Below are 72,089 nucleotides of genomic sequence, written 5' to 3'. Positions count from 1 at the left end.
ATCGAAACCAGGGTTAACTGACGGTTTCAGTGTGGTCCCACATTACTACGTGATCCAAACCAGAAATAACCCAGGATCCGTTCAACAAGTATGTGAAGAATACGAAAGTATGAGTCTGATGAGTGAAAATCCCAGGCCTAACCTAGACCTATCATGCGTTATCCTCTAAAATATTGATCCTAACCAGGTTTAATCGACTGTTTCAGCGTGGTACCACACTACTACGTGATCCAAACCAGAAAAAACCCAGGATCTGTTCAACATGTATCAGAAATATGCGAAAGAATGTGCCTGATGAGAGCAAATCCCAGACCTAACCTAGACCTTACATGAATTATTCTCTAAAATATTGATCGAAACCTGGTTTAATCGACTGTTTCAGTGTGGTACCACATTACTATGTGATCCAAACCAGAAAATAACCCAGGATCTGTTCAACGAGTATGTGAAGTGTGCGCAAGTATGAGTCTGATGAGGTCAAATCCCAGACCATTCCCAGACTTAACTTGCGTTATCCTCTAAAATATTGATCGAAACCAGGTTTAATCGACTGTTTCAGTGTGGTACCACATTACTACGTGATCCAAACCAGAAAAAACCCAGGATCTAGCCATCAAGTATGTGAAGAATGCGAAAGTATGAGTCTGATGAGTGAAAATCCCAGGCCTAACCTAGACCTAACATGCGTTATCCTCAAAAATATTGATCGAAACCTGGTTTAATCGTCTGTTTCAGTAAGGTACCACACTACTATGTGATCCAAACCAGAAAATAACCCAGGATCTGTTCAACGAGTATGTGAAGTGTGCGAAAGTATGAGTCTGATGAGGTCAAATCCCAGACCAATCCCAGACTTAGCTTGCGTTATCCTCTAAAATATTGATCGAAACCAGCTTTAATCGACTGTTTCAGTGTGGTACCACATTACTACGTGATCCAAACCAGAAAAAACCCAGGATCCGTTCAATACGTATGTGAAGACTGCGAAAGTATGAGCCTGATGAGGGCAAATCCAAGACCTATCCCAGACCTAACTTGCGTTGTCCTCTAAGATATTGATGGAAACCAGGTTTAATTGACTGTTTCAGTGTTGTACTTCATTACTACGTGATGCAATCCAGAAAAAGCCCAGGATCTAGCCATGAAGTATGAGAAATATGCGAAAGTATGAGCCTGATGAGGGCAAATCCTAGACCTAACCCAGACCTAACATGCGTTAGCCTTTAAAATATTTATCAAGACCAGGTTTAATTGAAAGTTTCAGTGTGGTACCACATTACTACGTGATGCAATCCAGAAAAAGCCCAGGATCTAGCCATCAAGTTTGAGAAATATGCGAAAGAATGTGCCTGATGAGAGCAAATCCCAGACCTAACCTAGACCTTACATGAATTATTCTCCAAAATATTGATCGAAACCAGGTTTAATTGACTGTTTCAGTGTGGTCCCACATTACTACGTGATCCAAACCAGAAATAACCCAGGATCCGTTCAACAAGTATGTGAAGAATGCGAAAGTATGAGTCTGATGAGTGAAAATCCTAGGCCTAACCTAGACCTAACATGCGTTATCCTCTAAAATATTGATCCAAACCAGGTTTAATGGACTGTTTCCGCGTGGTACCACACTGCTACGTGATCCAAACCAGAAAAAACCCAGGATCTGTTCAACAAGTATGTGAAAAACGCGAAAGTATGAGCCTGATGAGGGAAAATCCCAGACATATCCCAGACCTAACTTGCGTTGTCCTCTAAGATATTGATCGAAACCAGGTTTAATCGACTGTTTTACTCTGGCACCACACTACTACGTGATCCAATCCAGAAATAACCCAGGGTCCGTTCAACAAGTATGTGAAGAATGCGAAAGTATGAGTCTGATGAGTGAAAATCCCAGACCTAACCTAGACCTAACATGCGTTATCCTCTAAAATATTGATCCAAACCAGGTATAATGGACTGTTTCAGTGTGGTACCACAATACTACGTGATCCAAACCAGAAAAAACCAAGGATCTGTTCAACAAGTTTCTGAAAAACGCGACAGTATGAGCCTGATGAGGGCAAATCCAAGACCTATCCCAGACCTAACTTGCGTTGTCCTCTAAGATATTGATGGAAACCAGGTTTAATTGACTGTTTCAGTGTTGTACTTCATTACTACGTGATGCAATCCACAAAAAGCCCAGGATCTAGCCATGAAGTATGAGAAATATGCGAAAGTATGAGCCTGATGAGGGCAAATCCTAGACTTAACCCAGACCTAACATGCGTTAGCCTCTAGAATATTTATCAAGACCAGGTTTAATTGAATGTTGCAGTGTGGTACCACATTACTACGTGATGCAATCTAGAAAAAGCCCAGGATCTAGCCATCAAGTTTGAGAAATATGCGAAAGAATGAGCCTGATGAGGGCAAATCCTAGGCCTAACCCAGACCTAACATGCGTTATCCTCTAAAATATTGATCGCAACCAGGTTTAATGGACTGTTTCAGTGTGGTACCACACTACTACGTGATCCAAACCAGAAAAAACCCAGGATCCGTTCAACAAGTATGTTAAAACTGCGACAGTATGACCCTGATGAGGGCAAATCCCAGGCCTAACCCAGACCTAACATGCGTTGTCCTCTAAAATATTGATGGAAACCAGGTTTCATTGACTGTTTCAGTGTGGTACCACACTACTTCGTGATCCAAACCAGAAAAAACCTAGGATCTGAACAACAAGGATGTGAAAAACGCGAAACTGTGAGCCTGATGAGGGCAAATCTTAGACCTAACCCAGACATAAGATGCGTTACCCTCTAAAATATTTATCCAGACCAGGTTTCATTGAATGTTTCAGTGTGGTACCACTTTACTACGTGATCCAATCCAGAAAATAACCCAGGATCTGTTCAAGGAGTATGTGAAGTGATGCGAAAGTATGAGTCTGATGAGGTCAAATCCCAGACCTATCCCAGACCTAACTTGCGTTATCCTCTAAAATATTGATCGAAACCAGGTTTAATCGACTATTTCAGTGTGGTACCACATTACTACGTGATCCAAACCAGAAAAAACCCAGGACCTAGCCATCAAGTATGAGAAATATGCGAAAGAATGAGCCTGATGAGAGCAAATCCCAGACCTAACCTAGACCTAACATGCGTTATCCTCTAAAATATTGAGCGAAACCAGGTTTAATGGACTGTTTCAGTGTGGTACCACACTACTTCGTGATCCAAACCAGAAAAAACCCAGGATCTGTTCAACAAGTATGTGAAAAACGCTAAACTGTGTGCCTGATGAGGGCAAATCTTAGACCTAACCCAGACCTAAGATGCGTTAACCTCTAAAATATTTATTCAGACCAGGTTTAATTGAATGTTTCAGTGTGGTACCACGTTACTACGTGATCCAAACTAGAAAAAACCCAGGATCCGTTCAACAAGTATGTGAAGAATGCGATAGTATGAGTCTGATGAGTGAAAATCCCAGGCCTAACCTAGACCTAACATGCGTTATCCGCTAAAATATTGATCGAAACCTGGTTTAATCGACTGTTTCAGTGTGGTACCACATTACTACGTGATCCAAACCAGAAAAAACCCAGGACCTAGCCATCAAGTATGAGAAATATGCGAAAGAATGAGCCTGATGAGAGCAAATCCCAGACCTAACCTAGACCTTACATGAATTATTCTCTAAAATATTGATCGGAACCAGGTTTAATCGACAGTTTCAATGTGGTACCACATTACTATGTGATCCATTCCAGAAAATAACCCAGGATCTGTTCAACGAGTATGTGAAGTGTGCGAAAGTATGAGTCTGATGAGGTCAAATCCCAGACCATTCCCAGACTTAACTTGCGTTATCCTCCAAAATATTGATCGAAACCAGGTTTAATCGACTGTTTCAGTGTGGTACCACATTACCACGTGATCCAAACCAGAAAAAACCCAGGATCTAGCCATCAAGTATGAGAAATATGCGAAAGAATGAGCCGGATGAGAGCAAATCCCAGACCCAACCAAGACCTTACATGCGTTATCCTCTAAAATATTGTGCGAAACCAGGTTTAATGGACTGTTTCAGTGTGGTACCACACTACTTCGTGATCCAAACCAGAAAAAACCCAGGATCTGTTCAACAAGTATGTGAAAAACGCTAAACTGTGAGCCTGATGACGGCAAATCTTAGACCTAACCCAGACCTAAGATGCGTTATCCTATAAAATATTTATCCAGACCAGGTTTCATTGAATGTTTCAGAGTGGTACCACTTTACTACGTGATCCAATCCAGATATAGCCCAGGATCTAGCCATGAAGTATGAGAAATATGCGAAAGTAAGAGCCTGATGAGGGCAAATCCTAGACCTAACCCAGACCTAACATGCGTTATCCTCTAAAATATTTATCAAGACCAGGTTTAATTGATTGTTTCAGTGTGGTCCCACATTACTACGTGATCCAAACCAGAAAAAACCCAGGATCTGCTCAACATGTATGAGAAATATGCGAAAAAATGAGCCTGATGACAGCAAATCCCAGACCTAACCTAGACCTAACATGAATTATTCTCTAAAATATTGATCGAAACCAGGTTTAATTGACTGTTTCAGTGTGGTCCCACATTACTACATGATCCAAACCAGAAATAACCCAGGATCCGTTCAACAAGTAAGTGAAGAATGCGAAGGTATGAGTCTGATGAGTGAAAATCCCAGGCCTAACCTAGACCTAACATGCGTTATCCTCTAAAATATTGAGCGAAACCAGGTTTAATGGACTGTTTCAGCGTGGTACCACACTACTACGTGATCCAATCCAGAAAAAACCCAGGATCTGTTCAACAAGTATGTGAAAAACCCGAAAGTATGAGCCTGATGAGGGCAAATCCTAGACCTATCCCAGACCTAACTTGCGTTATCCTCTGAAATATTTATCAAGACCAGGTTTAATTGAATGTTTCAGTGTGGTACCACATTACTACGTGATCCAAACTAGAAAAAACCCAGGATCCGTTCAACAAGTATGTGAGGAATGCGAAAGTATGAGTCTGAGCAGTGAAAATCTCAGGCCTTACCTAGACCTAACTTGCGTTGTCCTCTAAAATATTGATGGAAACCAGGTTTCATTGACTGTTTCAGTGTGGTACTACATTACTATGTGATCCAAACCAGAAAATAACCCAGGATCTGTTCAAGGAGTATGTGAAGTGTGCGAAAGTATGAGTCTGATGAGGTCAAATCCCAGACTTATCCCAGACCTAACTTGCGTTATCCTCAAAAATATTGATCGAAACCAGGTTTAATCGACTGTTTCAGTGTGGTACCACATTACTACGTGATCCAAACCAGAAAAAACCCAGGATCAGTTCGACAAGTATGTGAAAAATTCGAAAGTATGAGTCCGATCAGTGAAAATCTCAGGCCTTACCTAGACCTAACTTGCGTTGTCGTCTAAAATATTGATTGAAACCAGGTTTCATTGACTGTTTCAGTGTGGTACCACATTACTACGTGATCCAAACCAGAAAAAACCCAGGATCCGTTCAACAAGTATGTGAAGAATGCGAAAGTATGAGTCTGATGAGTGAAAATCCCAGGCCTAACCTAGACCTAACATGCGCTGTACTCTAAAATATTGATGGAAACCAGGTTTCATTGACTGTTTCAGTGTGGTACCACAATACTACGTGATCCAAACCAGAAAAAACCCAGGATCAGTTCGACAAGTATGTGAAGAATGCGAAAGTATGAGTCTGATGAGTGTAATTCCCAGGGCTAACCTAGACCTAACATGCGTTGTCCTCTAAAATATTGATAGAAACCAGGTTTCTTTGACTGTTTCAGTGTGGTACTACATTACTACGTGATGCAACCCAGAAAAAGGCCATGATCTAGCCATCAAGTATGAGAAATATGCGAAACAATGAGCCTGATGAGAGCAAATCCCTGACCTAACCTAGACCTAACATGCGTTATCCTCTAAAATATTGAGCGACGCCAGGTTTAATTGACTGTTTCAGCGTGGTACAACATTACTACGTGATACAATCCAGAAAAAGCCCAGGATCTAGCCATGAAGTATGAGAAATATGCGAAAGAATGAGCCTGATGAGAGCAAATCCCAGACCTAGCCTTGACCTAACATGAATTATTCTCTAAAATATTGATCGAAACCAGGTTTAATTGACCGTTTCAGTGTGGTACCACATTACTACGTGATCCAAACCAGAAAAAACCCAGGATCCGTTCAACAAGTATGTGAAAAGTGCGAAAGTATGAGTCCGATCAGTGAAAATCTCAGGCCTTACCTAGACCTAACATGCGATGTCCTCTAAAATATTGATGGAAACCAGGTTTCATTGTCTGTTTCAGTGTGGTACTACACTACTACGTGATGCAATCCAGAAAAAGCCCAGGATCTAGCCATCAAGTATGAGAAATATGCGAAAGAATGAGCCTGATGAGAGCAAATCCCAGACCTAACCCAGACCTAACTTGCGTTATCCTCTAAAATATTGATCGAATCCAGGTTTAATTGACTGTTTCAGCGTGGTACCACATTACTACGTGATACAATCCAGAAACAGCCCAGCATCTAGCCATGAAGTATGAGAAATATGCGAAAGAATGAGCCTGATGAGAGCAAATACCAGACCTAACCTTGACCTAACATGAATTATTCGCTAAAATATTGATCGAAACCAGGTTTAATTGACTGTTTCAGTGTGGTCCCACATTACTACGTGATCCAAACCAGAAAAAACCCAGGATCCGTTCAACAAGAATGTGAAGAATGCGAAAGTATGAGTCTGATGAGGTCAAAACCCAGACATATCCCAGACCTAACTTGCGTTGTCCTCTAAGATATTGATGGAAACCAGGTTTAATTGACTGTTTCAGTGTTGTACTTCATTACTACGTGATGCAATCCAGAAATAGCCCAGGATCTAGCCATGAAGTATGAGAAATATGCGAAAGTATGAGCCTGATGAGGGCAAATCCTAGACCTATCCCAGACCTAACTTGCGTTATCCTCCAAAATATTGATCGAAACCAGGTTTAATTGACTGTTTCAGTGTGGTCCCACATTACTACGTGATCCAAACCTGAAAAAACCCAGGATCCGTTCAACAAGAATGTGAAGAATGCGAAAGTATTCGTCTGATGAGGTCAAATCTTAGACCTAACCCAGACCTAAGATGCGTTAACCTCTAAAATATTTATCCAGACCAGGTTTAATTGAATGTTTCAGTGTGGTACCACGTTACTACGTGATCCAAACTAGAAAAAACCCAGGATCCGTTCAACAAGTTTGTGAAGAATGCGATAGTATGAGTCTGATGAGTGAAAATCCCAGGCCTAACCTAGACCTAACATGCGTTATCCTCTAAAATATTGATCGAAACCTGGTTTAATCGACTGTTTCAGTGTGGTACCACATTACTACGTGATCCAAACCAGAAAAAACCCAGGATCCGTTCAACAAGTATGTGAAGAATGCGAAAGTATGAGTCTGATGAGTGAAAATCCCAGGCCTAACCTAGACCTAACATGCGTTATCCTCTAAAATATTGATCGAAACCTGGTTTAATCGACTGTTTCAGTGTGGTACCACATTACTACGTGATCCAAACCAGAAAAAACCCAGGATCCGTTCAACAAGTATGTGAAGAATGCGAAGGTATGAGTCTGCTGAGGTCAAATCCCAGACCATTCCCAGACTTAACTTGCGTTATCCTCTAAAATATTGATCGAAACCAGGTTTAATCGACTGTTTCAGTGTGGTACCACATTACTACGTGATCCAAACCAGAAAAAACCCAGGACCTAGCCATCAAGTATGAGAAATATGCGAAAGAATGAGCCTGATGAGAGCAAATCCCAGACCTAACCTAGACCTTACATGAATTATTCTCTAAAATATTGATCGGAACCAGGTTTAATCGACTGTTTCAATGTGGTACCACATTACTATGTGATCCATTCCAGAAAATAACCCAGGATCTGTTCAACGAGTATGTGAAGTGTGCGAAAGTATGAGTCTGATGAGGTCAAATCCCAGACCATTCCCAGACTTAACTTGCGTTATCCTCCAAAATATTGATCGAAACCAGGTTTAATCGACTGTTTCAGTGTGGTACCACATTACTACGTGATCCAAACCAGAAAAAACCCAGGATCTAGCCATCAAGTATGAGAAATATGCGAAAGAATGAGCCGGATGAGAGCAAATCCCAGAACCCAACCAAGACCTTACATGCGTTATCCTCTAAAATATTGAGCGAAACCAGGTTTAATGGACTGTTTCAGTGTGGTACCACACTACTTCGTGATCCAAACCAGAAAAAACCCAGGATCTGTTCAACAAGTATGTGAAAAACGCTAAACTGTGAGCCTGATGACGGCAAATCTTAGACCTAACCCAGACCTAAGATGCGTTATCCTATAAAATATTTATCCAGACCAGGTTTCATTGAATGTTTCAGAGTGGTACCACTTTACTACGTGATCCAATCCAGATATAGCCCAGGATCTAGCCATGAAGTATGAGAAATATGCGAAAGTAAGAGCCTGATGAGGGCAAATCCTAGACCTAACCCAGACCTAACATGCGTTATCCTCTAAAATATTTATCAAGACCAGGTTTAATTGATTGTTTCAGTGTGGTCCCACATTACTACGTGATCCAAACCAGAAAAAACCCAGGATCTGCTCAACATGTATGAGGAATATGCGAAAAAATGAGCCTGATGACAGCAAATCCCAGACCTAACCTAGACCTAACATGAATTATTCTCTAAAATATTGATCGAAACCAGGTTTAATTGACTGTTTCAGTGTGGTCCCACATTACTACATGATCCAAACCAGAAATAACCCAGGATCCGTTCAACAAGTAAGTGAAGAATGCGAAGGTATGAGTCTGATGAGTGAAAATCCCAGGCCTAACCTAGACCTAACATGCGTTATCCTCTAAAATATTGAGCGAAACCAGGTTTAATGGACTGTTTCAGCGTGGTACCACACTACTACGTGATCCAATCCAGAAAAAACCCAGGATCTGTTCAACAAGTATGTGAAAAACCCGAAAGTATGAGCCTGATGTGGGCAAATCCTAGACCTATCCCAGACCTAACTTGCGTTATCCTCTGAAATATTTATCAAGACCAGGTTTAATTGAATGTTTCAGTGTGGTACCACATTACTACGTGATCCAAACCAGAAAAAACCCAGGACCTAGCCATCAAGTATGAGAAATATGCGAAAGAATGAGCCTGATGAGAGCAAATCCCAGACCTAACCTAGACCTTACATGAATTATTCTCTAAAATATTGATCGGAACCAGGTTTAATCGACTATTTCAATGTGGTACCACATTACTATGTGATCCATTCCAGAAAATAACCCAGGATCTGTTCAACGAGTATGTGAAGTGTGCGAAAGTATGAGTCTGATGAGGTCAAATCCCAGACCATTCCCAGATTTAACTTGCGTTATCCTCCAAAATATTGATCGAAACCAGGTTTAATCGACTGTTTCAGTGTGGTACCACATTACTACGTGATCCAAACCAGAAAAAACCCAGGATCTAGCCATCAAGTATGAGAAATATGCGAAAGAATGAGCCGGATGAGAGCAAATCCCAGACCCAACCAAGACCTTACATGCGTTATCCTCTAAAATATTGAGCGAAACCAGGTTTAATGGACTGTTTCAGTGTGGTACCACACTACTTCGTGATCCAAACCAGAAAAAACCCAGGATCTGTTCAACAAGTATGTGAAAAACGCTAAACTGTGAGCCTGATGACGGCAAATCTTAGACCTAACCCAGACCTAAGATGCGTTATCCTATAAAATATTTATCCAGACCAGGTTTCATTGAATGTTTCAGAGTGGTACCACTTTACTACGTGATCCAATCCAGATATAGCCCAGGATCTAGCCATGAAGTATGAGAAATATGCGAAAGTAAGAGCCTGATGAGGGCAAATCCTAGACCTAACCCAGACCTAACATGCGTTATCCTCTAAAATATTTATCAAGACCAGGTTTAATTGATTGTTTCAGTGTTGTCCCACATTACTACGTGATCCAAACCAGAAAAAACCCAGGATCTGCTCAACATGTATGAGAAATATGCGAAAAAATGAGCCTGATGACAGCAAATCCCAGACCTAACCTAGACCTAACATGAATTATTCTCTAAAATATTGATCGAAACCAGGTTTAATTGACTGTTTCAGTGTGGTCCCACATTACTACATGATCCAAACCAGAAATAACCCAGGATCCGTTCAACAAGTAAGAGAAGAATGCGAAGGTATGAGTCTGATGAGTGAAAATCCCAGGCCTAACCTAGACCTAACATGCGTTATCCTCTAAAATATTGAGCGAAACCAGGTTTAATGGACTGCTTCAGCGTGGTACCACACTACTACGTGATCCAATCCAGAAAAAACCCAGGATCTGTTCAACAAGTATGTGAAAAACCCGAAAGTATGAGCCTGATGAGGGCAAATCCTAGACCTATCCCAGACCTAACTTGCGTTATCCTCTGAAATATTTATCAAGACCAGGTTTAATTGAATGTTTCAGTGTGGTACCACATTACTACGTGATCCAAACTAGAAAAAACCCAGGATCCGTTCAACAAGTATGTGAGGAATGCGAAAGTATGAGTCTGATCAGTGAAAATCTCAGGCCTTACCTAGACCTAACTTGCGTTGTCCTCTAAAATATTGATGGAAACCAGGTTTCATTGACTGTTTCAGTGTGGTACTACATTACTATGTGATCCAAACCAGAAAATAACCCAGGATCTGTTCAAGGAGTATGTGAAGTGTGCGAAAGTATGAGTCTGATGAGGTCAAATCCCAGACTTATCCCAGACCTAACTTGCGTTATCCTCAAAAATATTGATCGAAACCAGGTTTAATCGACTGTTTCAGTGTGGTACCACATTACTACGTGATCCAAACCAGAAAAAACCCAGGATCAGTTCGACAAGTATGTGAAAAATACGAAAGTATGAGTCCGATCAGTGAAAATCTCAGGCCTTACCTAGACCTAACTTGCGTTGTCGTCTAAAATATTGATTGAAACCAGGTTTCATTGACTGTTTCAGTGTGGTACCACATTACTACGTGATCCAAACCAGAAAAAACCCAGGATCCGTTCAACAAGTATGTGAAGAATGCGAAAGTATGAGTCTGATGAGTGAAAATCCCAGGCCTAACCTAGACCTAACATGCGCTGTACTCTAAAATATTGATGGAAACCAGGTTTCATTGACTGTTTCAGTGTGGTACCACAATACTACGTGATCCAAACCAGAAAAAACCCAGGTTCAGTTCGACAAGTATGTGAAGAATGCGAAAGTATGAGTCTGATGAGTGTAATTCCCAGGGCTAACCTAGACCTAACATGCGTTGTCCTCTAAAATATTGATAGAAACCAGGTTTCTTTGACTGTTTCAGTGTGGTACTACATTACTACGTGATGCAATCCAGAAAAAGGCCATGATCTAGCCATCAAGTATGAGAAATATGCGAAACAATGAGCCTGATGAGAGCAAATCCCTGACCTAACCTAGACCTAACATGCGTTATCCTCTAAAATATTGAGCGACACCAGGTTTAATTGACTGTTTCAGCGTGGTACCACATTACTACGTGATACAATCCAGAAACAGCCCAGGATCTATCCATGAAGTATGAGAAATATGCGAAAGAATGAGCCTGATGAGAGCAAATCCCAGACCTAACCTTGACCTAACATGAATTATTCTCTAAAATATTGATCGAAACCAGGTTTAATTGACCGTTTCAGTGTGGTACCACATTACTACGTGATCCAAACCAGAAAAAACCCAGGATCCGTTCAACAAGTATGTGAAAAGTGCGAAAGTATGACTCCGATCAGTGAAAATCTCAGGCCTTACCTAGACCTAACATGCGATGTCCTCTAAAATATTGATGGAAACCAGGTTTCATTGTCTGTTTCAGTGTGGTACTACACTACTACGTGATGCAATCCAGGAAATGCCCAGGATCTAGCCATCAAGTATGAGAAATATGCGAAAGAATGAGCCTGATGAGAGCAAATCCCAGACCTAACCCAGACCTAACTTGCGTTATCCTCTAAAATATTGATCGAATCCAGGTTTAATTGACTGTTTCAGCGTGGTACCACATTACTACGTGATACAATCCAGAAACAGCCCAGCATCTAGCCATGAAGTATGAGAAATATGCGAAAGAATGAGCCTGATGAGAGCAAATACCAGACCTAACCTTGACCTAACATGAATTATTCGCTAAAATATTGATCGAAACCAGGTTTAATTGACTGTTTCAGTGTGGTCCCACATTACTACGTGATCCAAACCAGAAAAAACCCAGGATCCGTTCAACAAGAATGTGAAGAATGCGAAAGTATGAGTCTGATGAGGTCAAAACCCAGACATATCCCAGACCTAACTTGCGTTGTCCTCTAAGATGTTGATGGAAACCAGGTTTAATTGACTGTTTCAGTGTTGTACTTCATTACTACGTGATGCAATCCAGAAATAGCCCAGGATCTAGCCATGAAGTATGAGAAATATGCGAAAGTATGAGCCTGATGAGGGCAAATCCTAGACCTATCCCAGACCTAACTTGCGTTATCCTCCAAAATATTGATCGAAACCAGGTTTAATTGACTGTTTCAGTGTGGTCCCACATTACTACGTGATCCAAACCTGAAAAAACCCAGGATCCGTTCAACAAGAATGTGAAGAATGCGAAAGTATTCGTCTGATGAGGTCAAATCTTAGACCTAACCCAGACCTAAGATGCGTTAACCTCTAAAATATTTATCCAGACCAGGTTTAATTGAATGTTTCAGTGTGGTACCACGTTACTACGTGATCCAAACTAGAAAAAACCCAGGATCCGTTCAACAAGTATGTGAAGAATGCGATAGTATGAGTCTGATGAGTGAAAATCCCAGGCCTAACCTAGACCTAACATGCGTTATCCTCTAAAATATTGATCGAAACCTGGTTTAATCGACTGTTTCAGTGTGGTACCACATTACTACGTGATCCAAACCAGAAAAAACCCAGGATCCGTTCAACAAGTATGTGAAGAATGCGAAAGTATGAGTCTGATGAGTGAAAATACCAGGCCTAACCTAGACCTAACATGCGTTATCCTCTAAAATATTGATCCAAACCAGGTTTAATGGACTGTTTCAGTGTGGTACTACACTACTACGTGATGCAATCCAGAAAAAGTCCAGGATCTAGCCATCAAGTATGAGAAATATGCGAAAGAATGAGCCTGATGAGAGCAAATCCCAGACCTAACCTAGACCTAACTTGCGTTGTCCTCTAAGATATTGATCGAAACCAGGTTTAATCGACTGTTTTAGTCTGGCACCACATTACTACGTGATCCAAACCAGAAATAACTCAGGATCCGTTCAACAAGTATCTGAAGAATGCGAAAGTATGAGTCTGATGAGTGAAAATCCCAGGCCTAACCTAGACCTAACATGCGTTATCCTCTAAAATATTGATCGAAACCTGGTTTAATCGACTGTTTCAGTGTGGTACCACATTACTACGTGATCCAAACCAGAAAAAACCCAGGATCCGTTCAACAAGTATGTGAAGAATGCGAAGGTATGAGTCTGCTGAGGTCAAATCCCAGACCATTCCCAGACTTAACTTGCGTTATCCTCTAAAATATTGATCGAAACCAGGTTTAATCGACTGTTCCAGTGTGGTACCACATTACTACGTGATCCAAACCAGAAAAAACCCAGGACCTAGCCATCAAGTATGAGAAATATGCGAAAGAATGAGCCTGATGAGAGCAAATCCCAGACCCAACCAAGACCTTACATGCGTTATCCTCTAAAATATTGAGCGAAACCAGGTTTAATGGACTGTTTCAGTGTGGTACCACACTACTTCGTGATCCAAACCAGAAAAAACCCAGGATCTGTTCAACAAGTATGTGAAAAGTGCGAAAGTATGAGTCCGATCAGTGAAAATCTCAGGCCTTACCTAGACCTAACATGCGATGTCCTCTAAAATATTGATGGAAACCAGGTTTCATTGTCTGTTTCAGTGTGGTACTACACTACTACGTGATGCAATCCAGAAAAAGCCCAGGATCTAGCCATCAAGTATGAGAAATATGCGAAAGAATGAGCCTGATGAGAGCAAATCCCAGACCTAACCCAGACCTAACTTGCGTTATCCTCTAAAATATTGATCGAATCCAGGTTTAATTGACTGTTTCAGCGTGGTACCACATTACTACGTGATACAATCCAGAAACAGCCCAGCATCTAGCCATGAAGTATGAGAAATATGCGAAAGAATGAGCCTGATGAGAGCAAATACCAGACCTAACCTTGACCTAACATGAATTATTCGCTAAAATATTGATCGAAACCAGGTTTAATTGACTGTTTCAGTGTGGTCCCACATTACTACGTGATCCAAACCAGAAAAAACCCAGGATCCGTTCAACAAGAATGTGAAGAATGCGAAAGTATGAGTCTGATGAGGTCAAAACCCAGACATATCCCAGACCTAACTTGCGTTGTCCTCTAAGATATTGATGGAAACCAGGTTTAATTGACTGTTTCAGTGTGGTCCCACATTACTACGTGATCCAAACCAGAAATAACCCAGGATCCGTTCAACAAGTATGTGAAGAATGCGAAAGTATGAGTCTGATGAGTGAAAATCCCAGGCCTAACCTAGACCTAACATGCGTTATCCTCTAAAATATTGATCCAAACCAGGTTTAATGGACTGTTTCAGTGTGGTACTACACTACTACGTGATGCAATCCAGAAAAAGTCCAGGATCTAGCCATCAAGTATGAGAAATATGCGAAAGAATGAGCCTGATGAGAGCAAATCCCAGACCTAACCTAGACCTAACATGCGTTATCCTCTAAAATATTGAGCGAAACCAGGTTTAATGGACTGTTTCAGTGTGGTAGCACACTACTTCGTGATCCAAACCAGAAGAAACCCAGGATCTAGCCATCAAGTATGAGTAATATGCGAAAGAATGAGCCTGATGAGAGTAAATCCCAGACCTAACCTAGACCTAACATGCGTTATCCTCTAAAATATTGATCGAAACCAGGTTTAATTGACTGTTTCAGTGTGGTCCCACATTACTACGTGATACAATCCAGAAACAGCCCAGGATCTAGCCATGAAGTATGAGAAATATGCGAAAGTATGAGCCTGATGAGGGCAAATCCTAGACCTAACCCAGACCTAACATGCGTTATCCTCTAAAATATTTATCAAGATCAGGTTTAATTGACCGTTTCGGTGTGGTACCACATTACTACGTGATCCAAACCAGAAAAAACCCAGGATCTAGCCATCAAGTATGAGTAATATGCGAAAGAATGAGCCTGATGAGAGTAAATCCCAGACCTAACCTAGACCTAACATGCGTTATCCTCTAAAATATTGATCGAAACCAGGTTTAATTGACTGTTTCAGTGTGGTCCCACATTACTACGTGATCCAAACCAGAAAAAACCCAGGATCCGTTCAACAAGTATGTGAAGAATGCGAAAGTGTCAGTCTGATGAGGTCAAATCCCAGACCTGTCCCAGACCTAACTTGCGTTATCCTCTAATATATTGATCGAAACCAGGTTCAATTGACCGTTTCGGTGTGGTACCACATTACTACGTGATCCAAACCAGAAAAAACCCAGGATCCGTTCAACAAGTATGTGAAGAATGCGAAAGTATGAGTCTGATGAGTGAAAATCCCAGGCCTAACCTAGACCTAACATGCGTTAGCCTCAAAAATATTGATCGAAACCTGGTTTAATCGACTGTTTCAGTGTGGTACCACATTACTATGTGATCCAAACCAGAAAATAACCCAGGATCTGTTCAACGAGTATGTGAAGAATGCGAAAGTATGAGTCTGATGAGTGAAAATCCCGGACCTAACCTAGACCTAACATGCGTTATCCTCTAAAATATTGATCCAAACCAGGTTTAATGGGCTGTTTCAGTGTGGTACTACACTACTACGTGACGCAATCCAGAAAAAGCCCAGGATCTAGCCATCAAGTATGAGAAATATGCGAAAGAATGAGCATGATGAGAGCAAATCCCAGACCTAACCTAGACCTAACATGCGTTATCCTCTAAAATATTGAGCGAAACCAGGTTTAATGGACTGTTTCAGTGTGGTACCACACTAGTTCGTGATCCAAACCAGAAAAAACCCAGGATCTGTTCAACAAGTATGTGAAAAACGCGAAACTGTGAGCCTGATGAGGGCAAATCTTAGACCTAACCCAGACCTAAGATGCGTTACCCTCTAAAATATTTATCCAGACCAGGTTTCATTGAATGTATCAGTGTGGTACCACTTTACTACGTGATCCAACCCAGAAATAGCCCAGGATCTAGCCATGAAGTATGAGAAATATGCGAAAGTAAGAGCCTGATGAGGGCAAATCCTAGACCTATCCCAGACCTAACTTGCGTTATCCTCTAAAATATCGATCGAATCCAGGTTTAATTGACTGTTTCAGCGTGGTACCACATTACTACGTGATACAATCCAGAAACAGCCCAGCATCTAGCCATGAAGTATGAGAAATATGCGACAGAATGAGCCTGATGAGAGCAAATACCAGACCTAACCTTGACCTAACATGAATTATTCTCTAAAATATTGATCGAAACCAGGTTTAATTGACTGTTTCAGTGTGGTCCCACATTACTACGTGATCCAAACCAGAAAAAACCCAGGATCCGTTCAACAAGAATGTGAAGAATGCGAAAGTATGAGTCTGATGAGGCCAAACCCAGACATATCCCAGACCTAACTTGCGTTGTCCTCTAAGATATTGATGGAAACCAGGTTTAACTGACTGTTTCAGTGTTGTACTTCATTACTACGTGATGCAATCCAGAAAAAGCCCAGGATCTAGCCATGAAGTATGAGAAATATGCGAAAGTATGAGCCTGATGAAGGCAAATCCTAGGCCTATCCCAGACCTAACTTGCGTTATCCTCCAAAATATTGATCGAAACCAGGTTTAATTGACTGTTTCAGCGTGGTCCCACATTACTACGTGATCCAAACCAGAAATAACCCAGGATCCGTTCAACAAGTATGTGAAGAATGCGAAAGTATGAGTCTGATGAGTGAAAATCCCAGGCCTAACCTAGACCTAACATGCGTTATCCTCTAAAATATTGATCCAAACCAGGTTTAATGGACTGTTTCCGCGTGGTACCACACTGCTACGTGATCCAAACCAGAAAAAACCCAGGATCTGTTCAACAAGTATGTGAAAAACGCGAAAGTATGAGCCTGATGAGGGAAAATCCCAGACATATCCCAGACCTAACTTGCGTTGTCCTCTAAGATATTGATCGAAACCAGGTTTAATCGACTGTTTTAGTCTGGCACCACACTACTACGTGATCCAATCCAGAAATAACCCAGGGTCCGTTCAACAAGTATGTGAAGAATGCGAAAGTAAGAGTCTGATGAGTGAAAATCCCAGACCTAAACTAGACCTAACATGCGTTATCCTCTAAAATATTGATCCAAACCAGGTATAATGGACTGTTTCAGTGTGGTACCACAATACTACGTGATCCAAACCAGAAAAAACCAAGGATCTGTTCAACAAGTTTCTGAAAAACGCGACAGTATGAGCCTGATGAGGGCAAATCCAAGACCTATCCCTGACCTAACTTGCGTTGTCCTCTAAGATATTGATGGAAACCAGGTTTAATTGACTGTTTCAGTGTTGTACTTCATTACTACGTGATGCAATGCACAAAAAGCCCAGGATCTAGCCATGAAGTATGAGAAATATGCGAAAGTATGAGCCTGATGAGGGCAAATCCTAGACTTAACCCAGACCTAACATGCGTTAGCCTCTAGAATATTTATCAAGACCAGGTTTAATTGAATGTTTCAGTGTGGTACCACATTACTACGTGATGCAATCTAGAAAAAGCCCAGGATCTAGCCATCAAGTTTGAGAAATATGCGAAAGAATGAGCCTGATGAGGGCAAATCCTAGGCCTAACCCAGACCTAACATGCGTTATCCTCTAAAATATTGATCGCAACCAGGTTTAATGGACTGTTTCAGTGTGGTACCACACTACTACGTGATCCAAACCAGAAGAAACCCAGGATCCGTTCAACAAGTATGTTAAAACTGCGACAGTATGACCCTGATGAGGGCAAATCCCAGGACTAACCTAGACCTAACATGCGTTGTCCTCTAAAATATTGATGGAAACCAGGTTTCATTGACTGTTTCAGTGTGGTACCACACTACTTCGTGATCCAAACCAGAAAAAACCTAGGATCTGTACAACAAGGATGTGAAAAACGCGAAACTGTGAGCCTGATGAGGGCAAATCTTAGACCTAACCCAGACATAAGATGCGTTACCCTCTAAAATATTTATCCAGACCAGGTTTCATTGAATGTTTCAGTGTGGTACCACTTTACTACGTGATCCAATCCAGAAAATAACCCAGGATCTGTTCAAGGAGTATGTGAAGTGTTGCGAAAGTATGAGTCTGATGAGGTCAAATCCCAGACCTATCCCAGACCTAACTTGCGTTATCCTCTAAAATATTGATCGAAACCAGGTTTAATCGACTGTTTCAGTGTGGTACCACACTACTTCGCGATCCAAACCAGAAAAAACCCAGGATCTGATCAACAAGTATGTTAAAAACGCTAAACTGTGTGCCTGATGAGGGCAAATCTTAGACCTAACCCAGACCTAAGATGCGTTATCCTCTGAAATATTTATCAAGACCAGGTTTAATTGAATGTTTCACTGTGGTACCACATTACTACGTGATCCAAACTAGAAAAAACCCAGGATCCGTTCAACAAGTATGTGAGGAATGCGAAAGTATGAGTCTGATCAGTGAATATCTCAGGCCTTACCTAGACCTAACTTGCGTTGTCCTCTAAAATATTGATGGAAACCAGGTTTCATTGACTGTTTCATTGTGGTACTACATTACTATGTGATCCAAACCAGAAAATAACCCAGGATCTGTTCAAGGAGTATGTGAAGTGTGCGAAAGTATGAGTCTGATGAGGTCAAATCCCAGACTTATCCCAGACCTAACTTGCGTTATCCTCAAAAATATTGATCGAAACCAGGTTTAATCGACTGTTTCAGTGTGGTACCACATTACTACGTGATCCAAACCAGAAAAAACCCAGGATACGTTCAACAAGTATGTGAAGAATGCGAAAGTATGAGTCTGATGAGTGAGAATCCCAGGGCTAACATAGACCTAACATGCGTTATCCTCTAAAATATTGATCGAAACCAGGTTTAATCGACTGTTTCAGTGTGGTACCACATTACTACGTGATCCAAACCAGAAAAAACCCCGGGATCAGTTCAACAAGTATGTGAAGAATGCGAAAGTATGAGTCCGATGAGTGAGAATCCCAGGGCTAACATAGACCTAACATGCGTTATCCTCTAGAATATTGATCGAAACCAGGTTTAATCGACTGTTTCAGTGTGGTACCACATTACTACGTGATCCAAACCAGAAAAAACCCAGGATCTGTTCAACAAGTATGTGAAGAATGCGAAAGTATGAGTCTGATGAGTGAAAATCCCAGGCCTTACCTAGACATAACATGCGCTGTACTCTAAAATATTGATAGAAACCAGGTTTCTTTGACTGTTTCAGTGTGGTACTACATTACTACGTGATGCAATCCAGAAAAAGGCCATGATCTAGCCATCAAGTATGAGAAATATGCGAAACAATGAGCCTGATGAGAGCAAATCCCTGACCTAACCTAGACCTAACATGCGTTATCCTCTAAAATATTGAGCGACACCAGGTTTAATTGACTGTTTCAGCGTGGTACCACATTACTACGTGATACAATCCAGAAACAGCCCAGGATCTAGCCATGAAGTATGAGAAATATGCGAAAGAATGAGCCTGATGAGAGCAAATCCCAGACCTAACCTTGACCTAACATGAATTATTCTCTAAAATATTGATCGAAACCAGGTTTAATTGACCGTTTCAGTGTGGTACCACATTACTACGTGATCCAAACCAGAAAAAACCCAGGATCCGTTCAACAAGTATGTGAAAAGTGCGAAAGTATGAGTCCGATCAGTGAAAATCTCAGGCCTTACCTAGACCTAACATGCGATGTCCTCTAAAATATTGATGGAAACCAGGTTTCATTGTCTGTTTCAGTGTGGTACTACACTACTACGTGATGCAATCCAGAAAAAGCCCAGGATCTAGCCATCAAGTATGAGAAATATGCGAAAGAATGAGCCTGATGGGAGCAAATCCCAGACCTAACCCAGACCTAACTTGCGTTATCCTCTAAAATATTGATCGAATCCAGGTTTAATTGACTGTTTCAGCGTGGTACCACATTACTACGTGATACAATCCAGAAACAGCCCAGCATCTAGCCATGAAGTATGAGAAATATGCGAAAGAATGAGCCTGATGAGAGCAAATACCAGACCTAACCTTGACCTAACATGAATTATTCGCTAAAATATTGATCGAAACCAGGTTTAATTGACTGTTTCAGTGTGGTCCCACATTACTACGTGATCCAAACCAGAAAAAACCCAGGATCCGTTCAACAAGAATGTGAGGAATGCGAAAGTATGAGTCTGATGAGGTCAAAACCCAGACATATCCCAGACCTAACTTGCGTTGTCCTCTAAGATATTGATGGAAACCAGGTTTAATTGACTGTTTCAGTGTTGTACTTCATTACTACGTGATGCAATCCAGAAAAAGCCCAGGATCTAGCCATGAAGTATGAGAAATATGCGAAAGTATGAGCCTGATGAAGGCAAATCCTAGGCCTATCCCAGACCTAACTTGCGTTATCCTCCAAAATATTGATCGAAACCAGGTTTAATTGACTGTTTCAGTGTGGTCCCACATTACTACGTGATCCAAACCAGAAATAACCCAGGATCCGTTCAACAAGTATGTAAAGACTGCGAAAGTATGAGTCTGATGAGTGAAAATCCCAGGCCTAACCTAGACCTAACATGCGTTATCCTCTAAAATATTGATCCAAACCAGGTTTAATGGACTGTTTCAGTGTGGTACTACACTACTACGTGATGCAATCCAGAAATAGCCCAGGATCTAGCCATCAAGTATGAGAAATATGCGAATGAATGAGCCTGATGAGAGCAAATCCCAGACCTAACCTAGACCTAACATGCGTTATCCTCTAAAATATTGAGCGAAACCAGGTTTAATGGACTGTTTCAGTGTGGTAGCACACTACTTCGTGATCCAAACCAGAAAAAACCCAGGATCTGTTCAAGAAGTATGTGAAAAACCCTAAACTGTGAGCCTGATGAGGGCGAATCGTAGACCTAACCCAGACCTAAGATGCGTTATCCTCTGAAATATTTATCAAGACCAGATTTAATCGACTGTTTCAGTGTGGGTACCACATTACTATGCGATCAAAACCAGAAAATAACCCAGGATCTGTTCAACGAGTATGTGAAAAACGCCAAAGTATGAGCCTGATGTGGGCAAATCCCAGACCTATCCCAGACCTAAGTTGCGTTGTCCTCTAAGATATTGATGGAAACCAGGTTTAGTTGACTGTTTCAGTGTTGTACTTCATTACTACGTGATGCAATCCAGAAAAAGCCCAGGATCTAGCCATCAAGTATGAGAAATATGCGAAAGAATGAGCCTGATGAGAGCAAATCCCAGACCTAACCTAGACCTAGCATGAATTATTCTCTAAAATATTGATCAAAACCAGGTTTAATCGACTGTTTCAGTGTGGTACCACTATGCTACGTGATCCAAACCAGAAAAAACCCAGGATCACATCAACAAGTATGTGAAAAACGCGAAAGTATGAGCCTGATGAGGGCAAATCCCAGGCCTAACCTAGACCTAACATGAATTATTATCTAAAATATTGATCGAAACCAGGTTTAATTGACTGTTTCAGTGTTGTACTTCATTACTACGTGATGCAATCCAGAAAAAGCCCAGGATCTAGCCATCAAGTATGAGAAATATGCGAAAGTATGAGCCTGATGAGGGCAAATCCTAGACCTAACCCAAACCTAACATGCGTTATCCTCTAAAATATTGATCAAGACCAGGTTAAATGAATGTTTCAGTGTGGTACCACATTACTACGTGAACCAAACCAGAAAAAACCCAGGATCTGTTAAACGAGTATGTGAAGTGTGCGAAAGTATGAGCCTGATGAGGGCGAATCCCAGACCTATCCCAGACCTAACTTGCGTTATCCTCCAAAATATTGATCGAAACAAGGTTTAATTGACTGTTTCAGCGTGGTACCACATTACTACGTGATACAATCCGGAAACAGCCCAGGATCTAGCCATGAAGTATGAGAAATATGCGAAAGTATGAGCCTGATGTGGGCAAATCCTAGACCTAACCCAAACCCAACATGCGTTATCCTCTAAAATATTTATCAAGACCAGGTTTATTTGAATGTTTCAGTGTGGTACCACATTACTACGTGATCCATACCAGAAAAAACCCAGGATCCATTCAACAAGTATGTGAAGAATGCGAACGTAAGAGTCTGATCAGGGCAAATCCCAGACCTTTCCCAGACCTAACTTGCGTTGTCCTCTAAGATATTGATGGAAACCAGGTTTAATTGACTGTTTCAGTGTTGTACTTCATTACTACGTGATGCAATCCAGAAAAAGCCCAGGATCTAGCCATCAAGTATGAGAAATATGCGAAAGAATGAGTCTGATGAGTGCAAATCCCAGACCTAACCTAGACCTAACATGAATTATTCTCTAACATATTGATCGAAACCAAGTTTAATTGACTGTTTCAGTGTGGTACCACATTACTACGTGATCCAATCCAGTAAAACCCCAGGATACGTTCAACAAGTATGTGAAGAATGCGAAAGTATGAGTCTGATGAGTGAAAATCCCAGGCCTAACCTAGACCTAACATGCGTTATCCTCTAAAATATTGATCGAAACCAGGTTTAATTGACTGTTTCAGTGTGGTACCACATTACTACGTGATCCAATCCAGAAATAGCCCAGGATCTAGCCATGAGGTATGAGAAATATGCGAAAGTATGAGCCTGATGAGGCAAATCCTAGACCTAACCCAGACCTAACATGCGCTATCCTCAAAAATATTTATCAAGACCAGGTTTAACTGAATGTTTCAGTGTGGTACCACATTACTACGTGATCCATACCAGAAAAAACCCAGGATCTGTTCAACAAGTATCTGAAGAATGCGAAAGTATGAGTCTGATGAGTGAAAATTTCAGGGCTAACCTAGACCTAACATGCATTATCCCCTAAAATATTGATCCAAACCAGGTTTAGTGGACTGTTTCAGTGTGGTACCACTTTACTACGTGATCCAAACCAGAAAATAACCCAGGATCTGTCAAACGAGTATGTGAAGTGTGCGAAAGTATGAGCCTGATGAGAGCAAATCCCAGACCTAACCTAGACCTAACATGAATTATTCTCTAAAATATTGATCGAATCCAGGTTTAATTGACTGTTTCAGTGTGGTACCACATTACTACGTGATCCAAACCAGAAAAAGCCCAGGATCAGTTCAACAAGTATGTGAAAAACGCGAAAGTATGAGCCTGATTAGGGCGAATCCCAGACCTATGCCAGACCTAACTTGCGTTATCCTCTAAAATATTGATCGAAACCAGGTTTAATTGACTGTTTCTGCGTGGTACCACATTACTACGTGATACAATCCAGAAACAGCCCAGGATCTAGCCATGAAGTATGGGAAATATGCGAAAGTATGAGCCTGATGGGGGCAAATCTTAGACCTAACCCAGACCTAACATGCGTTATCCTCTAAAATATTTATCAAGATCAGGTTTAATTGAATGTTTCAGTGTGGTACCACATTACTACGTGAACCAAACCAGAAAATACCCAGGATCCGTTCAACAAGTATGCGAAGAATGCGAAAGTATGAGTCTGATCAGTGAAAATCCCAGGGCTAACCTAGACCTAACATGCGTTATCCTCTAAAATATTGATCCAAACCATGTTTAATGGACTGTTTCAGTGTGGTACCACTTTACTACGTGATCCAAAGCAGAAAAAACCCTCGATCAGGTCAACATGTATGTTAAAACTGCGAAAGTATGACCCTGATGAGTGCAAATCCCAGGCCTAACCTAGACCTAACATGCGATGTCCTCTAAAATATTGATGGAAACCAGGTTTAATTGACTGTTTCAGTGTTGTACTTCATTACTACGTGATGCAATCCAGAAAATAACCCAGGATCTGTTCAACGAGTATGTGACGTGTGCGAAAGTATGAGTCTGATGAGGTCAAATCCCAGACATATCCCAGACCTAACTTGCGTTATCCTCTAAAATATTGATCGAAACCAGGTTTAATCGACTGTTTCAGTGTGGTACCACATTACTACGTGATCCAAACCAGAAAAAACCCAGGATCAGTTCAACAAGTATGTGAAGAATGCGAAAGTATTAGTCTGATGAGTGAAAATCCCTGGGCTAACCTATACCTAACATGCGTTATCCTCTAAAATATTGATGCAAACCAGGTTTAATGGACTGTTTCAGTGTGGTACCACACTACTACGTGAGACAAACCAGAAAAAACCCAGGATCAGTTCAACAAGTATGTGAAGAATGCGAAAGTATGAGTCTGATGAGTGAAAATCCCAGGGCTAACCTAGACCTAACATGCGTTATCCTCTAAAATACTGATGCAAACCAGGTTTAATGGACTGTTTCAGTGTGGTACCACACTACTACGTGAGACAAACCAGAAAAAACCCAGGATTAGTTCAACGCGTATGTGAAGTGTGCGAAAGTATGAGTCTGATGAGGTCAAATCCCAGACCAATCCCAGACTTAACTTGCGTTGTCCTCTAAGATATTGATGGAAACCAGGTTTGATTGACGGGTTCAGTGTTGTACTTCATTACTACGTGATGCAATCCAGAAAAAGCCCAGGATCTAGCCATGAAGTATGAGAAATATGCGAAAGTATGAGCCTGATGAGCGCAAATCCTAGACCTAACCCAGACCTAACATGCGTTATCCTCTAAGATATTTATCAAGACCAGGTTTAATTGAATGTTTCAGTGTGGTACCACATTACTACGTTTTGTAATCCAGAAAATGCCCAGGATCTAGCCATCAAGTTTGAGAAATATGCGAAAGTATGAGCCTGATGAGGGCAAATCCTAGACCTAACCCAGTCCTAACATGCGTTATCCTCTAAAATATTGATCGCAAGCAGGTGTAGTGGACTGTTTCAGTGTGGTACCACACTACTACGTGATCCAAACCAGAAAAAACCCAGGATCTGTTCAACAAGTACGTGAAAAACGCGAAAGTATGAGTCTGATGAGGTCAAATCCCAGACCTATCCCAGAATTAACTTGCGTTATCCTCTAAAATATTGATCGAAACCAGGTTTAATCGACTGTTTCAGCGTGGTACCACATTACTATGTGATACAATCCAGAAACAGCCCAGGATCCAGCCATGAAGTATGAGAAATATGCGAAAGTATGAGCCTGATGGGGGCAAATCCTAGACCTACCCCAGACCAAACATGCGTTATCCTCTAAAATATTTATCAAGATCAGGTTTAATTGATTGTTTCAGTGTGGTACCACATTACTACGTGATCCACACCAGAAAAAACCCAAGATCCGTTCAACAAGTATGTGAAGAACGCGAAAGTATGAGTCTGATGAGTGAAAATCCCAGGCCTAACCTAGACCTAACATGCGTTATCCTCAATAATATTGATCGAAACCAGGTTTAATTGAGTGTTTCAGTGTTGTACTTCATTACTGCGTGATGCAATCCAGAAAAAGCCCAGGATCTAGCCATCTAGTATGAGAAATATGCGAAAGAATGAGCCTGGTGAGAGCAAATCCCATGCCTAACCTAGACCTAACATGAATTATTCTCTAAAATATTCATCAAAGCCAGGTTTAATTGACTGTTTCAGTGTGGTACCACATTACTACGTGATCCAATCCAGAAATAGCCCAGGATCCAGTCATGAAGTATGAGAAATATGCGAAAGTATGAGCCTGATGAGGGCAAATCCTAGACCTAACCCAGACCTAACATGCGTTATCCTCTAAAATATTTATCAAGACCAGGTTTAATTCAATGTTTCAGTGTGGTACCACATTACTACGTGATCCAAACCAGAAAAAACCCAGGATCCGTTCAACAAGTATGTGAAGAATGCGAAAGTATGAGTCTGATGAGTGAAAATCCCAGACCTAACGTAGACCTAACATGCGTTATCCTGTAAAATGTTGATCCAAACCTGGTTTAATCGACTGTTTCAGTGTGGTACCACATTACTATGTGATCCAAACCAGAAAATAACCCAGGATCTGTTCAACGAGTATGTGAAGTGTGCGAAAGTATGAGTCTGATGAGGGCAAATCCCAGACCTATCCCAGACCTAACTTGCGTTATCCTCTAAAATATTTATCAACACCAGGTTTAATTGATTGTTTCTGTGCGGTCCCACATTACTACGTGATCCAAACCAGAAAAAACCCAGGATCCGTTCAACAAGTATGAGAAGAATGCGAAAGTATGAGTCTGATGAGTGAAAATCCCAGGCCTAACCTAGACCAAACATGCGTTATCCTCAAAAATATTGATCGAAACCTGGTTTAATCGACTGTTTCAGTGTGGTACCACATTACTACGTGATCCAATCCAGAAATAGCCCAGGATCCAGCCATGAAGTATGAGAAATATGCGAAAGTATGAGCCTGATGAGGGCAAATCCTAGACCTAACCCGGACCTAACATGCGTTATCCTCTAAAATATTTATCAAGACCAGGTTTAATCGACTGTTTCAGTGTGGTACCACATTACTATGCGATCCAAACCAGAAAATAACCCAGGATCTGTTCAACGAGTATGTGAAAAACGCCAAAGTATGAGCCTGATGTGGGCAAATCCCAGACCTATCCCAGACCTAACTTGCGTTGTCCTCTAAGATATTGATGGAAACCAGGTTTAGTTGACTGTTTCAGTGTTGTACTTCATTACTACGTGATGCAATCCAGAAAAAGCCCAGGATCTAGCCATCAAGTATGAGAAATATGCGAAAGAATGAGCCTGATGAGAGCAAATCCCAGACCTAACCTAGACCTAACATGAATTATTCTCTAAAATATTGATCAAAACCAGGTTTAATCGACTGTTTCAGTGTGGTACCACTATGCTACGTGATCCAAACCAGAAAAAACCCAGGATCAGTTCAACAAGTATGTGAAAAACGCGAAAGTATGAGCCTGATGAGGGCAAATCCCAGGCGTAACCTAGACCTAACATGAATTATTATCTAAAATATTGATCGAAACCAGGTTTAATTGACTGTTTCAGTGTTGTACTTCATTACTACGTGATGCAATCCAGAAAAAGCCCAGGATCTAGCCATCAAGTATGAGAAATATGCGAAAGTATGAGCCTGATGAGGGCAAATCCTAGACCTAACCCAAACCTAACATGCGTTATCCTCTAAAATATTGATCAAGACCAGGTTAAATGAATGTTTCAGTGTGGTACCACATTACTACGTGAACCAAACCAGAAAAAACCCAGGATCTGTTAAACGAGTATGTGAAGTGTGCGAAAGTATGAGCCTGATGAGGGCGAATCCCAGACCTATCCCAGACCTAACTTGCGTTATCCTCCAAAATATTGATCGAAACAAGGTTTAATTGACTGTTTCAGCGTGGTACCACATTACTACGTGATACAATCCGGAAACAGCCCAGGATCTAGCCATGAAGTATGAGAAATATGCGAAAGTATGAGCCTGATGTGGGCAAATCCTAGACCTAACCCAAACCCAACATGCGTTATCCTCTAAAATATTTATCAAGACCAGGTTTATTTGAATGTTTCAGTGTGGTACCACATTATTACGTGATCCATACCAGAAAAAACCCAGGATCCATTCAACAAGTATGTGAAGAATGCGAACGTAAGAGTCTGATCAGGGCAAATCCCAGACCTTTCCCAGACCTAACTTGCGTTGTCCTCTAAGATATTGATGGAAACCAGGTTTAATTGACTGTTTCAGTGTTGTACTTCATTACTACGTGATGCAATCCAGAAAAAGCCCAGGATCTAGCCATCAAGTATGAGAAATATGCGAAAGAATGAGTCTGATGAGTGCAAATCCCAGACCTAACCTAGACCTAACATGAATTATTCTCTAAAATATTGATCGAAACCAAGTTTAATTGACTGTTTCAGTGTGGTACCACATTACTACGTGATCCAATCCAGTAAAACCCCAGGATACGTTCAACAAGTATGTGAAGAATGCGAAAGTATGAGTCTGATGAGTGAAAATCCTCGGCCTAACCTAGATCTAACATGCGTTATCCTCAAAAATATTGATCGAAACCAGGTTTAATGGACAGTTTCGGTGTGGTACCACACTACTACGTGATCCAAACCAGAAAAAACCCAGGATCCGTTCAACAAGTATGTGAAGAATGCGAAAGTATGAGTCTGATGAGTGAAAATCCCAGGCCTAACCTAGACCTAACATGCGTTATCCTCTAAAATATTGATCGAAACCAGGTTTAATTGACTGTTTCAGTGTGGTACCACATTACTACGTGATCCAATCCAGAAATAGCCCAGGATCTAGCCATGAGGTATGAGAAATATGCGAAAGTATGAGCCTGATGAGGGCAAATCCTAGACCTAACCCAGACCTAACATGCGTTATCATCAAAAATATTTATCAAGACCAGGTTTAACTGAATGTTTCAGTGTGGTACCACATTACTACGTGATCCATACCAGAAAAAACCCAGGATCTGTTCAACAAGTATCTGAAGAATGCGAAAGTATGAGTCTGATGAGTGAAAATTTCAGGGCTAACCTAGACCTAACATGCATTATCCTCTAAAATATTGATCCAAACCAGGTTTAGTGGACTGTTTCAGTGTGGTACCACTTTACTACGTGATCCAAAGCAGAAAAAACCCTCGATCAGGTCAACATGTATGTTAGAACTGCGAAAGTATGACCCCGATGAGGGCAAATCCCAGGCCTAACCTAGACCTAACATGAATTATTCTCTAAAATATTGATGGAAACCAGGTTTAATTGACTGTTTCAGTGTTGTACTTCATTACTACGTGATGCAATCCAGAAAAAGCCCAGGATCTAGCCATCAAGTATGAGAGATATGTGAAAGAATGAGCCTGATGAGAGCAAATCTTAGACCTAACACAGACCTAAGATGCGTTATCCTCTAAAATATTTATCCAGACCAGGTTTCATTGAATGTTTCAGTGTGGTACCACATTACTACGTGATCCAATCCAGAAATAGCCCAGGATCTAGCCATGAAGTATGAGAAATATGCGAAGGTATGAGCCTAATGAGGGCAAATCCTAGACGTAACCCAAACCTAACATGCGTTACCCTCTAAAATATTGATCAAGACCAGGTTTAATTGAATGTTTCAGTGTGGTACCACATTACTACGTGAACCAAACCAGAAAAAACCCAGGATCTGTTAAACAAGTATGCGAAAAATGCGAAAGTATGAGCCAGATGATTGCAAATACCACAGCTATCCCAGTCATAACCAGCGTTATCCTCTAAAATATTATTCGCAACCAGGTTTAATTGACTGTTTCAGTGTAGTACTTCATTACTACGTTATGCAATCCAGAAAAAGCCCAAGATCTAGCCATCAAGTATGAGAGATATGCGAAAGAATGAGCCTGATGAGAGCAAATCTTAGACCTAACACAGACCTAAGATGCGTTATCCTCTAAAATATTTATCCAGACCAGGTTTCATTGAATGTTTCAGTGTGGTACTACATTAATACTTGATCCAATCCAGAAAGAGCCCAGGATCTAGCCATGAAGTATTATAAATATGCGAAAGTATGAGCCTGATGAGAGCAAATCCCAGACCTAACCTTGACCTAACATGAATTATTCTCTAAAATATTGATCGAAACCAGGTTTAATTGACTGTTTCAGTGTGGTCTCACATTACTACGTGATCCAAACCAGAAAAAACCCAGGATCCATTCAACAAGTATGTGAAGAATGCGAAAGTATGAGTCTGATGAGTGAAGATCCCAGGCCTAACCTAGACCTAACATGAATTATTCTCTAAAATATTGATCGAAACCTGGTTTAATCTATTGTTTCAGTGTGGTACCACATTACTATTAGATCCAAACCAGAAAATAACCCAGGATCTGTTCAACGAGTATGTGAAGTGTGCGAAAGTATGAGTATGATGAGGGCAAATCCCAGACCTATCCCAGATCTAACATGCGTTATCCTCTAAAATATTTATCAAGACCAGGTTTAGTTGATTGTTTCAGTGTGGTCCCACATTACTACGTGATCCAAACCAGAAAAAACCCAAGATCCGTTCAACAAGTATGTGAAGAATGCGAAAGTATGAGTCTGATGAGTGAAAATCCCAGACATAACCTAGACCTAACATGCGTTATCCTCTAAAATATTGATCCAAACCAGGTTTAATTGACTGTTTCAGTGTGGTCCCACATTACTACGTGATACAATCCTGAAACAGCCCAGGATCTAGCCATGAAGTATGAGAAATATGCGAATGTATGAGCCTGATGAGGACAAATCCTAGACCTAACCCATACCTAACATGCGTTATCCTCCAAAATATTTATCAAGACCAGGTTTAATTGAATGTTTCAGTGTGGTGCCACTTTACTACGTGATCCAAAGCATTAAGAACCCTCGATCAGGTCAACATGTATGTTAAAACTGCGAAAGTATGACCCTGATGAGGGCAAATCCCAGGCCTTACCTAGACCTAACATGCGTTGTCCTCTAAAATATTGATGGAAACCAGGTTTAATTGACTGTTTCAGTGTTGTACTTCATTACCACGTGATGCGATCAAGAAAAAGCCCAGGATCTAGCCATCAAGTATGAGAAATATGCGAAAGAATGAGCCTGATGAGAGCAAATCCCAGACCTAACCTAGACATAACATACATTATTCTCTAAAATATTGATCAAAACCAGGGTTAATTGACTGTTTCAGTGTGGTACCACATTACTACGTGATCCAATCCAGAAATAGCCCAGGATCTAGCCATGAAGTATGAGAAATATGCGAAAGTATGAGCCTGACGAGGGCAAATCCTAGACCTTACCCAGACCTGACATGCGTTATCCTCTAAAATATTTATCATAACCAGGTTTAATTGATTGTTTCAGTGTGGTCCCACATTAATACGTGATCCAAACCAGAAAAAACCCAGGATCCGTTCAACAAGTATGTGAAGAATGCGAAAGTATGAGTCTGATGAGGGCTAATCCCAGACCTATCCCAGACCTAACTTGCGTTATCGTCTAAAATAATGATCGAAACCAGGTTTAATTGACTGTTTTAGTTGTCGTACCACTTTACCACGTGATCCAAAGCAGAAAAAACCCTCGATCAGGTCAACATGCATGTTAAAACTGCGAAAGTATGACCCTGATGAGGTCAAATCCCAGACTTATCCCAGACCTGACATGCGTTATCCTCTAAAATAGTTATCAAGACCAGGTTTAATTGATTGTTTCGGTGTGGTCCCACATTACTACGTAATCCAAACCAGAAAAAACCCAGGATCCGTTCAACAAGTATGTGAAGAATGCGAAAGTATGAGTCTGATGAGTGAAAATCCCAGACATAACCTAGACCTAACATGCGTTATCCTCTAAAATATTGATCCAAACCAGGTTTAATGGACTGTTTCAGTGGGGTACCACTTTACTACGTGATCCAAAGCAGAAAAAACACTCGATCAGGTCAACATGTATGTTAAAACTGCGAAAGTATGACCCTGATGAGGGCAAATCCCAGACCTATCCCAGACCTAACATGCGTTGTCCTCTGAGATATTGATCCAAACCAGGTTTAATTGACTGTTTCAGTGTGGTCCCACATTACTACGTGATCCAAACCAGAAAAAACCCAGGATCTAGCCATCAAGTATGAGAAACATGCGAAAGAATGAGCCTGATGATAGCAAATCCCAGACCTAACCTAGACCTAACATGAATTATTCTCTAAAATATTGATCGAAACCAGGTTTAATTGACAGTTTCAGTGTGGTCCCACATTACTACGTGATCCAAACCAGAAAAAACCCAGGATCCATTCAACAAGTATGTGAAGAATGCGAAAGTATGAGTCTGATGAGTGAAGATCCCAGGCCTAACCTAGACCTAACATGAATTATTCTCTAAAATATTGATCGAAACCTGGTTTAATCTATTGTTTCAGTGTGGTACCACATTACTATTAGATCCAAACCAGAAAATAACCCAGGATCTGTTCAACGAGTATGTGAAGTGTGCGAAAGTATGAGTCTGATGAGGTCAAATCCCTGACCTATCCCATACCTAACTTGCGTTATCCTCAAAAATATTGATCGAAACCAGGTTTAATTGACTGTTTCAGCGTGGTACCACATTACTACGTGATACAATCCAGAAACAGCCAAGGATCTAGCCATGAAGTATGAGAAATATGCGAAAGTATGAGCCTGATGAGGGCAAATCCTAGACCTAACCCAAACCTAACATGCGTTATCCTCTAAAATATTTATCAAGACCAGCTTTAATTGAATGTTTCAGTGTGGTACCACATTACTACGTGATCCAAACCAGTAAAAACCCAGGATCCGATCAACAAGTATGTGAAGAATTCGAAAGTATGAGTGTGATGAGTGAAAAACCCCGGCCTAACCTAGACCTAACATGCGTTATCCTCAAAAATATTGATCGAAACCTGGTTTAATCGTCTGTTTCAGTGTGGTACCACATTACTACGTGATCCAAACCAGAAAAAACCGAGGATCCGTCCTACAAGTATGTGAAGAATGCGAAAGTATGAGTCTGATGACTGAAAATCCCCGGCCTAACCTAGACCTAACATGCGTTATCCTCAAAAATATTGATCGAAGCCAGGTTTAATCGACTGTTTCAGTGTGGTACCACACTACTACGTGACCCAAACCGGAAAAAACCCAGGATCTGTTCAACAAGTATGTGAAAAACGCGAAAGTATGAGCCTGACGAGGGCAAATCCTAGACCTAACCCAGACCTAACATGCGTTATCCTCAAAAATATTGATCGAAACCTGGTTTAATCGACTGTTTCAGTGTGGTACCACATTACTACCGGACCCAAACCAGAAAAAACCCAGGATCTGTTCAACAAGTATGTGAAGAATGCGAAAGTATGAGTCTGATGAGTGAAAATCCCAGACCTATCCCAGACCTAACTTGCGTTATCCTCTAAAATATTGATCGAAACCAGGTTTAATTGACTGTTTCAGCGTGGTACCACATTACTACGTGATACAATCCAGAAACAGCCCAGGATCTAGCCATGAAGTATGAGAAATATGCGAAAGTATCAGCCTGATGAGGGCAAATCCTAGACCTAACCCCAACCTAACATGCGTTATCCTCTAAAATAGTGATCCAAACCTGGTTTAATGGACTGCTTCAGTGTGGTACCTCTTTACTACGTGATCCAAAGCAGAAAATAATCCAGGATCTGTTCAAGGAGTATGTTAAGTGTGCGAAAGTATGAGTATGATGAGGGCAAATCCCAGACCTATCCCAGACCTAACAAGCGTTATCCTCTAAAATATTTATCAAGACCAGGTTTAATTGATTGCTCCAGTGTGGTCCCACATTACTACGTGACACAATCCAGAAACAGCCCAGGATCTAGCCATGAAGTATGAGAAATATGCGAAAGTATGAGCCTGATGAGGGCAAATCCTAGACCTAACCCAAACCTAACATGCGTTATCCTCTAAAATATTTATCAAGACCAGCTTTAATTGAATGTTTCAGTGTGGTACCACATTACTACGTGATCCAAACCAGTAAAAACCCAGGATCCGATCAACAAGTATGTGAAGAATTCGAAAGTATGAGTGTGATGAGTGAAAAACCCCGGCCTAACCTAGACCTAACATGCGTTATCCTCAAAAATATTGATCGAAACCTGGTTTAATCGTCTGTTTCAGTGTGGTACCACATTACTATGTGATCCAAACCAGAAAAAACTCAGGATCCGTTCAACAAGTATGTGGAGAATGCGAAAGTATGAGTCTGATGAGAGAAAATCCTCGGCCTATCCTATACCTAACATGCGTTATCCTCAAAAATATTGATCGAAACCAGGTTTAATCGACTGTTTCAGTGTGGCGCCACATTACTACGTGATCCAAACCAGAAAAAAACCCAGGACCTGTTCAACAAGTATTTGAAGTATGCGAAAGTATGAGTCTGATGAGTGAAAAACCCCGGCCTAACCTAGACCTAACATGCGTTATCCTCAAAAATATTGCTCGAAACCTGGTTTAATCGACTGTTTCAGTGTGGTACCACATTACTACGTGATCCAAACCAGAAAAAAACCCAGGACCTGTTCAACAAGTATTTGAAGTATGCGAAAGTATGAGTCTGATGAGGGCAAATCCCAGACCTATCCCAGACCTAACATGCGTTATCCTCTAAAATATTTATCAAGACCAGGTTTAATTGATTGTTTCAGTGTGGTCCCACATTACTACGTGATCCAAACCAGAAAAAAACCCAGGACCTGTTCAACAAGTATTTGAAGTATGCGAAAGTATGAGTCTGATGAGGGCAAATCCCAGACCTATCCCAGACCTAACATGCGTTATCCTCTAAAATATTTATCAAGACCAGGTTTAATTGATTGTTTCAGTGTGGTACCACATTACTACGTGATCCAAACCAGAAAAAAACCCAGGACCTGTTCAACAAGTATTTGAACTATGTGAAAGTATGAGTCTGATGAGGGCAAATCCCAGGCCTAAACTAGACCTAACATGCGTTATCCTCAAAAATATTGATCAAAACCTGGTTTAATCGACTGTTTCAGTGTGGTACCACATTACTATGTGATCCAAACCAGAAAATAACCCAGGATCTGTTCAACGAGTTTGTGAAGTGTGCGAAAGTATGAGTATGGTGAGGGCAAATCCCAGACCTATCCCAGACCTAACATGCGTTATCCTCTAAAATATTTATCATGACTAGGTTTAATTGATTGTTTCAGTGTGGTCCCACATTACTACGTGATCCAAACCGGAAAAAACCCAGGATCCGTTTAACAAGTATGGGAAGAATGCGAAAGTATGAGCCTGACGAGGGCAAATCCTAGACCTAACCCAGACCTAACATGCGTTATCCTCAAAAATATTGATCGAAACCTGGTTTAATCGACTGTTTCAGTGTGGTACCACATTACTACCGGACCCAAACCAGAAAAAACCCAGGATCTGTTCAACAAGTATGTGAAGAATGCAAAAGTATGAGTCTGATGAGTGAAAATCCCAGACCTATCCCAGACCTAACTTGCGTTATCCTCTAAAATATTGATCGAAACCAGGTTTAATTGACTGTTTCAGCGTGGTACCACACTACTACGTGATACAATCCAGAAACAGCCCAGGATCTAGCCATGAAGTATGAGAAATATGCGAAAGTATCAGCCTGATGAGGGCAAATCCTAGACCTAACCCAAACCTAACATGCGTTATCCTCTAAAATAGTGATCCAAACCAGGTTTAATGGACTGCTTCAGTGTGGTACCTCTTTACTACGTGATCCAAAGCAGAAAAAAACCCAGGATCTGTTCAATAAGTATGTGAAGTATGCGAAAGTATGAGTCTGATGAGGGCAAATCCCAGGCCTAAAGATAGACCTAACATGCGTTATCCTCAAAAATATTAATCGAAACCAGGTTTAATCGACTGTTTCAGTGTGGTACCACATTACTACGTGATCCAAACCAGAAAAAAACCCAGGATCTGTTCAACAAGTATGTGAAGTATGCGAAAGTATGAGTCTGATGAGGGCAAATCCCAGGCCTAAACTAGACATAACTTTCGTTATCCTCTAAAATGTTGATCGAAACCAGGTTTAATTGACTGTTTTAGTGTGGTACCACTTTACTACGTGATCCAAAGCAGAAAAAACCCTCGATCAGGTCAACATGCATGTTAAAACTGCGAAATTATGAGTCTGATGAGGGCAAATCCCAGACCTATCCCAGACCTAACATGCGTTATCCTCAAAAATATTAATCGAAACCAGGATTAATCGACTGTTTCAGTGTGGTACCACATTACTACGTGATCCAAACCAGAAAAAAACCCTGGATCTTGTCAAGGAGTATGTGAAGTGTGCGAAAGTATGAGTCTGATGAGGGATAATCCGAGACCTATCCCAGACCTAACTTGCGTTATCCTCTAAAATAGTGATCGAAACCAGGTTTAATTGACTGTTTTAGTTGTGGTACCACTTTACTACGTGATCCAAAGCAGAAAAAACCCTCGATCAGGTCAACATGCATGTTAAAACTGTGAAAGTATGACCCTGATGAGGGCAAATCCCAGGCCTAACCTAAACCTAACACGCGTCATCTTCTAAAATATTGAGCGAAACCAGGTTTAATTGATTGTTTCAGTGTGGTACCACATTACTACGTGATGCAATCCAGAAATATTCCAGGATATAGCCATGAAGTATCAGAAATATGCGATAGTATGAGTCTGATGGTGGCAAATCCCAGACCTATCCCAGACCTAACTTGCGTTATCCTCAAAAATATTTATCAAGACCAGGTTTAATTCATTGTTTCAGTGTGGTCCCACATTACTACGAGATCCAAACCAGAAAAATCCCAGGATCGGGCCAACAAGAATGCGAAAAATGCGAAAGTACGAGCCAGATGAGGGCAAATCCCAGACCTAACCGAGACATAACCTGCGTTATCCTCCAAAATATTAATCGCAACCAGGTTTATTTGACTGTTTCGGTGTGGTAACGCATTACTACGTGATCCAAACCAGATAAAGCCCAGGATCTGGCCAACAAGTATGTGAAAAATGTGAAAGTTCGAGCCAGATGAGGGCAAATCCCAGACCTAACCGAGACATAACCGGCGTTATCCTCTAAAATATTAATTGCAACCAGGTTTAATTAACTGTTTCAGTGTGGTACCACATTACTACGTGATCCAAATCAGAAAAAGCCCAGGATCTGGCCAACAAGTATGCGAAAAATGCGAAAGTACGAGCCAGATGAGGGCAAATCCCAGACCTAACCGAGACATAACCTGCGTTATCCTCTAAAATATTAATCGCAACCAGGTTTATTTGACTGTTTCGGTGTGGTAACGCATTACTACGTGATCCAAACCAGATAAAGCCCAGGATCTGGCCAACAAGTATGTGAAAAATGTGAAAGTTCGAGCCAGATGAGGGCAAATACCAGACCTAACCCAGACAAAACCGGTGTTATCCCCTAAAATATTAACCGCAACCAGGTATAATTGACTGTTTCGGTGTGGTACCGCATTGCTACGATGATCCAAGCCAGAAAAACCCAGGATCTGGCCAACAAGTATCCGAAAAATGCGAAAGTACGATCCAGATGAGGGCAAATCCCAGACCTAACCGAGACATAACCGGCGTTATCCTCTAAAATATTATTCGCAACCAGGTGTAATTGACTGTTTCGGTGTGGTGCCACATTACTACGTGGTCCAAGCCAGCAAAAGGCCAGGATCAGGCCAACATGAATGCGAAAAATGCGAAAGTACGCGCCAGATGAGGGCTAATCCCAGACCTAACCGAGACATAACCGGCGTTATCCACTAAAATATTAATCGCAACCAGGTTTAATTGACTGTTTCGGTGTGGTACCACATTACTACGTGGTCCAAGCCAGAAAAAGGCCAGGATCTGGCCAACAAGTATGCGAAAAACGCGAAAGTACGAGCCAGATGAGGACAAATCCCAGACCTACCCGAGACATAACCGGCGCTATCCTCTAAAATATTAATCGCAACCAGTTTCATTGACTGCTTCGGTGTGGAACCTCATTACTACGGGATCCAAACCAGAAAAAGGCCATGATCTGTCCAACAAGTATGCGAAAAATGCGAAAGTACGCGCCAGATGAGGGCTAATCCCAGGCCTAACCGAGACATAACCGGCGTTATCCTCTAAAATATTAATCGCAACCAGGTATAATTGACTGTTTCGGTGTGGAACCACATTACTACGTGATCCAAACCAGAAAAGGGCCAGGGTCTGGCCAACAAGTATGCGAAAAATACGAAAGTCCGAGCCAGATGTGGGGAAATACCAGACCTAACCGAGACATAACCGGCGTTATCCTCTAAAATATTAATCGCAACCAGGTTTATTTGACTGTTTCGGTGTGGTACCACATTACTACGTGGTCCAAGCCAGAAAAAGGCCAGGATCTGGCCAACAAGGATGCGAAAAACGCGAAAGTACGAGCCAGATGAGGACAAATCCCAGACCTACCCGAGACATAACCGGCGTTATCCTCTAAAATATTAATCGCAACCAGGTATAATTGACTGTTTCGGTGTGGACCCACATTACTACGGGATCCAAACCAGAAAGAACCCTGGATCTGGCCAACAAGTATGCGAAAAATGCGAAAGAACGAGCCAGATGAGGGCAAATCCCAAACCTAACCGAGACATAACCGGCGTTATCCTCTAAAATATTAATCGCAACCAGGTTTATTTGACTGTTTCGGTGTGGTAACGTATTACTACGTGATCCAAACCAGATAAAGCCCAGGATCTGGCCAACAAGTATGTGAAAAATGTGAAAGTTCGAGCCAGATGAGGGCAAATACCAGACCTAACCCAGACAAAACCGGCGTTATCCCCTAAAATATTAACCGCAACCAGGTATAATTGACTGTTTCGGTGTGGTACCGCATTGCTACGATGATCCAAGCCAGAAAAAACCCAGGATCTGGCCAACAAGTATGCGAAAAATGCGAAAGTACGATCCAGATGAGGGCAAATCCCAGACCTAACCGAGACATAACCGGCGTTATCCTCTAAAATATTATTCGCAACCAGATGTAACTGACTGTTTCGGTGTGGTACCACATTACTACGTGGTCCAAGCCATAAAAAGCCCAGGATCTGGCCAACATGAATGCGAAAAATGCGAAAGTACGCGCCAGATGAGGGCTTATCCCAGACCTAACCGAGACATAACCGGCGTTATCCTCTAAAATATTAATCGCAACCAGGTTTAATTGACTGTTTCGTTGTGGAACCACATTACTGCGGGATCCAAACCAGAAAAAACCCAGGATCTGGCCAACAAGTATGCGAAAAATGCGAAAGTACGATCCAGATGAGGGCAAATCCCAGACGTAACCGAGACATAACCGGCGCTATCCTCTAAAATATTAATCGCAACCAGGTTTAATTGACTGTTTCGGTGTGGTACTGCATTACTACGTGATCCAAACCAGAAAAAGCCCAGGATCTGGCCAACAAGAATGCGAAAAATGCGAAAGTACGCGCCAGGTGAGGGCAAATGCCAGACCTAACCGAGACATAACCGGCGTTATCCTCTAAAATATTAATCGCAACCAGGTTTAATTGACTGTTTCGGTGTGGTACCGCATTACTACGTGATCCAAACCAGAAAAAGCCCAGGATCTGGCCAACAAGTATGCGAAAAATGCGAAAGTATGAGTCAGATGGTTGCAAATACCAGAACTATGCCTGACATTACCAGCGTTATCCTCTAAAATACGAATCGGAACATGCTTTTAATGACTGTTTCAGTGTGGTAACACATTACTACGAGATCCAAACCAGAAAAATCCCAGGATCGGGCCAACAAGAATGCGAGAAACGCGAAAGTACGAGCCACATGAGTGAAAATTCCAGACCTAACCCAGTCATAACCGGCATTATCCGCTAAAATATTAATCGCAACCAGGTTTAGTTGACTGTTTCGTTGTGGACCCACATTACTACGGGATCCAAACCAGAAAGAACCCTGGATCTGGCCAACAAGTATGCGAAAAATGCGAAAGAACGAGCCAGATGAGGGCAAATCCCAAACCTAACCGAGACATAACCGGCGTTATCCTCTAAAATATTAATCGCAACCAGGTTTATTTGACTGTTTCGGTGTGGTAACGCATTACTACGTGATCCAAACCAGATAAAGCCCAGGATCTGGCCAACAAGTATGTGAAAAATGTGAAAGTTCGAGCCAGATGAGGGCAAATACCAGACCTAACCCAGACAAAACCGGCGTTATCCCCTAAAATATTAACCGCAACCAGATATAATTGACTGTTTCGGTGTGGTACCGCATTGCTACGATGATCCAAGCCAGAAAAAACCCAGGATCTGGCCAACAAGTATGCGAAAAATGCGAAAGTACGATCCAGATAAGGGCAAATCCCAGACCTAACCGAGACATAACCGGCGTTATCCTCTAAAATATTATTCGCAACCAGGTGTAATTGACTGTTTCGGTGTGGTACCACATTACTACGTGGTCCAAGCCAGAAAAAGCCCAGGATCTGGCCAACATGAATGCGAAAAATGCGAAAGTACGCGCCAGATGAGGGCTAATCCCAGACCTAACCGAGACATAACCGGCGTTATCCTCTAAAATATTAATCGCAACCAGGTATTATTGACTGTTTCGGTGTGGAACCACATTACTACGTGATCCAAACCAGAAAAGGGCCAGGGTCTGGCCAACAAGTATGCGAAAAATACGAAAGTCTGAGCCAGATGTGGGGAAATACCAGACCTAACCGAGACATAATCGGCGTTATCCTCTATAATATTAATCGCAACCAGATTCAATTGACTGTTTCGGTGTGGAACCACATTACTACGGGATCCAAACGAGAAAAAACCCAGGATCTGTTCAACAACTATGAGAAAAACCCGAAAGTACGAGCCAGATGAGGGAAAATCCCAGACCTAACCCAGACATAACCGGCGTTATCCCCTAAAATATTAATCGCAACCAGGTATAATTGACTGTTTCGGTGTGGTACCGCATTGCTACGATGATCCAAACCAGAAAGAGGCCAGGATCTGGCCAACAAGTATGCGAAAATTGCGAAAGTACGAGCCAGATGAGGGCAAATCCCAGACCTAACGGAGACATAACCGGCGATATCCTCTAAAATATTAATCGCAACCAGGTTTATTTGACTGTTTCGGTGTGGTACCGCATTACTACGTGGTCCAAGCCAGAAAAAGGCCAGGATCTGGCCACAAGGATGCGAAAAACGCGAAAGTACGAGCCAGATGAGGACAAATCCCAGACCTACCCGAGACATAACCGGCGTTATCCTCTAAAATATTAATCGCAACCAGGTTTAATTGACTGTTTCGGTGTGGTACCGCATTGCTACGATGATCCAAGCCAGAAAAAACCCAGGATCTGGCCAACAAGTATGCGAAAAATGCGAAAGTACGATCCAGATGAGGGCAAATCCCAAACCTAACCGAGACATAACCGGCGTTATCCTCTAAAATATTATTCGCAACCAGATGTAATTGACTGTTTCGGTGTGGTACCACATTACTACGTGGTCCAAGCCAGAAAAAGCCCAGGATCTGGCCAACATGAATGCGAAAAATGCGAAAGTACGCGCCAGATGAGGGCTTATCCCAGACCTAACCGAGACATAACCGGCGTTATCCTCTAAAATATTAATCGCAACCAGGTTTAATTGACTGTTTCGTTGTGGAACCACATTACTGCGGGATCCAAACCAGAAAAAACCCAGGATCTGGCCAACAAGTATGCGAAAAATGCGAAAGTATGAGTCAGATGGTTGCAAATACCAGACGTAACCGAGACATAACCGGCGCTATCCTCTAAAATATTAATCGCAACCAGGTTTAATTGACTGTTTCGGTGTGGTACTGCATTACTACGTGATCCAAACCAGAAAAAGCCCAGGATCTGGCCAACAAGAATGCGAAAAATGCGAAAGTACGCGCCAGGTGAGGGCAAATGCCAGACCTAACCGAGACATAACCGGCGTTATCCTCTAAAATATTAATCGCAACCAGGTTTAATTGACTGTTTCGGTGTGGTACCGCATTACTACGTGATCCAAACCAGAAAAAGCCCAGGATCTGGCCAACAAGTATGCGAAAAATGCGAAAGTATGAGTCAGATGGTTGCAAATACCAGAACTATGCCTGACATTACCAGCGTTATCCTCTAAAATACGAATCGGAACATGCTTTTAATGACTGTTTCAGTGTGGTAACACATTACTACGAGATCCAAACCAGAAAAATCCCAGGATCGGGCCAACAAGAATGCGAGAAACGCGAAAGTACGAGCCACATGAGTGAAAATTCCAGACCTAACCCAGTCATAACCGGCATTATCCGCTAAAATATTAATCGCAACCAGGTTTAGTTGACTGTTTCGTTGTGGACCCACATTACTACGGGATCCAAACCAGAAAGAACCCTGGATCTGGCCAACAAGTATGCGAAAAATGCGAAAGAACGAGCCAGATGAGGGCAAATCCCAAACCTAACCGAGACATAACCGGCGTTATCCTCTAAAATATTAATCGCAACCAGGTTTATTTGACTGTTTCGGTGTGGTAACGCATTACTACGTGATCCAAACCAGATAAAGCCCAGGATCTGGCCAACAAGTATGTGAAAAATGTGAAAGTTCGAGCCAGATGAGGGCAAATACCAGACCTAACCCAGACAAAACCGGCGTTATCCCCTAAAATATTAACCGCAACCAGATATAATTGACTGTTTCGGTGTGGTACCGCATTGCTACGATGATCCAAGCCAGAAAAAACCCAGGATCTGGCCAACAAGTATGCGAAAAATGCGAAAGTACGATCCAGATAAGGGCAAATCCCAGACCTAACCGAGACATAACCGGCGTTATCCTCTAAAATATTATTCGCAACCAGGTGTAATTGACTGTTTCGGTGTGGTACCACATTACTACGTGGTCCAAGCCAGAAAAAGCCCAGGATCTGGCCAACATGAATGCGAAAAATGCGAAAGTACGCGCCAGATGAGGGCTAATCCCAGACCTAACCGAGACATAACCGGCGTTATCCTCTAAAATATTAATCGCAACCAGGTATTATTGACTGTTTCGGTGTGGAACCACATTACTACGTGATCCAAACCAGAAAAGGGCCAGGGTCTGGCCAACAAGTATGCGAAAAATACGAAAGTCTGAGCCAGATGTGGGGAAATACCAGACCTAACCGAGACATAATCGGCGTTATCCTCTATAATATTAATCGCAACCAGATTCAATTGACTGTTTCGGTGTGGAACCACATTACTACGGGATCCAAACGAGAAAAAACCCAGGATCTGTTCAACAACTATGAGAAAAACCCGAAAGTACGAGCCAGATGAGGGAAAATCCCAGACCTAACCCAGACATAACCGGCGTTATCCCCTAAAATATTAATCGCAACCAGGTATAATTGACTGTTTCGGTGTGGTACCGCATTGCTACGATGATCCAAACCAGAAAGAGGCCAGGATCTGGCCAACAAGTATGCGAAAATTGCGAAAGTACGAGCCAGATGAGGGCAAATCCCAGACCTAACGGAGACATAACCGGCGATATCCTCTAAAATATTAATCGCAACCAGGTTTATTTGACTGTTTCGGTGTGGTACCGCATTACTACGTGGTCCAAGCCAGAAAAAGGCCAGGATCTGGCCACAAGGATGCGAAAAACGCGAAAGTACGAGCCAGATGAGGACAAATCCCAGACCTACCCGAGACATAACCGGCGTTATCCTCTAAAATATTAATCGCAACCAGGTTTAATTGACTGTTTCGGTGTGGTACCGCATTGCTACGATGATCCAAGCCAGAAAAAACCCAGGATCTGGCCAACAAGTATGCGAAAAATGCGAAAGTACGATCCAGATGAGGGCAAATCCCAAACCTAACCGAGACATAACCGGCGTTATCCTCTAAAATATTATTCGCAACCAGATGTAATTGACTGTTTCGGTGTGGTACCACATTACTACGTGGTCCAAGCCAGAAAAAGCCCAGGATCTGGCCAACATGAATGCGAAAAATGCGAAAGTACGCGCCAGATGAGGGCTAATCCCAGACCTAACCGAGACATAACCGGCGTTATCCTCTAAAATATTAATCGCAACCAGGTTTAATTGACTGTTTCGGTGTGGTACCGCATTACTACGTGATCCAAACCAGAAAAAGCCCAGGATCTGGCCAACAAGTATGCGAAAAATGCGAAAGTATGAGTCAGATGGTTGCAAATACCAGAACTATGCCTGACATTACCAGCGTTATCCTCTAAAATACGAATCGGAACATGCTTTTAATGACTGTTTCAGTGTGGTAACACATTACTACGAGATCCAAACCAGAAAAATCCCAGGATCGGGCCAACAAGAATGCGAGAAACGCGAAAGTACGAGCCACATGAGTGAAAATTCCAGACCTAACCCAGTCATAACCGGCATTATCCGCTAAAATATTAATCGCAACCAGGTTTAGTTGACTGTTTCGTTGTGGACCCACATTACTACGGGATCCAAACCAGAAAGAACCCTGGATCTGGACAAAAAGTATGCGAAAAATGCGAAAGAACGAGCCAGATGAGGGCAAATTCCAAACCTAACCGGGACATAACCGGCGTTATCCTCTAAAATATTAATCGCAACCAGGTTTATTTGACTGTTTCGGTGTGGTAACGCATTACTACGTGATCCAAACCAGATAAAGCCCAGGATCTGGCCAACAAGTATGTGAAAAATGTGAAAGTTCGAGCCAGATGAGGGCAAATACCAGACCTAACCCAGACAAAACCGGCGTTATCCCCTAAAATATTAACCGCAACCAGGTATAATTGACTGTTTCGGTGTGGTACCGCATTGCTACGATGATCCAAGCCAGAAAAAACCCAGGATCTGGCCAACAAGTATGCGAAAAATGCGAAAGTACGATCCAGATGAGGGCAAATCCCAGACCTAACTGAGACATAACCGGCGTTATCCTCTAAAATATTATTCGCAACCAGGTGTAATTGACTGTTTCGGTGTGGTACCACATTACTACGTGGTCCAAGCCAGAAAAAGCCCAGGATCTGGCCAACATGAATGCGAAAAATGCGAAAGTACGCGCCAGATGAGGGCTAATCCCAGACCTAACCGAGACATAACCGGCGTTATCCTCTAAAATATTAATCGCAACCAGGTATTATTGACTGTTTCGGTGTGGAACCACATTACTACGTGATCCAAACCAGAAAAGGGCCAGGGTCTGGCCAACAAGTATGCGAAAAATACGAAAGTCTGAGCCAGATGTGGGGAAATACCAGACCTAACCGAGACATAATCGGCGTTATCCTCTATTATATTAATCGCAACCAGGTTCAATTGACTGTTTCGGTGTGGAACCACATTACTACGGGATCCAAACGAGAAAAAACCCAGGATCTGTTCAACAACTATGAGAAAAACCCGAAAGTACGAGCCAGATGAGGGAAAATCCCAGACCTAACCCAGACATAACCGGCGTTATCCCCTAAAATATTAATCGCAACCAGGTATAATTGACTGTTTCGGTGTGGTACCGCATTGCTACGATGATCCAAACCAGAAAGAGGCCAGGATCTGGCCAACAAGTATGCGAAAATTGCGAAAGTACGAGCCAGATGAGGGCAAATCCCAGACCTAACGGAGACATAACCGGCGATATCCTCTAAAATATTAATCGCAACCAGGTTTATTTGACTGTTTCGGTGTGGTACCGCATTACTACGTGGTCCAAGCCAGAAAAAGGCCAGGATCTGGCCACAAGGATGCGAAAAACGCGAAAGTACGAGCCAGATGAGGACAAATCCCAGACCTACCCGAGACATAACCGGCGTTATCCTCTAAAATATTAATCGCAACCAGGTTTAATTGACAGTTTCGGTGTGGTACCGCATTACTACGTGATCCAAACCAGAAAAAGGCCATGATCTGGCCAACAAGTATGCGAAAAATGCGAAAGTATGAGCCAGATGATTGCAAATACCAGAACTATGCCTGACATTACCAGCGTTATCCTCTAAAATACGAATCGGAACATGCTTTTAATGACTGTTTCAGTGTGGTAACACATTACTACGATGATCCAAACCAGAAAGAGGCCAGGATCTGGCCAACAAGTATGCGAAAAATGCGAAAGAACGAGCCAGATGAGGGCAAATCCCAGACCTAACCGAGACATAACCGGCGTTATCCTCTAAAATATTAATCGCAACCAGGTTTATTTGACTGTTTCGGTGTGGTAACGCATTACTACGTGATCCAAACCAGATAAAGCCCAGGATCTGGCCAACAAGTATGTGAAAAATGTGAAAGTACGCGCCAGATGAGGGCTAATCCCAGACCTAACCGAGACATAACCGGCGTTATCCTCTAAAATATTAATCGCAACCAGGTTTAATTGACTGTTTCGTTGTGGAACCACATTACTGCGGGATCCAAACCAGAAAAAACCCAGGATCTGGCCAACAAGTATGCGAAAAATGCGAAAGTACGATCCAGATGAGGGCAAATCCCAGACCTAACCGAGACATAACCGGCGCTATCCTCTAAAATATTAATCGCAACCAGGTTTAATTGACTGTTTCGGTGTGGTACTGCATTACTACGTGATCCAAACCGGAAAAAGCCCAGGATCTGGCCACAAGAATGCGAAAAATGCGAAAGTACGCGCCAGATGTGGGCAAATGCCAGACCTAACCGAGACATAACCGGCGTTATCCTCTAAAATATTAATCGCAACCAGGTTTAATTGACTGTTTCGTTGTGGAACCACATTACTGCGGGATCCAAACCAGAAAAAACCGAGGATCTGGCCAACAAGTATGCGAAAAATGCGAAAGTACGATCCAGATGAGGGCAAATCCCAAACCTAACCGAGACATAACCGGCGTTATCCTCTAAAATATTAATCGCAAACAGGTTTATTTGACTGTTTCGGTGTGGTAACGCATTACTACGTGATCCAAACCAGATAAAGCCCAGGATCTGGCCAACAAGTATGTGAAAAATGTGAAAGTTCGAGCCAGATGAGGACAAATCCCAGACCTAACCGAGACATAACCTGCGTTATCCTCTAAAATATTAATCGCAACCAGGTTTATTTGACTGTTTCGGTGTGGTAACGCATTACTACGTGATCCAAACCAGATAAAGCCCAGGATCTGGCCAACAAGTATGTGAAAAATGTGAAAGTTCGAGCCAGATGAGGGCAAATACCAGACCTAACCGAGACATAACCGGCGTTATCCTCTAAAATGTTATTCGCAACCAGGTGTTATTGACTGTTTCGGTGTGGTAACGCATTACTACGTGATCCAAACCAGATAAAGCCCAGGATCTGGCCAACAAGTATGCGAAAAATGCGATAGTACGATCCAGATGGGGGCAAATCCCAGACCTAACCGAGACATAACCGGCGTTATCCCCTAAAATATTAATCGCAACCAGGTTTATTTGACTGTTTCGGTGTGGTAACGCATTACTACGTGATCCAAATCAGAAAAAGCCCAGGATCTGGCCAACAAGTATGCGAAAAATGCGAAAGTACGAGCCAGATGAGGGCAAATCCCAGACCTAACCGAGACATAACCTGCGTTATCCTCTAAAATATTAATCGCAACCAGGTTTATTTGACTGTTTCGGTGTGGTAACGCATTACTACGTGATCCAAACCAGATAAAGCCCAGGATCTGGCCAACAAGTATGTGAAAAATGTGAAAGTTCGAGCCAGATGAGGGCAAATACCAGACCTAACCCAGACAAAACCGGTGTTATCCCCTAAAATATTAACCGCAACCAGGTATAATTGACTGTTTCGGTGTGGTACCGCATTGCTACGATGATCCAAGCCAGAAAAAACCCAGGATCTGGCCAACAAGTAGGCGAAAAACGCGAAAGTATGTGCCAGATGAGGGCTAATCCCAGACCTAACCGAGACATAACCGGCGTTATCCTCTAAAATAATAATCGCAACCAGGTATAATTGACTGTTTCAGTGTGGTACCACATTACTACGTGATCCAAACCAGAAAAAGGCCATGATCTGGCCAACAAGTATGCGAAAAATGCGAAAGTACGAGCCAGATGAGGGCAAATCCCAGACCTAACCGAGACATAACCGGCGTTATCCTCTAAAATGTTATTCGCAACCAGGTGTTATTGACTGTTTCGGTGTGGTACCACATTACTACGTGGTCCAAGCCAGAAAAAGCCCAGGATCTGGCCAACATGAATGCGAAAAATGCGAAAGTACGCGCCAGATGATGGCTAATCCCAGACCTAACCGAGACATAACCGGCGTTATCCTCTAAAATATTAATCGCAACCAGGTATAATTGACTGTTTCGGTGTGGAACTACATTACTACGTGATCCAAACCAGAAAAGGGCCAGGGTCTGCCCAACAAGTATGCGAAAAATACGAAAGTCCGAGCCAGATGTGGGGAAATACCAGACCTAACCGAGACATAATCGGCGTTATCCTCTATAATATTAATCGCAACCAGGTTCAATTGACTGTTTCGGTGTGGAACCACATTACTACGGGATCCAAACGAGAAAAAACCCAGGATCTGTTCAACAACTATGAGAAAAACGCGAAAGTACGAGCCAGATGAGGGAAAATCGCATACCTAACCGAGACGTAACCGGCGTTATCCCCTAAAATATTAATCGCAACCAGGTATAATTGACTGTTTCGGTGTGGTACCGCATTGCTACGATGATCCAAACCAGAAAGAGGCCAGGATCTGGCCAACAAGTATGCGAAAATTGCGAAAGTACGAGCCAGATGAGGGCAAATCCCAGACCTAACGGAGACATAACCGGCGATATCCTCTAAAATATTAACCGCAACCAGGTTTATTTGACTGTTTCGGTGTGGTACCGCATTACTACGTGGTCCAAGCCAGAAAAAGGTCAGGATCTGGCCAACAAGGATGCGAAAAACGCGAAAGTACGAGCCAGATGAGGACAAATCCCAGACCTAACCGAGACATAACCGGCGTTATCCTCTAAAATATTAATCGCAACCAGGTTTATTTGACTGTTTCGGTGTGGTAACGCATTACTACGTGATCCAATCCAGATAAAGCCCAGGATCTGGCCAACAAGTATGTGAAAAATGTGAAAGTTCGAGCCAGATGAGGGCAAATACCAGACCTAACCCAGACAAAACCGGCGTTATCCCCTAATATATTAACCGCAACCAGGTATAATTGACTGTTTCGGTGTGGTACCGCATTGCTACGATGATCCAAGCCAGAAAAAACCCAGCATCAGGCCAACAAGTATGCGAAAAATGCGAAAGTACGATCCAGATGAGGGCAAATCCCAGACCTAACCGAGACATAACAGGCGTTATCCTCTAAAATATTATTCGCAACCAGGTGTAATTGACTGTTTCGGTGTGGAACCACAGTACTGCGGGATCCAAACCAGAAAAAACCCAGGATCTGGCCAACAAGTATGCGAAAAATGCGAAAGTACGATCCAGATGAGGGCAAATCCCAGACCTAACCGAGACATAACCGGCGCTATCCTCTAAAATATTATTCGCAACCAGGTATAATTGACTGTTTCGGTGTGGTACCGCATTGCTACGATGATCCAAACCAGAAAGAGGCCAGGATCTGGCCAACAAGTATGCGAAAATTGCGAAAGTACGAGCCAGATGAGGGCAAATCCCAGACCTAACGGAGACATAACCGGCGATATCCTCTAAAATATTAACCGCAACCAGGTTTATTTGACTGTTTCGGTGTGGTACCGCATTACTACGTGGTCCAAGCCAGAAAAAGGCCAGGATCTGGCCAACAAGGATGCGAAAAACGCGAAAGTACGAGCCAGATGAGGAAAAATCCCAGACCTACCCGAGACATAACCGGCGTTATCCTCTAAAATATTAATCGCAACCAGGTTTAATTGACTGTTTCGGTGTGGTACCGCATTACTACGTGATCCAAACCAGAAAAAGGCCATGATCTGGCCAACAAGTATGCGAAAAATGCGAAAGTATGAGCCAGATGATTGCAAATACCAGAACTATGCCTGACATTACCAGCGTTATCCTCTAAAATACGAATCGGAACATGCTTTTAATGACTGTTTCAGTGTGGTAACACATTACTACGAGATCCAAACCAGAAAAATCCCAGGATCGGGCCAACAAGAATGCGAGAAACGCGAAAGTACGAGCCACATGAGTGAAAATTCCAGACCTAACCCAGTCATAACAGGCGTTATCCGCTAAAATATTAATCGCAACCAGGTTTAGTTGACTGTTTCGTTGTGGACCCACATTACTACGGGATCCAAACCAGAAAGAACCCAGGATCTGGCCAACAAGTATGCGAAAAATGCGAAAGAACGAGCCAGATGAGGGCAAATCCCAGACCTAACGGAGACATAACCGGCGTAATCCTCTAAAATATTAATCGCAACCAGGTTTATTTGACTGTTTCGGTGTGGTAACGCATTACTACGTGATCCAAACCAGATAAAGCCCAGGATCTGGCCAACAAGTATGTGAAAAATGTGAAAGTTCGAGCCAGATGAGGCCTAATCCCGGACCTAACCGAGACATAACCGGCGTTATCCTCTAAAATATTAAGCGCAACCAGGTTTAATTGACTGTTTCGTTGTGGAACCACATTACTGCGGGATCCAAACCAGAAAAAACCCAGGATCTGGCCAACAAGTATGCGAAAAATGCGAAAGTACGATCCAGATGAGGGCAAATCCCAGACCTAACGGAGACATAACCGGCGTTATCCTCTAAAATATTAATCGCAACCAGGTTTATTTGACTGTTTCGGTGTGGTAACGCATCACTACGTGATCCAAACCAGATAAAGCCCAGGATCTGGCCAACAAGTATGTGAAAAATGTGAAAGTTCGAGCCAGATGAGGACAAATCCCAGACCTACCCGAGACATAACCGGCGTTATCCTCTAAAATATTAATCTCAACCAGGTTTAATTGACTGTTTCGTTGTAGAACCACATTACAACGGGATCCAAACCAGACAAAACCCAGGATCAGGCCAACAAGTATGCGAAAAATGCGAAAGTACGCGCCAGATGAGGGCTAATCCCAGACCTAACCGAGACATAACCGGCGTTATCCTCTAAAATATTAACCGCAACCAGGTATAATTGACTGTTTCGGTGTGGTACCGCATTGCTACGATGATCCAAGCCAGAAAAAACCCAGGATCTGGCCAACAAGTATGCGAAAAATGCGAAAGTACGATCCAGATGAGGGCAAATCCCAGACCTAACCGAGACATAACCGGCGTTATCCTCTAAAATATTATTCGCAACCAGGTGTAATTGACTGTTTCGGTGTGGTACCACATTACAACGTGATCCAAACCAGATAAAGCCCAGGATCTGGCCAACAAGTATGTGAAAAATGTGAAAGTTCGAGCCAGATGAGGGCAAATACCAGACCTAACCCAGACAAAACCGGTGTTATCCCCTAAAATATTAACCGCAACCAGGTATAATTGACTGTTTCGGTGTGGTACCGCATTGCTACGATGATCCAAGCCAGAAAAAACCCAGGATCTGGCCAACAAGTAGGCGAAAAACGCGAAAGTATGTGCCAGATGAGGGCTAATCCCAGACCTAACCGAGACATAACCGGCGTTATCCTCTAAAATAATAATCGCAACCAGGTATAATTGACTGTTTCAGTGTGGTACCACATTACTACGTGATCCAAACCAGAAAAAGGCCATGATCTGGCCAACAAGTATGCGAAAAATGCGAAAGTACGAGCCAGATGAGGGCAAATCCCAGACCTAACCGAGACATAACCGGCGTTATCCTCTAAAATGTTATTCGCAACCAGGTGTTATTGACTGTTTCGGTGTGGTACCACATTACTACGTGGTCCAAGCCAGAAAAAGCCCAGGATCTGGCCAACATGAATGCGAAAAATGCGAAAGTACGCGCCAGATGATGGCTAATCCCAGACCTAACCGAGACATAACCGGCGTTATCCTCTAAAATATTAATCGCAACCAGGTATAATTGACTGTTTCGGTGTGGAACCACATTACTACGTGATCCAAACCAGAAAAGGGCCAGGGTCTGCCCAACAAGTATGCGAAAAATACGAAAGTCCGAGCCAGATGTGGGGAAATACCAGACCTAACCGAGACATAATCGGCGTTATCCTCTATAATATTAATCGCAACCAGGTTCAATTGACTGTTTCGGTGTGGAACCACATTACTACGGGATCCAAACGAGAAAAAACCCAGGATCTGTTCAACAACTATGAGAAAAACGCGAAAGTACGAGCCAGATGAGGGAAAATCGCATACCTAACCGAGACGTAACCGGCGTTATCCCCTAAAATATTAATCGCAACCAGGTATAATTGACTGTTTCGGTGTGGTACCGCATTGCTACGATGATCCAAACCAGAAAGAGGCCAGGATCTGGCCAACAAGTATGCGAAAATTGCGAAAGTACGAGCCAGATGAGGGCAAATCCCAGACCTAACGGAGACATAACCGGCGATATCCTCTGAAATATTAACCGCAACCAGGTTTATTTGACTGTTTCGGTGTGGTACCGCATTACTACGTGGTCCAAGCCAGAAAAAGGCCAGGATCTGGCCAACAAGGATGCGAAAAACGCGAAAGTACGAGCCAGATGAGGACAAATCCCAGACCTAACCGAGACATAACCGGCGTTATCCTCTAAAATATTAATCGCAACCAGGTTTATTTGACTGTTTCGGTGTGGTAACGCATTACTACGTGATCCAATCCAGATAAAGCCCAGGATCTGGCCAACAAGTATGTGAAAAATGTGAAAGTTCGAGCCAGATGAGGGCAAATACCAGACCTAACCCAGACAAAACCGGCGTTATCCCCTAATATATTAACCGCAACCAGGTATAATTGACTGTTTCGGTGTGGTACCGCATTGCTACGATGATCCAAGCCAGAAAAAACCCAGGATCAGGCCAACAAGTATGCGAAAAATGCGAAAGTACGATCCAGATGAGGGCAAATCCCAGACCTAACCGAGACATAACAGGCGTTATCCTCTAAAATATTATTCGCAACCAGGTGTAATTGACTGTTTCGGTGTGGTACCGCATTGCTACGATGATCCAAGCCAGAAAAAACCCAGGATCAGGCCAACAAGTATGTGAAAAATGTGAAAGTTCGAGCCAGATGAGGGCAAATACCAGACCTAACCCAGACAAAACCGGCGTTATCCCCTAATATATTAACCGCAACCAGGTATAATTGACTGTTTCGGTGTGGTACCGCATTGCTACGATGATCCAAGCCAGAAAAATCCCAGGATCTGGCCAACAAGTATGCGAAAAATGCGAAAGTACGATCCAGATGAGGGCAAATCCCAGACCTAACCGAGACATAACCGGCGTTATCCTCTAAAATATTATTCGCAACCAGGTGTAATTGACTGTTTCGGTGTGGTACCACATTACTACGTGGTCCAAGCCAGAAAAAGCCCAGGATCTGGCCAACATGAATGCGAAAAATGCGAATGTACGCGCCAGATGAGGGCTAATCCCAGACCTAACCGAGACATAACCGGCGTTATCCTCTAAAATATTAATCGCAACCAGGTTTAATTGACTGTTTCGTTGTGGAACCACATTACTGCGGGATCCAAACCAGAAAAAACCCAGGATCTGGCCAACAAGTATGCGAAAAATGCGAAAGTACGATCCAGAGGAGGGCAAATCCCAGACCTAACCGAGACATAACCGGCGCTATCCTCTAAAATATTAATCGCAACCAGGTTTAATTGACTGTTTCGGTGTGGTACTGCATTACTACGTGATCCAAACCAGAAAAAGCCCAGGATCTGGCCAACAAGAATGCGAAAAATGCGAAAGTACGCGCCAGATGAGGGCAAATGCCAGACCTAACCGAGACATAACCGGCGTTATCCTCTAAAATATTAATCGCAACCAGGTTTAATTGACTGTTTCGTTGTGGAACCACATTACTGCGGGATCCAACCAGAAAAAACCCAGGATCTGGGCAACAAGTATGAGAAAAATGCGAAAGTACGATCCAGATGAGGGCAAATCCCAGACCTAACCGAGACATAACCGGCGTTATCCTCTAAAATATTAATCGCAACCAGGTTTATTTGACTGTTTCGGTGTGGTAACGCATTACTACGTGATCCAAACCAGATAAAGCCCAGGATCTGGCCAACAAGTATGTGAAAAACGTGAAAGTTCGAGCCAGATGAGGACAAATCCCAGACCTACCCGAGACATAACCGCCGTTATCCTCTAAAATATTAATCTCAACCAGGTTTAATTGACTGTTTCGTTGTCGAACCACACTACAACGGGATCCAAACCAGACAAAACCCAGGATCTGGCCAACAAAAATGCGAAAAATGCGAAAGTACGAGCCAGATGAGGGAAAATCCCAGACCTAACCGAGACATAACCGGCGCTATCCTCTAAAATATTAATCGCAACCAGGTTTAATTGACTGTTTCGGGGTGGTACTGCATTACTACGTGATCCAAACCAGAAAAAGCCTAGGATCTGGCCAACAAGTATGCGAAAAACGCGAATGTATGAGCCAGATGATTGCAAATACCAGAACTAACTCGGACATAACCAGCGTTATCCTCTAAAATACTGATCGGAACCAGCTTCCATTGACTGCTTCAGTGTGGTACCACATTACTACGTGATCCAAACCAGAAAAAGGCCAGGATCTGGCCAATAAGTATGCGAAAATTGCGAAAGTATGAGCCAGATGATTGCAAATACCAGAACTAACCCAGACATAACCAGCGTTATCCTATAAAATATTAATCGCAACCAGGTTTAATTGACTGTTTCGGTGTGGTACTGCATTACTACGTGATCCAGACCAGAAAAAGGCCAGGATCTGGCCAACAAGTATGCGCAAAATGCGAAAGTACGAGCCAGATGAGGGCAAATCCCAGACCAAACCGAGACATAACCGGCGTTATCCTCTAAAATATTAATCGCAACCAGGTTTAATTGACTGTTTCGGTGTGGTACCGCATTACTACGTGATCCAAACCAGAAAAATCCCAGGATCGGGCCAACAAGAATGCGAGAAACGCGAAAGTACGAGCCACATGAGGGAAAATCCCAGACCTAACCCAGATATAACCGGCGTTATCCGCTAAAATATTAATCGCAACCAGGTTTAATTGACTGTTTCGTTGTGGACCCATATTACTACGGGATCCAAACCAGAAAGAACCCAGGATCTGGCCAACAAGTATGCGAAAAATGCGAAAGAACGATCCAGATGAGGGCAAATCCCAGACCTAACCGAGACATAACCGGCGTTAGCATCTAAAATATTAATCGCAACCAGGTTCAATTGACTGTTTCGGTGTGGAACCACATTACTACGGGATCCAAACCAGAAAAAACCCAGGATCTGGCCAACAACTATGAGAAAAACGCGAAAGTATGAGCCAGATGAGGGCAAATCCCAGACCTAACCGAGACATAACCGGCGTTATCCTCTAAAATATTATTCGCAACCAGGTGTAATTGACTGTTTCGGTGTGGTACCACATTACTACGTGGTCCAAGCCAGAAAAAGCCCAGGATCTGGCCAACATGAATGCGAAAAATGCGAAAGTACGCGCCAGATGAGGGCAAATACCAGAACTAACTCAGACATAACCAGCGTTATCCTCTAAACTATTAATCGCAACCAGTTTAATTGACTGTTTCGGTGTGGAACCTCATTACTACGTGATCCAAACCAGATAAAGCCCAGGATCTGGCCAACAAGTATGAGAAAAATGCGAAAGTTCGAGCCAGATGAGGGCAAATCCCAGACCTAACCGAGACATAACCGGCGTTATCCTCTAAAATATTATTCGCAACCAGGTGTAATTGACTGTTTCGGTGTGGTACCACATTACTACGTGGTCCAAGCCAGAAAAAGCCCAGGATCTGGCCAACATGAATGCGAAAAATGCGAAAGTACGCGCCAGATGAGGGCTAATCCCAGACCTAACCGAGACATAACCGGCGTTATCCTCTAAAATATTAATCGCAACCAGGTATAATTGACTGTTTCGGTGTGGAACCACATTACTACGTGATCCAAACCAGAAAAGGGCCAGGGTCTGGCCAACAAGTATGCGAAAAATACGAAAGTCCGAGCCAGATGTGGGGAAATACCAGACCTAACCGAGACATAATCGGCGTTATCCTCTATAATATTAATCGCAACCAGGTTCAATTGACTGTTTCGGTGTGGAACCACATTACTACGGGATCCAAACGAGAAAAAACCCCGGATCTGTTCAACAACTATGAGAAAAACGCGAAAGTACGAGCCAGATGAGGGAAAATCCCAGACCTAACCGAGACGTAACCGGCGTTATCCCCTAATATATTAATCGCAACCAGGTATAATTAACTGTTTCGGTGTGGTACCGCATTGCTACGATGATCCAAACCTGAAAGAACCCAGGATCTGGCCAACGAGGATGCGAAAAATGCGAAAGAACGAGCCAGATGAGGGCAAATCCCAGACCTAACCGAGACATAACCGGCGTTATCCTCTAAAATATTAATCGCAACCAGGTTTATTTGACTGGTTCGGTGTGGTAACGCATTACTACGTGATCCAAACCAGATAAAGCCCAGGATCTGGCCAACAAGTATGTGAAAAATGTGAAAGTTCGAGCCAGATGAGGGCAAATACCAGACCTAACCCAGACAAAACCGGCGTTATCCCCTAAAATATTAACCGCAACCAGGTATAATTGACTGTTTCGGTGTGGTACCGCATTGCTACGATGATCCAAGCCAGAAAAATCCCAGGATCTGGCCAACAAGTATGCGAAAAATGCGAAAGTACGATCCAGATGAGGGCAAATCCCAGACCTAACCGAGACATAACCGGCGTTATCCTCTAAAATATTATTCGCAACCAGGTGTAATTGACTGTTTCGGTGTGGTACCACATTACTACGTGGTCCAAGCCAGAAAAAGCCCAGGATCTGGCCAACATGAATGCGAAAAATGCGAATGTACGCGCCAGATGAGGGCTAATCCCAGACCTAACCGAGACATAACCGGCGTTATCCTCTAAAATATTAATCGCAACCAGGTTTAATTGACTGTTTCGTTGTGGAACCACATTACTGCGGGATCCAAACCAGAAAAAACCCAGGATCTGGCCAACAAGTATGCGAAAAATGCGAAAGTACGATCCAGAGGAGGGCAAATCCCAGACCTAACCGAGACATAACCGGCGCTATCCTCTAAAATATTAATCGCAACCAGGTTTAATTGACTGTTTCGGTGTGGTACTGCATTACTACGTGATCCAAACCAGAAAAAGCCCAGGATCTGGCCAACAAGAATGCGAAAAATGCGAAAGTACGCGCCAGATGAGGGCAAATGCCAGACCTAACCGAGACATAACCGGCGTTATCCTCTAAAATATTAATCGCAACCAGGTTTAATTGACTGTTTCGTTGTGGAACCACATTACTGCGGGATCCAACCAGAAAAAACCCAGGATCTGGGCAACAAGTATGCGAAAAATGCGAAAGTACGATCCAGATGAGGGCAAATCCCAGACCTAACCGAGACATAACCGGCGTTATCCTCTAAAATATTAATCGCAACCAGGTTTATTTGACTGTTTCGGTGTGGTAACGCATTACTACGTGATCCAAACCAGATAAAGCCCAGGATCTGGCCAACAAGTATGTGAAAAACGTGAAAGTTCGAGCCAGATGAGGACAAATCCCAGACCTACCCGAGACATAACCGCCGTTATCCTCTAAAATATTAATCTCAACCAGGTTTAATTGACTGTTTCGTTGTCGAACCACACTACAACGGGATCCAAACCAGACAAAACCCAGGATCTGGCCAACAAAAATGCGAAAAATGCGAAAGTACGAGCCAGATGAGGGAAAATCCCAGACCTAACCGAGACATAACCGGCGCTATCCTCTAAAATATTAATCGCAACCAGGTTTAATTGACTGTTTCGGGGTGGTACTGCATTACTACGTGATCCAAACCAGAAAAAGCCTAGGATCTGGCCAACAAGTATGCGAAAAACGCGAATGTATGAGCCAGATGATTGCAAATACCAGAACTAACTCGGACATAACCAGCGTTATCCTCTAAAATACTGATCGGAACCAGCTTCCATTGACTGCTTCAGTGTGGTACCACATTACTACGTGATCCAAACCAGAAAAAGGCCAGGATCTGGCCAATAAGTATGCGAAAATTGCGAAAGTATGAGCCAGATGATTGCAAATACCAGAACTAACCCAGACATAACCAGCGTTATCCTATAAAATATTAATCGCAACCAGGTTTAATTGACTGTTTCGGTGTGGTACTGCATTACTACGTGATCCAGACCAGGAAAAGGCCAGGATCTGGCCAACAAGTATGCGCAAAATGCGAAAGTACGAGCCAGATGAGGGCAAATCCCAGACCAAACCGAGACATAACCGGCGTTATCCTCTAAAATATTAATCGCAACCAGGTTTAATTGACTGTTTCGGTGTGGTACCGCATTACTACGTGATCCAAACCAGAAAAATCCCAGGATCGGGCCAACAAGAATGCGAGAAACGCGTAAGTACGAGCCACATGAGGGAAAATCCCAGACCTAACCCAGATATAACCGGCGTTATCCGCTAAAATATTAATCGCAACCAGGTTTAATTGACTGTTTCGTTGTGGACCCATATTACTACGGGATCCAAACCAGAAAGAACCCAGGATCTGGCCAACAAGTATGCGAAAAATGCGAAAGAACGATCCAGATGAGGGCAAATCCCAGACCTAACCGAGACATAACCGGCGTTAGCATCTAAAATATTAATCGCAACCAGGTTCAATTGACTGTTTCGGTGTGGAACCACATTACTACGGGATCCAAACCAGAAAAAACCCAGGATCTGGCCAACAACTATGAGAAAAACGCGAAAGTATGAGCCAGATGATTGCAAATACCAGAACTATCCCAGGCATAATCAGCGTTATCCTCTAAAATATTAATCGCAACCAGGTTTATTTGACTGTTTCGGTGTGGTACCACATTACTACGTGGTCCAAGCCAGAAAAAGGCCAGGATCTGGCCAACAAGAATGCGAAAAATGCGAAAGTACGCGCCAGATGAGGGCAAATACCAGACCTAACCGAGACATTACCGGCATTATCCTCTAAAATATTAATCGCAACCAGATTTAATTGACTGTTTCGGTGTGGTACCGCATTACTACGTGATCCAAACCAGAAAAAGCCCAGGATCTGGCCAACAAGTATGCGACAAACGCGAAAGTATATGCCAGATGATTGCAAATACCAGAACTAACCCAGACATAACCGGCGTTATCCCCTAAAATATTAATCGCGACCAGGTATAATTGACTGTTTCAGTGTGGTACCACTTTACTACGTGATCCAAACCAGAAAAGGGCCAGGGTCTGGCCAACAAGTATGCGAAAAATACGAAAGTCCGAGCCAGATGTGGGGAAATACCAGAACTACCCGAGACATAATCGGCGTTATCCTCTAAAATATTAATCGCAACCAGGTTTAATTGACTGTTTCAGTGTGGTTCCACATTACTACGTGATCCAAACCAGAAAAAGCCCAGGATCTGGCCAACAAGTATGCGAAATACGCGAATGTATGAGCCAGATGATTGCAAATACCAGAACTAACTCGGACATAACCAGCGTTATCCTCTAAAATACTGATCGGAACCAGCTTCCATTGACTGCTTCAGTGTGGTACCCCATTACTACGTGATCCAAACCAGAAAAAGGCCAGGATCTGGCCAATAAGTATGCGAAAAACTCGGAAGTATGTGCCAGATAATAGCAAATACCAGAACTAACCCAGGCATAACCAGCGTTATCCTCTAAAATATTAATCGCAACCAGGTTTAATTGACTGTTTCGGTGGTGTACCGCATTAATACGTGATCCAAACCGGAAAGAGGACAGGATCTGGCCAACAGGAATGCGAAAAAAGCGAAAGTACGAGCCAGATGTGGGCAAATCCCAGACCTACCCGAGACATAACCGGCGTTATCCTCTAAAATATTAATCTGAACCAGGTTTAATTGACTGTTTCGTTGTGGAACCACATTACTACGGGATCCAAACCAGACAAAACCCAGGATCTGGCCAACAAGAATGCGAAAAATGCGAAAGTACGAGTCAGATGAGCACAAATCCCAGACCTACCCGAGACATAACCGGCGTTATCCTCTAAAATATTAATCGCAAGCAGTTTAATTGACTGTTTCGGTGTGGATCCTCATTACTACGTGATCCAAACCAGATAAAGCCCAGGATCTGGCCAACAAGTATGAGAAAAATGCGAAAGTTCGAGCCAGATGAGGGCAAGTACCAGACCTAACCCAGACAAAACCGGCGTTAACCCCTAAAATATTAATCGCAACCAGGTATAATTCACTGTTTCGGTGTGGTACCGCATTGCTACGACGATCCAAACCAAAAAGAGGCCAGGATCTGGCCAACAAGTATGCGAAAATTGCGAAAGTATGAGCCAGATGATTGCAGATACCAGAACTAACCCAGACATAACCAGCATTATCCTATAAAATATTAATCGCAACCAGGTTTAATTGACTGTTTCGGTGTGGTACTGCATTACTACGTGATCCAGACCAGAAAAAGGCCAGGATCTGGCCAACAAGTATGCGCAAAATGCGAAAGTACGAGCCAGATGAGGGCAAATCCCAGACCAAACCGAGACATAACCGGCGTTATCCTCTAAAATATTAATCGCAACCAGGTTTAATTGACTGTTTCGGTGTGGTACCGCATTACTACGTGATCCAAACCAGAAAAATCCCAGGATCGGGCCAACAAGAATGCGAGAAACGCGAAAGTACGAGCCACATGAGGGAAAGTCCCAGACCTAACCCAGACATAACCGGCGTTATCCGCTAAAATATTTATCGCAACCAGGTTTAATTGACTGTTTCGTTGTGGACCCACATTACTACGGGATCCAAACCAGAAAGAACCCAGGATCTGGCCAACAAGTATGCGAAAAATGCGAAAGAACGATCCAGATGAGGGCAAATCCCAGACCTAAACGAGACATAACCGGCGTTAGCATCTAAAATATTAATCGCAACCAGGTTCAATTGACTGTTTCGGTGTGGAACCACATTACTACGGGATCCAAACCAGAAAAAACCCAGGATCTGGCCAACAACTATGAGAAAAACGCGAAAGTATGAGCCAGATGATTGCAAATACCAGAACTATCCCAGGCATAACCAGCGATATCCTCTAAAATATTAATCGCAACCAGGTTTATTTGACTGTTTCGGTGTGGTACCACATTACTACGTGGTCCAAGCCAGAAAAAGGCCAGGATCTGGCCAACAAGAATGCGAAAAATGCGAAAGTACGCGCCAGATGAGGGCAAATACCAGACCTAACCGAGACATTACCGGCATTATCCTCTAAAATATTAATCGCAACCAGATTTAATTGACTGTTTCGGTGTGGTACCGCATTACTACGTGATCCAAACCAGAAAAAGCCCAGGATCTGGCCAACAAGTATGCGACAAACGCGAAAGTATATGCCAGATGATTGCAAATACCAGAACTAACCCAGACATAACCGGCGTTATCCCCTAAAATATTAATCGCGACCAGGTATAATTGACTGTTTCAGTGTGGTACCACTTTACTACGTGATCCAAACCAGAAAAGGGCCAGGGTCTGGCCAACAAGTATGCGAAAAATACGAAAGTCCGAGCCAGATGTGGGGAAATACCAGAACTACCCGAGACATAATCGGCGTTATCCTCTAAAATATTAATCGCAACCAGGTTTAATTGACTGTTTCAGTGTGGTTCCACATTACTACGTGATCCAAACCAGAAAAAGCCCAGGATCTGGCCAACAAGTATGCGAAATACGCGAATGTATGAGCCAGATGATTGCAAATACCAGAACTAACTCGGACATAACCAGCGTTATCCTCTAAAATACTGATCGGAACCAGCTTCCATTGACTGCTTCAGTGTGGTACCCCATTACTACGTGATCCAAACCAGAAAAAGGCCAGGATCTGGCCAATAAGTATGCGAAAAACTCGGAAGTATGTGCCAGATAATAGCAAATACCAGAACTAACCCAGGCATAACCAGCGTTATCCTCTAAAATATTAATCGCAACCAGGTTTAATTGACTGTTTCGGTGGTGTACCGCATTAATACGTGATCCAAACCAGAAAGAGGACAGGATCTGGCCAACAGGAATGCGAAAAAAGCGAAAGTACGAGCCAGATGTGGGCAAATCCCAGACCTACCCGAGACATAACCGGCGTTATCCTCTAAAATATTAATCTGAACCAGGTTTAATTGACTGTTTCGTTGTGGAACCACATTACTACGGGATCCAAACCAGACAAAACCCAGGATCTGGCCAACAAGAATGCGAAAAATGCGAAAGTACGAGTCAGATGAGCACAAATCCCAGACCTACCCGAGACATAACCGGCGTTATCCTCTAAAATATTAATCGCAAGCAGTTTAATTGACTGTTTCGGTGTGGATCCTCATTACTACGTGATCCAAACCAGATAAAGCCCAGGATCTGGCCAACAAGTATGAGAAAAATGCGAAAGTTCGAGCCAGATGAGGGCAAGTACCAGACCTAACCCAGACAAAACCGGCGTTAACCCCTAAAATATTAATCGCAACCAGGTATAATTCACTGTTTCGGTGTGGTACCGCATTGCTACGACGATCCAAACCAAAAAGAGGCCAGGATCTGGCCAACAAGTATGCGAAAATTGCGAAAGTATGAGCCAGATGATTGCAGATACCAGAACTAACCCAGACATAACCAGCATTATCCTATAAAATATTAATCGCAACCAGGTTTAATTGACTGTTTCGGTGTGGTACTGCATTACTACGTGATCCAGACCAGAAAAAGGCCAGGATCTGGCCAACAAGTATGCGCAAAATGCGAAAGTACGAGCCAGATGAGGGCAAATCCCAGACCAAACCGAGACATAACCGGCGTTATCCTCTAAAATATTAATCGCAACCAGGTTTAATTGACTGTTTCGGTGTGGTACCGCATTACTACGTGATCCAAACCAGAAAAATCCCAGGATCGGGCCAACCAGAATGCGAGAAACGCGAAAGTACGAGCCACATGAGGGAAAGTCCCAGACCTAACCCAGACATAACCGGCGTTATCCGCTAAAATATTTATCGCAACCAGGTTTAATTGACTGTTTCGTTGTGGACCCACATTACTACGGGATCCAAACCAGAAAGAACCCAGGATCTGGCCAACAAGTATGCGAAAAATGCGAAAGAACGATCCAGATGAGGGCAAATCCCAGACCTAAACGAGACATAACCGGCGTTAGCATCTAAAATATTAATCGCAACCAGGTTCAATTGACTGTTTCGGTGTGGAACCACATTACTACGGGATCCAAACCAGAAAAAACCCAGGATCTGGCCAACAACTATGAGAAAAACGCGAAAGTATGAGCCAGATGATTGCAAATACCAGAACTATCCCAGGCATAACCAGCGATATCCTCTAAAATATTAATCGCAACCAGGTTTATTTGACTGTTTCGGTGTGGTACCACATTACTACGTGATCCAAACCAGAAAAGGGCCAGGGTCTGGCCAACAAGTATGCGAAAAATACGAAAGTCCGAGCCAGATGTGGGGAAATACCAGAACTAAGCGAGACATAATCGGCGTTATCCTCTAAAATATTAATCGCAACCAGGTTCAATTGACTGTTTCGGTGTGGAACCTCATTACTACGTGATCCAAACCAGATAAAGCCCAGGATCTGGCCAACAAGTATAAGAAAAATGCGAAAGTTCGAGCCAGATGGGGGCAAATCCCAGACCAAACCGAGACATAACCGGCGTTATCCTCTAAAATATTAATCGCAACCAGGTTTAATTGACTGTTTCGGTGTGGTACCGCATTACTACGTGATCCAAACCAGAAAAAGGCCATGATCTGGCCATCAAGTATGCGAAAAATGCGAAAGTATGAGCCAGATGATTGCAAATACCAGAACTATGCCTGACATTACCAGCGTTATCCTCTAAAATACGAATCGGAACATGCTTTTAATGACTGTTTCAGTGTGGTAACACATTACTACGAGATCCAAACCAGAAAAATCCCAGGATCGGGCCAACAAGAATGCGAGAAACGCGAAAGTACGAGCCACATGAGGGAAAATCCCAGACCTAACCCAGGCATAACCGGCGTTATCCGCTAAAATATTAATCGCAACCAGGTTTAATTGACTGTTTCATTGTGGACCCACATTACTACGGGCTCCAAACCAGAAAGAACCCAGGATCTGGCCAACAAGTATGCGAAAAATGCGAAAGAACGATCCAGATGAGGGCAAATCCCAGACCTAACCGAGACATAACCGGCGTTAGCCTCTGAAATATTAATCGCAACCAGGTTCAATTGACTGTTTCGGTGTGGAACCACATTACTACGGGATCCAAACCAGAAAAAACCCAGGATCTGGCCAACAACTATGAGAAAAACGCGAAAGTATGAGCCAGATGATTGCAAATACCAGAACTATCCCAGGCATAACCAGCGTTATCCTCTAAAATATTAATCGCAACCAGGTTTATTTGACTGTTTCGGTGTGGTACCACATTACTACGTGGTCCAAGCCAGAAAAAGGCCAGGATCTGGCCAACAAGAATGCGAAAAATGCGAAAGTACGCGCCAGATGAGGGCAAATACCAGACCTAACCGAGACATTACCGGCATTACCCTCTAAAATATTAATCGCAACTAGATTTAGTTGACTGTTTCGGTGTGGTACCGCATTACTACGTGATCCAAACCAGAAAAAGCCCAGGATCTGGCCAACAAGTATGCGACAAACGCGAAAGTATATGCCAGATGATTGCAAATACCAGAACTAACCCAGACATAACCGGCGTTATCCCCTAAAATATTTATCGGAACCAGGTATAATTGACTGTTTCAGTGTGGTACCACAATACTACGTGATCCAAACCAGAAAAGGGCCAGGGTCTGGCCAACAAGTATGCGAAAAATACGAAAGTCCGAGCCAGATGTGGGGAAATACCAGAACTAACCGAGACATAATCGGCGTTATCCTCTAAAATATTAATCGCAACCAGGTTCAATTGACTGTTTCGGTGTGGAACCTCATTACTACGTGATCCAAACCAGATAAAGCCCAGGATCTGGCCAACAAGTATGAGTAAAATGCGAAAGTTCGAGCCAGATGAGGGCAAGTACCAGACCTAACACAGACAAAACCGGCGTTATCCCCTAAAATATTAATCGCAACCTGGTATAATTGACTGTTTCGGTGTGGTACCGCATTACTACGTGATCCAAACCAGAAAAAGGCCATGATCTGGCCAACAAGTATGCGAAAAATGCGAAAGTATGAGCCAGATCATTGCAAATACCAGAACTATGCCTGACATTACCAGTGTTATCCTCTAAAATACGAATCGGAACATGCTTTTAATGACTGTTTCAGTGTGGTAACACATTACTACGAGATCCAAACCAGAAAAATCCCAGGATCGGGCCAACAAGAATGCGAGAAACGCGAATGTACGAACCACATGAGGGAAAATCCCAGACCTAACCCAGACATAACCGGCGTTATCCGCTAAAATATTAATCGCAACCAGGTTTAATTGACTGTTTCGTTGTGGGCCCACATTACTAGGGGCTCCAATCCAGAAAGAACCCAGGATCTGGCCAACAAGTATGCGAAAAATGCGAAAGAACGATCCAGATGAGGGCAAATCCCAGACCTAACCGAGACATAACCGGCGTTAGCCTCTGAAATATTAATCGCAACCAGGTTCAATTGACTGTTTCGGTGTGGAACCACATTACTACGGGATCCAAACCAGAAAAAACCCAGGATCTGGCCAACAACTATGAGAAAAACGCGAAAGTATGAGCCAGATTATTGCAAATACCAGAACTATCCCAGGCATAACCAGCGTTATCCTCTAAAATATTAATCGCAACAAGGTTTACTTGACTGTTTCGGTGTGGTACCACATTACTACGTGGTCCAAGCCAGAAAAAGCCCAGGATCTGGCCAACATGAATGCGAAAAATGCGAAAGTACGCGCCAGATGAGGGCTAATCCCAGACCTAACCGAGACATAACCGGCGTTATCCTCTAAAATATTAATCGCAACCAGGTATAATTGACTGTTTCGGTGTGGAACCACATTACTACGTGATCCAAACCAGAAAAGGGCCAGGGTCTGGCCAACAAGTATGCGAAAAATACGAAAGTCCGAGCCAGATGTGGGGAAATACCAGACCTAACCGAGACATAATCGGCGTTATCCTCTATAATATTAATCGCAACCAGGTTCAATTGACTGTTTCGGTGTGGAACCACATTACTACGGGATCCAAACGAGAAAAAACCCAGGATCTGTTCAACAACTATGAGAAAAACGCGAAAGTACGAGCCAGATGAGGGAAAATCCCAGACCTAACCGAGACGTAACCGGCGTTATCCCCTAAAATATTAATCGCAACCAGGTATAATTAACTGTTCCGGTGTGGTACCGCATTGCTACGATGATCCAAACCAGAAAGAACCCAGGATCTGGCCAACGAGGATGCGAAAAATGCGAAAGAACGAGCCAGATGAGGGCAAATCCCAGACCTAACCGAGACATAACCGGCGTTATCCTCTAAAATATTAATCGCAACCAGGTTTATTTGACTGGTTCGGTGTGGTAACGTATTACTACGTGATCCAAACCAGATAAAGCCCAGGATCTGGCCAACAAGTATGTGAAAAATGTGAAAGTTCGAGCCAGATGAGGGCAAATACCAGACCTAACCCAGACAAAACCGGCGTTATCCCCTAAAATATTAACCGCAACCAGGTATAATTGACTGTTTCGGTGTGGTACCGCATTGCTACGATGATCCAAGCCAGAAAAAACCCAGGATCTGGCCAACAAGTATGCGAAAAATGCGAAAGTACGATCCAGATGAGGGCAAATCCCAGACCTAACCGAGACATAACCGGCGTTATCCTCTAAAATATTATTCGCAACCAGGTGTAATTGACTGTTTCGGTGTGGTACCACATTACTACGTGGTCCAAGCCAGAAAAAGCCCAGGATCTGGCCAACATGAATGCGAAAAATGCGAATGTACGCGCCAGATGAGGGCTAATCCCAGACCTAACCGAGACATAACCGGCGTTATCCTCTAAAATATTAATCGCAACCAGGTTTAATTGACTGTTTCGTTGTGGAACCACATTACTGCGGGATCCAAACCAGAAAAAACCCAGGATCTGGCCAACAAGTATGCGAAAAATGCGAAAGTACGATCCAGAGGAGGGCAAATCCCAGACCTAACCGAGACATAACCGGCGCTATCCTCTAAAATATTAATCGCAACCAGGTTTAATTGACTGTTTCGGTGTGGTACTGCATTACTACGTGATCCAAACCAGAAAAAGCCCAGGATCTGGCCAACAAGAATGCGAAAAATGCGAAAGTACGCGCCAGATGAGGGCAAATGCCAGACCTAACCGAGACATAACCGGCGTTATCCTCTAAAATATTAATCGCAACCAGGTTTAATTGACTGTTTCGTTGTGGAACCACATTACTGCGGGATCCAACCAGAAAAAACCCAGGATCTGGGCAACAAGTATGCGAAAAATGCGAAAGTACGATCCAGATGAGGGCAAATCCCAGACCTAACCGAGACATAACCGGCGTTATCCTCTAAAATATTAATCGCAACCAGGTTTATTTGACTGTTTCGGTGTGGTAACGCATTACTACGTGATCCAAACCAGATAAAGCCCAGGATCTGGCCAACAAGTATGTGAAAAATGTGAAAGTTCGAGCCAAATGAGGACAAATCCCAGACCTACCCGAGACATAACCGCCGTTATCCTCTAAAATATTAATCTCAACCAGGTTTAATTGACTGTTTCGTTGTCGAACCACACTACAACGGGATCCAAACCAGACAAAACCCAGGATCTGGCCAACAAAAATGCGAAAAATGCGAAAGTACGAGCCAGATGAGGGAAAATCCCAGACCTAACCGAGACATAACCGGCGCTATCCTCTAAAATATTAATCGCAACCAGGTTTAATTGACTGTTTCGGGGTGGTACTGCATTACTACGTGATCCAAACCAGAAAAAGCCTAGGATCTGGCCAACAAGTATGCGAAAAACGCGAATGTATGAGCCAGATGATTGCAAATACCAGAACTAACTCGGACATAACCAGCGTTATCCTCTAAAATACTGATCGGAACCAGCTTCCATTGACTGCTTCAGTGTGGTACCACATTACTACGTGATCCAAACCAGAAAAAGGCCTGGATCTGGCCAATAAGTATGCGAAAATTGCGAAAGTATGAGCCAGATGATTGCAAATACCAGAACTAACCCAGACATAACCAGCGTTATCCTATAAAATATTAATCGCAACCAGGTTTAATTGACTGTTTCGGTGTGGTACTGCATTACTACGTGATCCAGACCAGAAAAAGGCCAGGATCTGGCCAACAAGTATGCGCAAAATGCGAAAGTACGAGCCAGATGAGGGCAAATCCCAGACCAAACCGAGACATAACCGGCGTTATCCTCTAAAATATTAATCGCAACCAGGTTTAATTGACTGTTTCGGTGTGGTACCGCATTACTACGTGATCCAAACCAGAAAAATCCCAGGATCGGGCCAACAAGAATGCGAGAAACGCGAAAGTACGAGCCACATGAGGGAAAATCCCAGACCTAACCCGGATATAACCGGCGTTATCCGCTAAAATATTAATCGCAACCAGGTTTAATTGACTGTTTCGTTGTGGACCCATATTACTACGGGATCCAAACCAGAAAGAACCCAGGATCTGGCCAACAAGTATGCGAAAAATGCGAAAGAACGATCCAGATGAGGGCAAATTCCAGACCTAACCGAGACATAACCGGCGTTAGCATCTAAAATATTAATCGCAACCAGGTTCAATTGACTGTTTCGGTGTGGAACCACATTACTACGGGATCCAAACCAGAAAAAACCCAGGATCTGGCCAACAACTATGAGAAAAACGCGAAAGTATGAGCCAGATGATTGCAAATACCAGAACTATCCCAGGCATAATCAGCGTTATCCTCTAAAATATTAATCGCAACCAGGTTTATTTGACTGTTTCGGTGTGGTACCACATTACTACGTGGTCCAAGCCAGAAAAAGGCCAGGATCTGGCCAACAAGAATGCGAAAAATGCGAAAGTACGCGCCAGATGAGGGCAAATACCAGACCTAACCGAGACATTACCGGCATTATCCTCTAAAATATTAATCGCAACCAGATTTAATTGACTGTTTCGGTGTGGTACCGCATTACTACGTGATCCAAACCAGAAAAAGCCCAGGATCTGGCCAACAAGTATGCGACAAACGCGAATGTATATGCCAGATGATTGCAAATACCAGAACTAACCCAGACATAACCGGCGTTATCCCCTAAAATATTAATCGCGACCAGGTATAATTGACTGTTTCAGTATGGTACCACATTACTACGTGATCCAAACCAGAAAAGGGCCAGGGTCTGGCCAACAAGTATGCGAAAAATACGAAAGTCCGAGCCAGATGTGGGGAAATACCAGAACTACCCGAGACATAATCGGCGTTATCCTCTAAAATATTAATCGCAACCAGGTTTAATTGACTGTTTCAGTGTGGTTCCACATTACTACGTGATCCAAACCAGAAAAAGCCCAGGATCTGGCCAACAAGTATGCGAAATACGCGAATGTATGAGCCAGATGATTGCAAATACCAGAACTAACTCGGACATAACCAGCGTTATCCTCTAAAATACTGATCGGAACCAGCTTCCATTGACTGCTTCAGTGTGGTACCCCATTACTACGTGATCCAAACCAGAAAAAGGCCAGGATCTGGCCAATAAGTATGCGAAAAACTCGGAAGTATGTGCCAGATAATAGCAAATACCAGAACTAACCCAGGCATAACCAGCGTTATCCTCTAAAATATTAATCGCAACCAGGTTTAATTGACTGTTTCGGTGTTGTACCGCATTAATACGTGATCCAAACCAGAAAGAGGACAGGATCTGGCCAACAGGAATGCGAAAAAAGCGAAAGTACGAGCCAGATGTGGGCAAATCCCAGACCTACCCGAGACATAACCGGCGTTATCCTCTAAAATATTAATCTGAACCAGGTTTAATTGACTGTTTCGTTGTGGAACCACATTACTACGGGATCCAAACCAGACAAAACCCAGGATCTGGCCAACAAGAATGCGAAAAATGCGAAAGTACGAGTCAGATGAGCACAAATCCCAGACCTACCCGAGACATAACCGGCGTTATCCTCTAAAATATTAATCGCAAGCAATTTAATTGACTGTTTCGGTGTGGATCCTCATTACTACGTGATCCAAACCAGATAGAGCCCAGGATCTGGCCAACAAGTATGAGAAAAATGCGAAAGTTCGAGCCAGATGAGGGCAAGTACCAGACCTAACCCAGACAAAACCGGCGTTAACCCCTAAAATATTAATCGCAACCAGGTATAATTCACTGTTTCGGTGTGGTACCGCATTGCTACGACGATCCAAACCAAAAAGAGGCCAGGATCTGGCCAACAAGTATGCGAAAATTGCGAAAGTATGAGCCAGATGATTGCAGATACCAGAACTAACCCAGACATAACCAGCATTATCCTATAAAATATTAATCGCAACCAGGTTTAATTGACTGTTTCGGTGTGGTACTGCATTACTACGTGATCCAGACCAGAAAAAGGCCAGGATCTGGCCAACAAGTATGCGCAAAATGCGAAAGTACGAGCCAGATGAGGGCAAATCCCAGACCAAACCGAGACATAACCGGCGTTATCCTCTAAAATATTAATCGCAACCAGGTTTAATTGACTGTTTCGGTGTGGTACCGCATTACTACGTGATCCAAACCAGAAAAATCCCAGGATCGGGCCAACCAGAATGCGAGAAACGCGAAAGTACGAGCCACATGAGGGAAAGTCCCATACCTAACCCAGACATAACCGGCGTTATCCGCTAAAATATTAATCGCAACCAGGTTTAATTGACTGTTTCGTTGTGGACCCACATTACTACGGGATCCAAACCAGAAAGAACCCAGGATCTGGCCAACAAGTATGCGAAAAATGCGAAAGAACGATCCAGATGAGGGCAAATCCCAGACCTAAACGAGACATAACCGGCGTTAGCATCTAAAATATTAATCGCAACCAGGTTCAATTGACTGTTTCGGTGTGGAACCACATTACTACGGGATCCAAACCAGAAAAAACCCAGGATCTGGCCAACAACTATGAGAAAAACGCGAAAGTATGAGCCAGATGATTGCAAATACCAGAACTATCCCAGGCATAACCAGCGATATCCTCTAAAATATTAATCGCAACCAGGTTTATTTGACTGTTTCGGTGTGGTACCACATTACTACGTGGTCCAAGCCAGAAAAAGGCCAGGATCTGGCCAACAAGAATGCGAAAAATGCGAAAGTACGCGCCAGATGAGGGCAAATACCAGACCTAACCGAGACATTACCGGCATTATCCTCTAAAATATTAATCGCAACCAGATTTAATTGACTGTTTCGGTGTGGTACCGCATTACTACGTGATCCAAACCAGAAAAAGCCCAGGATCTGGCCAACAAGTATGCGACAAACGCGAAAGTATATGCCAGATGATTGCAAATACCAGAACTAACCCAGACATAACCGGCGTTATCCCCTAAAATATTAATCGCAACCAGGTATAATTGACTGTTTCAGTGTGGTACCACATTACTACGTGATCCAAA

Source organism: Colletes latitarsis, unplaced genomic scaffold (genome assembly GCF_051014445.1).
Source record: "Colletes latitarsis isolate SP2378_abdomen unplaced genomic scaffold, iyColLati1 scaffold0025, whole genome shotgun sequence".
NCBI classification, from domain to species: domain Eukaryota; kingdom Metazoa; phylum Arthropoda; class Insecta; order Hymenoptera; family Colletidae; genus Colletes; species Colletes latitarsis.
Note: the sequence above shows the minus strand (reverse complement) of the source record.